This window comes from Mixophyes fleayi, chromosome 5, assembly GCF_038048845.1.
Source record: "Mixophyes fleayi isolate aMixFle1 chromosome 5, aMixFle1.hap1, whole genome shotgun sequence".
In the NCBI taxonomy this organism is placed as follows: Eukaryota; Metazoa; Chordata; class Amphibia; order Anura; family Limnodynastidae; genus Mixophyes; species Mixophyes fleayi.
In genome coordinates this window covers 55,935,361-55,999,808 of record NC_134406.1, presented here as the reverse complement: position 1 = coordinate 55,999,808, position 64,448 = coordinate 55,935,361, and the positions used below count along the sequence as shown (strand labels likewise).

At 40.9% G+C, this 64,448-nt stretch overlaps 1 protein-coding gene and 1 long non-coding RNA gene across 4 annotated transcripts; one reads left to right on the top strand and one right to left on the bottom strand.

Annotated features, from left to right (window-relative positions):
• The first annotated feature begins 3,724 nt into the window (after positions 1 to 3,724).
• On the top strand, positions 3,725 to 33,178 carry LOC142159446 (ferroportin-like). Its single transcript, XM_075214349.1, has 8 exons — positions 3,725 to 3,770; positions 5,463 to 5,530; positions 6,890 to 7,049; positions 15,281 to 15,396; positions 17,391 to 17,517; positions 23,552 to 23,806; positions 27,067 to 27,780; positions 32,907 to 33,178. Exons 1-8 carry the CDS (start codon positions 3,725 to 3,727, stop codon positions 33,176 to 33,178), a joined length of 1,758 nt encoding a protein of 585 aa, XP_075070450.1.
• Positions 33,179 to 38,360: 5,182 nt separating this feature from the next.
• On the bottom strand, positions 38,361 to 41,625 carry LOC142157664 (uncharacterized). Of its 3 annotated transcripts, none has more exons than XR_012692556.1 (6): positions 41,534 to 41,625; positions 41,015 to 41,173; positions 39,891 to 39,929; positions 39,429 to 39,461; positions 39,064 to 39,144; positions 38,361 to 38,548 (listed from the first exon to the last, which is right to left on the bottom strand). It is a non-coding gene; the product is annotated as an uncharacterized LOC142157664 (long non-coding RNA). The 3 variants fall into 3 exon arrangements; XR_012692558.1 differs by having other exon boundaries at positions 41,539 to 41,623; XR_012692557.1 differs by lacking the exon at positions 39,429 to 39,461.
• Between the last annotated feature and the right edge of the window lie 22,823 nt (positions 41,626 to 64,448).

The following is a 64,448-nucleotide window of genomic DNA, read 5'->3' as shown; positions in this document are numbered from 1 at the left end:
AGATCTCCAGTGGATTCTGGTAAGACTGCTCCAGGAGAAAAGGGTACCTGGTGGTGGAATGAACTGAAATGTACAAAGACTGTAGGCTCGGAACCTAGAGATTGGCCAGTTATACCAAGGCTCCTGCCTAGTATGAACTGTGATAACTATGTGATCAGGTGTGTTAGATGTGAGGACTTAGGCCACATTGCTGCTAATTGTCCGCTTACCTTTGAACCTATGCAAATTTATTATGCTATGTAAATGGCAGAGTATCTTTATGTGCCCAGTTAGCCTGTACTGTAGACTGCCAGACTGAGCCAGACAAACAAATGTGTAACATTACTGTAGAAGGCAAACGAGTCCTGGCTCTGCTAGATTCTAGTAGTATGGTTTCTGTTGTTAAAACCGAGTTGGCGAACCCCATCAAACGTCAAGGGAAAACTGTTGGGATAACCTGTATACATGGAGATAATCGATATTATGTTACCGCTGAAGTGAACATAGAAACACAATATGGTCATGTGGTAGAATGAGGGATTGAGAAAATTCAACTGATGAAATTGGATGTGGCTAGTCAATGGGATAGGCTTGACTTAGAATTCAGGCTTCTGTGATGTAAGTCCAACCCTATTCCTAAGCAATCAACTTGTGTAGCACAGCAGAAATGACTGTCTCTGTATCTGTTGTAATAATTATATCTTTTAAAAAACACATTCGCCTCACACTTCTGCATGTCTTCATAGACGGTTTACAGTTACAACATTTCTCTTGGACAAGTTGATCTTTAGACAACAAGAAAAACTAGGTGGAGATGGATAAGCTAAATTTGACCACATTTCAATTTCTACACACTAATCCATTAATTTCAGCTGTGCCAGCACTGTCAAAATAAATCCAGTGGTTGTTAGTATAACTGGAATGTTATTGTGTAAATGTGCAAATGGTTCCGAAGTATTAACATGTGCCATTTTATTCTAATTTATACATGGAAAAGGGATTATCAAAATACTTTTAGAGATAACTTGGTATAATCCGTTTTCTAAGCAGTTTTCTGTTCGCAATATCACTCCTGCCAATTAAAAACAAGTCATAGTGAGAAGCACAATAAATGTTTGTTTAAATGAGCATGCTGTTACTGCAAAAATGATTTATGAAGTGTGGATACAGGTAATACTTAACTTGTACACTATGATCAAAAAAGAATATACATTTTCTGATTTTCTGCAAAACTGTAATAATGTGTGCAGTACAAAATGTAAGTGGCATTTACATCAGCGCCAACTGTCTATCATAAACCGCTTAATTTTCTATCCAAATAGTATAACCCTATTATGCTACTTTATCCATGTGCCTTCTATGCATACCATAATATATCCTCATGTATCCACATTTTCGACCACGTAGCCCCTGTCCAGGATATTCAGTGACCCCATGATCCACCAGTGGATGTACATAAATTATCACTGGATGAAGCACTGTGATTAGGATCACCAGGGTAATGGTTGTTACAGAACTTTGATTGGCCGGAGTTCAATAACATTGTTTAACTAATCCTATTACTAAAGTTATACCTCAGTGTGGTGTCTGTTATTTTATTTTTAATTTTTATCAGTGACTCAGGGATGTTGTTTGGTTCTTGGGTCAACTATCCAATCTAACAACCCATGACAGCCTTACTCAATGAAAGTATGTTTTCCACTTCCAACATTGATAGGGCTTTTATTTCAAAATATAATAAAGCATCTCTTACTATTAAGAGAATTATTTGTTCTAACTACTCCATAAAACTGCTAAAATCGCTATTACTGAAGAATCCAATAGTGGTATTTAAAAAAGCTAATAATTTCAAGAATATGTTGACCCCCAGTTTTCTGAAGCCTCAAAGCGAACTGGCAGTAAAAAAAAACCTGAAGGAAATATGATCAAGAAGAGAGGGCAACTACAAATAGGGCTGATTTAGAGGGTCTCCCATCCAACCCAGATGGTTCCTTTAGATGTGGGGGACAACACTGTATTACGTGCAAACATATGGAAAATAGGGTGTATTCTGTTGAGACTATGTCTGGTGATTAGGTATTTAACGTCAGAGGATTTATCAATTGTAATCTGGTGTTCGTAATCTATCTGCTAAGATGCAGTTGTAACCTATATTACGTCGGAAGAACAACTTAAAGTAAGATTTAGAAAGAGGTTAATTTCAGGAGGGACTGGGTGCTATCTAAGATCTGGAGGTGGGCCAGTCCTGTGGCTCCCCATGTGGAAGGCTGACTTATCTCCACTCCCACTCCAACCGCCTGGTCCAGCACCCACCAATGTTTAAGAAGCAGAGACCCAGGCATTTGCCCACTGGAGGAAAGAACACAGTGGGAATTTGACCATGAATAAAAGGAGTCACTCAGGGGGTGGTGGGAGGTATGTGGATTTTCCGAGGATTGGTTTCCTGGAAGGTGCAGGGTTGACTGATGTTGAGTTTCTGTGCTCTACCAGCAGACCCGGTGATCATCGCTGTCCTGTATCTTGGGAAGGAGGCTGTTGCTCCATCTAGGGACCTGTCATCACCTTACTCCAGATACTTGCCAGGTTCTGGGTTAATTGGTGCACCCAAGGGAGTGTGGTGATTTATACCTGGAGCCCTGACCATGCTGGTGGAGAGCAGCAAGATACCAGGGCTTCCTGAACCTCCTGTTGACAGAATCTTTTGTCTGTGGAACTGTTGCATGCCTAATGTGGTTGGGGACACTAGCGATCCACAGACGTATTATCTAAAGTGTGCAGGCTTATGCTCTGATGTGTTACTGTAATAAAAGTAAAGATTGTGTTATATCTTTTGATCTACTCCTTGCCTGTGTGATTCCTGAACCTAAGAGGGCAGTGTAACCTAGTGAACTTCGGTTCTAAAACCCAAGCATACTCTTATTTTGGTGGCAGCAGTTGGATCACTGAGTCACTACATTGGGTAGAGGACAGCGGCACATATTCTGATACGGTCATTGCTCGCAAAAATGAGAGGCAACAGAGAGTTAGCACCAGTATTGATAAGGGAACTAGTAGAGTATCCTACAGAGATCCTACAGAGATGGCCACGGAGGCAGACATAAACAGGCTCGCTGAGAGGTAGAAAACTTATCATAGGGCGAAAAAAAACAACACCTGCAGGGATATTGCAAGAGGTATGGGATCACCTTTAAAGATTCCAAGAGGTGCTGGTGGCCCGATTAATGAGTGGGAGAGAGCCCACCTGGAGGAGATGGAAGAGCCAGGGGAGGAAGAGGAATCATTAACACCCCCACAGGGACAAACTCAAGTCACTAGACCCGGAATGCCCAACACCACCCCAGCAGTGCTACATGACTGGCTGGGAGCATTGGGGGGAAGGAATCCACAGGTGAGGAACCATGAGAAGACACGGAGATGGCTCCAACTGGGATATTGTGGGGTCCCAACTTTTCGTGAAAGTGAGACGGATATTGACACCCATCTGCAGGTTTTTGAGATTCTGATGAATGTTCATGTGGTCGAGAAGGAGGAATGGTCTAGATACTTGGGACAGAGTCTGACAGGAAAAGCGCTGGTTTCCTACCAGGCATTAACATCCCAGGATTGTGGGGACTATAAGTCAGTGAAGAAAGCACTGTTGGCCAAATTCAAGGTGACTGGCGGAGACTTACAGATACAAATTTTGTATCCTGAACAAAAGTGAGTCACAATCGCATGTAGAGTTTGCAAACCAGCTGAGGAGGGCATGCAGCAAGTGGATGAAGGGCAAGAGGGCAATTTCGGTGAAGAAGGTATAGAACTTAATCCTGCTGAAGCAGCTGACTTTAAAAATTGCTCCAGAGATCCGGGAATGGCTGGTTGACCGAAAACCAGAGACCCCCGAAGGGGCAGCCAAGCTGGCTGATGATTACAGCCGACCCAGATGGAGAGCCACTAGTGTACCCAGCTATGCGCTTGCTGGGGGAGGGTCCTGACTGAGTCCAACAGATTGCGTGTGGGAGGGTCCCCCCTTTAACTGAGGGAATTCTGGGAGAACAGGACCCCTGATATCACTGCAACCAAGTAGGTCACCTGAAGAGGGAGTGTCCCTGGTCTAGAGGGCAATTTCCTGGTGTCCAACCAGCACCAGTGTTGGTAGTCCAGTAGGTTTAGGAGGACTACCAAGTGGATGTGGACTCTGCACCACCCCATACTGAAGTGGCTGAGAATGGGGGGATCTCTTTGGTAAACATGGTTTTGGGGAGGGAAAAGTACAGCTCAGCACCATGCAGGGTCACCTCCAAGATGTTTGGATGGGGGGCAGCAAGGTGCAAGAGTTAAAAGATTTGGGAGCCTCCCTTACATGGTGGAACCAGATGTGATCCTCAGGTCCCAGCTTATTGACAGAGAGCATGTCAGGAATACCAATGTGGAGCTCAAGCCAATCAGTATCCCGGTGTACATCTGGGGGTAAATGTATCAATGACCGGATTCTTCAACTCCGGCGAGATCGGCGTCTTCAGCGCTTAAATTTAAAGCGGCGCTGCCTTGTAAAGGGAAACAGATCTCGCCGGAGTTGAACAATCCGGTCATTGATACATTTACCCCCTGGACAGCTCAGCCAGCCACTGTATATACCCACAAAAGTTCAGATTTAGGCAGGCCTGTCCTGATTTCCATGGTAGAAAAGGGCTGATTTAAAGCCTAATTGAAATATACGAATAAGAACACATACCCTTCTTGAATAAATAAATCAGACTGCGGTGCAAATGCTTTCTTTGCATGCAGCGAAATACTGACTGCTTTTGCATTAAGCACAAAAAATACTGGACAGCTTGATTTTGTCGTTGAAAGTTAGAATTGAGCTAGGACGTGTCTTCTCTCAAATCTACATATCTCTGCACAATATGGTTTAGCCCCCTCCCTCCACCCATAGTTTAAAATGATTTTGCTAATGTTCAAAATTACACCTTGTAGTTGTAAAATGAGATGCATAGTTCACACTGATATGGCAGAATGAAGTTTGCAGGGAAGATGTGCTATGGAATAATCTACTGAAGATTCAATTATGTTTTTGGAACCCTGGAGAGATTTTCAGCATTGATTATAACATAACATAAATTAAATTCTTTGGGCCTGAGTCATTAAGGAGAGCAAAGCATAAAAAATGAGTAACATTTGCACCTGGGCAAAACCATGTTGCATTGGAGGGGGAGGTAAATTTAAAATGTGGGAACAGATTTATAGTTGTGGCACTTTAAATTTCATTGTAATAATAAAGCTATTAAGTATTTGTGAGCTAGATGAAAATACAGCCAGTATTTAACTTATGTGCAAAATAATAAACTAATTTGCACCCCTTGCATTGTAACATGGTTTGTCCCAGAGAACATTTACTCCTTTTTTGCTTTAATGACTCAGGCCCTTTGTCTCTTTACAAGCTTTGCTTTAATGAGTTACTAACGCACTCCACGTTTAACTGATATGTATTTTTGTATTATCAGGCCCAGCTGTGAACTACCTCATGGGACCAAGATTTCTTGTCTATGTAAGCTGTGCACTTTCAATATGGGTAAGGTCATTTGCTATTTTGAGTTAACAAGCTAACACCGTTATAGTAGATACTATGGTACAGAGATGGTCAATGTTATGCACAGTCGGCTATCCAAGCTAGTAAAAGATTGCCTGTCACTGATCTACATACACAGCAGTTTAGTTCATTGTGAAACTGGATTGGCTAAAAAGAACCTGTCACCGTGAAATATGTTAGGTTTCAACAATACACCAAAAATACCATTGTCTTATAGCCATATGTTCAACAGAAATACTAGCGTCTTAAAAAAAAAAATACAAAGCTGGTACCTCCTGCTGTAATAATGATATTAATTGTAATAATGATATTAATTATAACTTTTATATTTGTTCTAGCACTTTCAATTTATTTATGACACCCGGTGAATTTGACAAATCTCACAGGGTAGCATATATTCTGTACTGATAGTGGCTACGGCGAATCATTTTTATTTTGTACCGCATTTTAGTAGTATTTTGTGTGTTTTTGTACTTTTTATATATTTGTATGTTGCTTACCTCGTAGATGTTTTAGCTAAAGACTAGGGGGTAAATGTCTGAAGCATCGGTTTCTGCAAGTCGACAGAAATCCTCGACTTTACAGGGGAAATTTAAAGCAGCGATAGCTTTTAAAGGCCAACTTGCCTTTAAAAGCCAATGCTGCTTTAAAATTCCCCTGCAAAAACCTAGACCTCTTCATGCAACTGGAGCACCCAGAGGTTTGTCAACACATTAAAGAGGATTGTCTGTTTAGTTCATAACTGATTAATACACCATTGCTTCTTTAGGAGATCTGGAAAACATGCACAGACATTTGTGAGAACTATGTTGTTTTATGTAAAGTATATAAAGCCATTTCAGGACGCACAATTTATGAGCTATTATACGGAAAAATTTAAGTATATAATAATTTCAGTTTTATTTATGTCAGGGACCGTGTAGGTCAGTGATGGGCAACAGGATACTACACTTTGGGGCCCTCTAACTTTCAAAAGGGCCACACATTACCCTTAATCTCAGTAATAAGCTAAAACAGTACCAGTAATCAAAGAAAGAGACACCTCTCTGTAATAACATATCAGCAGCATTTTAAACAAGTGTTACAACTATAACAAACACATATGCCAATAAAGCAGGAAGGAGCTGGGGGCCACAGGCATGTACAGGTGCAGGTGCTTATTGTTCATTCCAAATTTTAAAAAAACAAGATAGTCTTGTTTTAAAGTAACTCATGGTTATTTTAAATGAACATTTTCCAATGCAAAATAAACTCTTTAACCAAATTCAGCCATCTGTATATATTAGTTGTTTATTGGTGTTAGTACTAAAGCTGTTCCCTGGGCTTTGTTTCCTTTATCAGGGGGATCGCATGTGGCATTTTGCCATCTCTGTATTCCTCATTGAACTCTATGGACATAATCTGCTGCTAACAGCTGTTTTTGGCTTAGTGGTGGCCGGGTCTGTGCTGGTATTTGGGGCGTTAATTGGTGACTGGATTGACAGGAAGCCCAGAAATAAAGGTATGTAGTGTATTAATGATTCCATACAAGCTTCCATAGATGTTACAGCTAAATATTGGTGGATTAATGCATCTCTTACTATATATTATAATAATAATTGAAGTCACTGAGGTATAGTGAGACTATATCAAATCATATGACTGCAGGCTCAATGACTTTATACAGGTCATGGAGATCTGAGTTTTAATATACTGTAGGGGGTCCACTATACCATATTAGACATAGATTTTCTCAACGTTAACAGATATTATCTGCAGGAGTTTATACATATATTAACTTCACATGTATATTATATGCATATAAACCACCACCAGGATATGGTTTCCATGGATACCTTCTTGTTGTGCGAGCACCTCAGTATAAGGAATTGGAGGCAAGTATAAAATGTAAGGGGTGCTCAGGTGAATAACAGGGACATTCAATCAATAATATAAATAATAACCTTCTATGTGGTTGTACAATAATGTTCTGACCTAATATCTTGCAGAACAAGGTAAAGTTATATTACCATAAGCAAGTGGAGCAGTAGATGGTTTTGTATTGTAATAAACATAAATGTGTATGAGTAAATCATATGAAGCCCACCCCGGCCCCCTCCTCTACCTTTGCCAAAATGTAGCTTGTTACACTGATATCCCCACTTCCCAGGTTATCTCTCACAAGCATACCGTGCCTTCTACAGATCACACCAGGAAACGGCATTTCAAACTCTCATTTAAAACCATTCATTCACACTTGTGATAAATAGGTGTTTTATACAGGGTTGGACTGGCCCGCTGGGGAGCTGGGGTATCCCCTGGTAGGCCCAGACCCAGATCGCTTCCTTCTTTGTTGGTGGGGGGGAGCAGGTACTTTGAAAAAAATAATTAAAAAAATAAATACTTATGTGATCGCGCTGTTGCTCCTCCTCTCTGCTCCGATCGCACTGAATGTTGGGCGTGACGTCATCACACCCAACGTTCAGTGAGGAGCGGCGCAGAGAGGAGTCATCAAGAAGACAGAAGAAGAGAAAAAAAGAAAAGAAAGAAGCTGATATAAAAGGTAAGTGAAGGAACGGAAGCAAGGGGAAGCAAAGGAAGCATGGCACAGTAAAAAAGGGGCAAAGGCAGCATTGCACAGTGTGAAGGGACAAAGGCAGCATTGCACAGTGTGAAGGGGCAAAGGCAGCATTGCACAGTGTGAAGGGGGCAAAGGCAGCATTGCACAGTGTGAAGAGGGGCAAAGGCAGCATTGCACAGTGTGAAGAGGGGCAAAGGCAGCATTGCACAGTGTGAAGAGGGGCAAAGGCAGCATTGCACAGTGTAAAGAGGGGCCAAGGCAGCATTGTACAGTGTAAAGAGGGGCCAAGGCAGCATGGCCGAGTGTGAAGAGGGGCCAAGACAGCATGGCACAGGGTGAAGGGGGTGCCAAGACAGCATGGCACAGGGTGAAAGGGGGGCCAAAGCAGCATGGCACAGGGTGAAGAGAGGCAAAAGCAGCATGGCACAGGTTGATGAAGGAGGGAGAAAAAGAAACATTAGGGGCGCGGTGTGATCATAAGGGGGCACAGCATGGTGATAAAGGAGCACAGTTATGTGTGTGTGTGTGATGGCACAGCGGGCTTGTGGCAATGTAATGTGTGTGTGTGTGTGTGTGTGTGTGGTAGGTGGTGGCTAACTAATGGGTGCTATTTTGTTTGTGGGGTGATGGTGGGGCAATTTAATTTTATAGTGGGGACTAATAATTTAAGATGGGGTGGTTTGGGGGCTACTAATTGAATGTGGGGCTGACACTGGTTTTATATTTATAATATGTCAGTTCTACAATTCCAGTTTGCTGACTGGGATATTCTGTGATGCTCCTGAGAAGTTACTTTGTATACTACAATGTTAACAAAAACGATGCTCACAATCTGGTAATGAAAATCATTTTCTCTGAATATGAAGATGTCAAAAAGTGTGTTATCCAAACAGGTCAAGGGTGTAATTAAAAAACCTCTGCTGTAGTAGACAGATCTGCAAACAGGGGAGTTTATTTAATGATCACTTACAAGCCACTAAAGATTTCTGCTTAATAAATGACACTTAGGGCCTGATGAATGGTTGAGTGCTTGTGTAGCGTAATTGCATAAATTTGCAGAGTTGCACGTAACCGCACTTGTGCCTGAAAAGACATGATGTCAGAGGTGAAGGTGTATTTTAATGCAGGCTGAGTACAGTACGAGCGTGTTTGCAGAATTGTGAACAGATTCAGACCTGAACTCAGACGCTGATATACCTTTTACAGTCCAAGATCTGGTGCACATACACATTGATATGTCGGCCTGCAGCATGTGGGTGTAAATATGTCTGCTGTAAACCTGGTGCGTATGCTGCAGCTGCATTGTTGGGCACATCTTGTGACTAAGCATATGGGTTGAAATACACTATTTTTGGATTAATAGTTTTACCCAAGTTGCTTTCAACTCTGCATCAAATCCTTAGTGCCTTGAAAGGTGGGATGATCTTTCACAGAAATGTAACAACATTCAGTAAGCAACTTCTATATGGTTTCCTGAGTAACCATAAAATTAGGAATGGGAAGCAACAATTCAGTTTACTTTGTCCAAAAGCACAATAAATGTTTTAAGGGCTTTTCAGTAGAGATGTGCACTGACCTCCGTGTTTTGGTTTTGAATGTGGCTTTGGACAAAAATCCTGGAATGTTTTGGATCTGGTTTTAATAAAAAAAATTGAAAAATAGGTAAAATTATGTGATTGTGAGCTGATTTTGCTCCTAAATTACTATTTATAGCATTAACATTCATTTCCAGTCATTTTCAGACTATTTTCTAATGATCCCTTCAAAACTGTCCAAATTTTCACCAATTTTGGCCAAAGTCTGCAGTGAGCTGCCTAAATGAAGGATTTTGTAACTTTGTCATTGTTGCATTTGCTTTCTCCCATTTAATAAAAAAAATAATTAACCAGTCTCTATGGTTCTCTAACTCCATCACATAGCGTCAGACATCATACCTCCATCTCTACATGTATTCTTTGCCAGTGCCAAACTCTGAATTTCTCAGAATGTGAACTTTCAATTGCATGGTTTTGTCAAGACAGGTGTTTTTGGCAACTAAATCTGCATCAATATCAGTTATACATACTTACTTGTGTCTGAAATGTCTGTTTTACATATTTCTTACACTTCACTGATATAACACATATATATATTATTTATACACTTCATATTAATATACATTCCATATTTATACACAGGGGTCTTCTGGACCACCTCCGCCGTAAGTCTTGGGTAGTCCCCTATGCCCTGGGATTGTGCAAGGTGACAGTTTCAATCCCACCACCAGTGCATTTTCAGGTCACTTACAGGCCTTGTCCCCTGGAGACACAGGTACCTCTGGCTCCAAACACCACCGTCCTTCCGGCATCAGACCAAGGAGACCCGCACATTCCGGGTATCCCGAACCAACAGCTCTAAGTCAATTACTACTCTTTTTGCTTAGCCAAAATGATGAATCGAGATTTACATTTTAATCTCAACCTGGACATTAGTATGTAGATATACATGGTAACTGACAAATATATCAGAGTCCCCTTGTTTAATTCATAAGGGCAGCATTATGGCACAGATCTACCTTACTCGTAGCTTAAGCAAACACTTATAAGTAAATCAAAGTATTTGAAAGCTCCACTTATAGTCGATGTCAATCCACAACTCGCAAGATCCATAATTTTCCAGGAAATTCCATTTTGCCTCTGTTCTCAGATCCAATTTTGGCGCGAGGAACTGAGTCATGACTCTGTTTCACTCAGAGCTCAAAATCTCAGATCTGTCGGATTTCTCAGAATTCAAACCACTCCTCTCTACTATTCAGTACTGTTTTAGGGAGTCATTTACAAAGCGCAGCACAATTACATCAGTGCACAAATAACATTCATGATTACTTTTATAGATATATTTGCAACAAGCATTTATGCTATTCCCTGCTCAGCTGTCAGACTGTCTCTAGAAAACAAATGATGATAGTATGATCCTTTAATTCATGTGATTGCACTGCATGATTATAAAAGACCTAGGTGTATTATTTATATGATATAGGGTATATGTGTTATTGCAAACTGTAGCAGTTAGCACTGCTCATGGGGGTTGTTAAAATATTTTTCTATACTACATATGGCAGAAATTATAACATGAAAGGGAAAAAGAGAACAAGAGTTGAATATTGAAGCACTCTGGTCTCAAGGGGTTGCCCTAAATAATTACAATAAACCTTTATTAGATAATATTAAAATAACAAATGTCAACCAGACGAGAATAGTCGAATATATATAAAAATGAGAGTTTTAAAGTAAGTGTGGTGGGACTGATCATAAGTATTGTATGCTCCAAAATATTGGACCTCACATAGCTTAAACCAATTAGAAAGATTTCATTCTAAGGTTACTGCATGGTATTGTAACATCTTATAAGTGTGTTCTGAGGCTCTTATTTATATTAAAGGATAAGTAAAAGTTTTCCAAAATTAATGCAAACAGTAAATAGCACTACTCTTTATGTTATGTTATCTGTTTGCTTAATTTGTATTTATCTTTCTATAATCCTTTAATTATTATTAGCCATATGGGAATTCCCATATGGCTCATGTTATTTATTCAGTAATAAATAACATTAATAGTGAGGAAGCTGGTACGAAGCCTATATTTCCCTTTTCCCTCTTTTAACACAAAAAAATTATAAAATGTTTGTCCAAAAAAAACAGAGAGAATCTTCTGTGGAGAGTGATTTGATCCATTTTTGTTAACATATTTAAAAAAGATAATAACCCTTATTTTTCTTTGTCACTTGGGTTGTAATCTGTGCAACTTTGTTTATTACTAGCCCACGGCTCATGTATCTCCTACTCCAACAATTTATAAGGAATGTGGCAGTGGGACTTTCTAAGGAGAAAAGGGCAGAATAATGATGATACGTCCTTTGGTAGTGCATTTTAAATCTTCAGTACGCTTCATGTGTGGACAGCACAGTGGCCTAGTGGTTAGCACTTCTGCCTCACAGCACTGGGGTCATGAGTTTGATTCCCTACCATGGCCTTATCTGTGTGGAGTTTGTATGTTCACCCCGTGTTTGCGTGGGTTTCCTCCGGGTGCTCCGGTTTTCTCCCACACTCCAAAAACATACTGGTAGGTTAATTGGCTGCTATCAGAATTGACCCTAGTCTCTCCCTCTCTGTCTGTATGTGTCTGTGTGTGAGTGTGTCTATATTAGGGAATTTAGACTGTAAGCTCCAATGGGGCAGGGACTGATGTGAGTGAGTTCTCTGTACAGAGCTGCGAAATTAGTGGCGCTATATAAATAAATAAATGATGATGATTATGATGTGTAAAGTCCTTTACATAACTTAAAGGAGAACTGTAACCAAAGGTAATATTCTCCCAGTCACACCACCCTTATCCACAGTAGAACTGCAAAGTTACTGTGCCCGAATCATGGGGAACCCAACACAATTCAAGGGCCTCCAAAAGGGCCACATTTTACTCTTAATTTCAAATAATTCTGTCACCCCAAAATGCATTCACATGTCCACCTGTTCCAAAATTCCACAACATGCCCCTCAGATCTGCCACTTGCTCGAAAAGAGCCCCACATGACCCCAATTTATCAGATAATGCTTCTACATGTTCATATTTATTCTAAAACCCTCTCAGCCCTCCCCTCATGCCCTCTCAGCCCTCCCCTCATGCCCTCTCAGCCCTCCCCTCATGCCCTCTCAGACCTCCCCTCATGCCTCCTCATATTCCACTCACACCTCCCTACACTTACCCGCACTGCCAAAGCCCGCATAGGAAGGAGGGAGAGAATGTGGTCCAGAATGCACTAGAGTAACTCCTCCTCAGAATAGTTCTCCTGCCTGACCTCCCTGCAGTGACGAGGAGACCAGCTACTCGCATTCAGTTGCCATTTTCCTCTCACTCAGTTAAAAGTCCAGTGGAATCCCTTGTTTTCCTTTATTCAACAATGCCCACTGAAGAGAAGGAGAATCTTATATTTCTCTGAGCTCAGCCAGGGCTGGAATGGTGGAGACACCAGATAAAACTGCAGTTTAATTTGATTTGATCACTGTGGCATTTGTACGGTGAGAAGCTGCTGTTAATGCATCCTCGCCATTAACAAATGTTTGAGTCTTACCTGGCAGCTCAGACTTTCCAGGACTGGTTGGGATTAAAAGATGGAGGCTACTACTTCTATTCATCTGGTTATAAATTAAAGGAATGAGTCCTCAGACATAGAATTCTGCTGCATCTGTACCCTTTGTTGAGAGGGGAACCTGCTTAGGGACGAAGCTACATTTTGGCTGGAATTCATCTTTATACTCATCAGCATCTATGTAGCACCAAGCTGAAAATGTTTTGCAGAGCACAGCAACATTGCTGCAACAATGTAACTCCCCCCTCCCCCCAAGGCTGTAACCGCCAGCTATGCCCTGTGGAGTGAATATGGAATAGAAAGAGTATATGAGAGCTCAGGATACTGTAGTGTCATTTATCACTGAATTACAACAAGAAGAAGAACAATTTTATATTACAGCAGAAATGAAAATGATAGTAAGTTGCAGTATTATAATCAAGACAATTAAAATAAAAATGTGGGACTCTTTCCAATATATTGGTCATATGAAAGAACCCATTTTGCTGATAGCAGGTTGTCAAAAATATTTCTTCTCAATATGATGTTGAAATAACGGCATTGCAGAGAGAGAGAGAGAGACAGAGAAAACATCCTCTATGCTACACCAGTTTGCAGTTAGTTTAGGGCTGTATGTGACGATGGCCAACAATGCTACTCCAAGCTTTTTCAATATGCCCTGTGTTTCGTCACTTGTTTATTCTGTTTAATTAGAAACTAGCACTTTCCCCCCTGAAATTTCTACTTATTTCAGCAATTACTCTTCCCACTTTCCTAGTTCTTCAGCATTGCCCTGGAGAATATATATTATGTACCAAGGTTAATATTTACTGAGCATGAAATAAGTGCTTCTGTAGCCATCGCTGTCACTCAGACATCTATGTGGTTCTGTGAACCAGGTCCAGAGACTGCTCAGCTGCTCCTGCTTTTCAGTATACTTCCAAACCTCTTCCTTGGCATTTTCCTTTTATTCTACTATTCATTTTCATCATTACATCAGTCAGCTCTATGGGGTACATTTGGTTTCACTAGCATAATTTTTTTGACCTAGTATCACGTTCAGGATTAATTTAAGTAATAAATGAGCCTAAACCGAGAAGTATTATACAAGAATAGCAGAAACGTTTGACTTAATGAAAGAGATGATATATAAAGTGATAGAGTTTGATGTGGCGTTTACACTTTTGCGCAGTGCTTTGGCCTCCCCACAAACCTAGACACACTTGTCATATGTGGAGTCTTCTCCTGATAGCAGCGAGTAGGCATGTACCTGCTGGGCAGACCATCTAGCCCAGGGGTCAGGGAACTTTTTTACCTTTCACCCCCAAATATATTTAGATACGCGGACGTTACCCCCTTGATTTGAAAGAAGGAAATCATATATTATTAATTATTGGAATTCAAAATTTTATTGAATGTATTCAAAGATTTTTTGAAAGTTTCAACTTCAAAACTTCAGGTTTTGGAGAAATGACATTGCTTCATTTTTGATAGAAAAGCATCAATATTGGGGCATTTTGATGTCAGAGCAATTTGGATACAGTCTTCAGCGTCCATTCGATTTCTCTGCTTTGTTTTCATTTTCGTTAGAGTGGAAAATCCTTGTTCGCAAAGATAGGTTGTTGCAAAAGGCAGCAACTTTTTGACTGCCTCATGTGCAATTCTGAATGCCTTTGCCTTTGACATACAAAAATATGACAGATCTGCTTTGTTCTCAAATGCAAAACGTGCTTCATTATTGCATCAAAGCTCAAAAAGTGCCTCTGCCAACCCTTGAGGCTCTTCTGGTACAACAGCAATTTTACATTTAAAGGGGCCTACAATCCAACTGACAGCATGTGAATCGGCAGTTTTACCCCCAGGAATTTCATTTATACTCCATTTGGGGTAATTTACCCCTGTTCCCTGACTACTGATCTGGGCAGAACTGGTACAAAACCAATGCATTTTGCTGTGCGCTTTGTAAATAAAATCCAGTCTTTCCAATATAATAATGCTAATTACGGAAGATGTACCAATAAAAACACTCGCTGTATCTTTGATTTTAATGTGTATTTTTCTTTCTGCAGTTGCTCATGCATCTCTATTCATTCAAAATTCATCTGTCACTGCTTGCTGTATAGTCCTGATGCTGGTATTCTCCTATAAAAATGAAATAGAACAGATATGGCATGGATGGCTCACAGTAAGTCTGTTGTGTGATTCTTCAGTTTTCATTTACAGCTTAAGTAAGAAGTGGCTCTCTAGCTGTTGTTGAACTACAAGTGCCAGCATGCCCTACTGGGACTTGCCCAACTGGATCATGGATTTCAAGATTCAGTGGGGCTACTCGTGCATTAAAATAACAATTATTAGTAAAAGTAATTGTAAGACATATTTTTGGGACAGAAGAGTTTAACATTTCTCTGAACCTTTAATCCAGAATTTATAACTTTCACATTCCAAACTCCAGAATGATTATTACATCAGCACCCTTTCTTTGCTATTATTATTGAGCATCAGCTTAAAAATGCTATAATATTAATATCATATATAGCACTATGGTTCATTAACTGTTTGATAGCAAGCAATAATCTGCCTCATATCTTGCTTATACAGATGGAGCACTGCTCAGATCCAGTGCTTGTCCTATTGGCATAGCTGCACTGGAGCGCACAGTATTAGCCCTGCTCACTCACATGTTCTTCTTTGTCAATGTAGTTTGCTTAGAGGGAGGTTGGTCAGTGAGCTCCGTAACAGGCGCTCAAGCACAAGGTGATTTTGCCACTTGATCTAACCATTGAGAAGATGAATCTCCTTTAGGCCATGTATGTGTATACAAATCTGACCAAATGTCAAACATCTGACTCAATTAGCGCATGACTGCATGCACAGACAGATGCAGTCATTATGCGACAACATTTAGCGTCAATCTTGACTGATGGGTAGCTGTTAGTAATGTTGATTAGAGGTGGTGTCTTTTTTCCTAATTGCCCATTAAATTCAAATAATGTATGGTCACCTTTAATTTCGCCACTTCTTCAAATGAACCCCACTCCATCAGGTTTACTAAAGGGAATACACTGAACATCATTTAACTTATTGCCTTTGAGTCTGGTCTGGGTTTATTTCCTAGCTGCCTTCAAGGTTAAAGTTAGTAATGAAAGGGGTTAAGTTAATTTATAGGTACGCAGTGTGCTACCCAGGACCTATTTCCCAGGTGCTCCATCCGGTGTCCTAATATAATAAGACAAAACATTGTTTGTTCTCTGAAAACCCACCTCTTCAGGCAAGCTTATGATATTCCTCAACCACCATCTTAATCTCCCTAGGTTACCTATTACCACCTCTACACAGCTAACACAAGACAACAACACTGACCAACATTGCTGTGTGACTGATCACACAGCTCACTCAATACTTTTACCTTTGCATTCTAGCTGGTCCAGTGTGTAATATGATGTAGCACGTGCCCTTGTGTTTCAAACTCCCATTGACCCATAGATTGTAAGCTTGCGAGCAGGGTTCTCTTACCTCTCTGTCTGTATGTATTACCCAGTATTGTTTTATCAATGTTTGTTCCCAATTGTAAAGCGCTACGGAATTTGCTGGCGCTATATAAATAAATGTTGATGATAATGATGATGATGATGATAATAGCCACTGTCTGAGCACTGAAGCCAGTAGAGTGTATTAGACCACTGACCACCAGTCTTACCAGTCCTGGCAGTCAGTCCATGTAAGCAGAGGCTCAGCAGCCAGACATAAAAAATGAATGAATTAATTGTTAAACATTATGTGTGTCCTGCAAGCAGGCAGATAAACAATGTAAGTGTGGACAATAACCATCAAAGTCTTTATAAATAATATAAGTGTGTCTAGTCCAGCCAACACATGGGCAATAACCTCCAGAGTCTTTATAAATTATATAAGTATTTGCAATAACCGCCAGAGTTCTTATAAATAATTTAAGCATGGGCAATATCCTCCAACATATTTCATTATTATTATTGCAAAGTATTATACTGCCCCATCCAGCTATTTCTTAATACTACCTGGCAAGTGGCAGTGTTGATATGGGCTGGGTTTGTATGATGTAATGCCCTTCTTGTGTTGTCACCTATAAGCATATGTCTACTATGTCTAATTAGTGTAATATTAAAATTACACACCGAGTATATTTGATCTTGTAATCCGCAGGTATTCTGTTACGGAGTGGTTATTCTTTTAGCTGACCTAGCAAACCTTGCAAGTACAGCATTGACCATAACTATTCAGAAAGACTGGATCGTAGTTATTACAGGAGATAACAGAAGTCAACTGGCCGGTAAGAGATACATAGATACATATAATTATGTTTTTTTTGTATTGTAGGAATTATATTGTGATTTGTAGCACATCTAATGTTATGTGGCCGACTCCCCCGGCCAACTACACTATTTATACTATCAGCTGGAGATACTGATGCAACAGCAATTCCAGGGTAAAATTGGACTTCATTTTATTGGATGTGAGGAGATCACATGATGCTCACATTAAATAGTGTGATTCTCTCTTTGGTCAGGACTGCCACTTCAGTCTCTGCTGGCCAATGGCTGTAAACAAAGTGATCAGCAGCCGGTAGCCATGGCCTGAAAAAATGGGCGCACAAAGACCCAAGTAGGTATCTGATGCAAGAAACAAAATAATATAATCCATCTAACAAACCACAAATAAAACCTGCATGTATATGCTTATTATAGCCCACTTGGATTACTGCAACATTTTACCGACCAGTATTCCATATAGTTGTCATTTTGCCCTGTTGAGGAAAATTATGATCATCTTCACTCACTCAGTTCCAAATTTCAAACAATACAATATTTAAATAAATTTTGCTTTTCAAGCAATGTTCTAAAAGGAGCAGAGGATACTAAAAATGGAGAAAACCTTTCTGTTTGCAGAGCAGAACATTAGTGTCACAAGCACTGGGATAGTCAATGGCGACTACCTACCAGCAGTTGGCGCTACAGAGTTCTGATGCTCAGAGTCTAACACGCCCCTGATTTTCACTGGGGACCCCGGCAAGGAGGCATGGACTTAGCCGCAAGGGACGTGTAGGTCGTGGCTCTCAGTGTCAGTTTCTGGTGAGGTAGGTGGCAAGAGAATTATCAGGCAAGCTGGTCGGGAACAGGAAGTCACGTAAGAGCCGAATCGAAATTCCTAGGGGTGGTCTGGGAAGCTGGGTCAGAACCGAGACAACAGAATCCAAAATGAATACCAAGTGGATGGTCAAGAATGCTGAGATCAAAAACCAAGAGAGAAGCAGGAGCCAAATCGGATATCAAGAGAGTGGTCAGGAACAAGCAGAAAATCAAACACCAGGAATCAAGCAGCGCAGGAACCAAAACGCTGGTGCTGGATAAGACCCAATACTGGGCTAGAGTCTGCGTTATAAAGGGAGTGATGTCACCAGGTGAGGGCTGGAAAAGTTCAGCCCGGCAGCAAGACTCAACTCAGCAGCCTATTTTAAAGGCCAAAAAGTGCTGGTGGCCCATTGACCCAGCCCAAGATAGCCCTCTATGGGACTGGCACGGGGGGCAGATGCCCCCCTGCCTCCCAGCCTGCCCCTAGATGTCACTGACCACCGACAATGCTGGGAAGAAGTACGTCCCATTGTTGCACAACAGGTGCTCGAGCGCAGTGAGGGCCACCGGCAGAGATCGGAGGAGACCGGGGCTCACGGGCAGCAGAAGGCGTCCGTCCCTGTGAAGGAGCAGGTAAGTGGGGATGGCGCCTGACATACAATTGTATGTAGCTGTTCATAAAAAATGTAATTAATAATGTTTATTAAAGAAAGTAATTCAATATCCAAATAGTATTTTCTTGATGTTCTTGCGTGTTACATATGCTTTAATGCATTCAATGTGTCCATCATTCTTTAGCGTATATGAATACAGATTATTTTGTCTTCTTTTAAGTATTGATAATTAACGTAATGCTGTTTCTTTTGGGCTTTGATGTGATAATTATGTTTTGTTATAATTAGTACCATTAGGAGATACCAAAACACAAATGTTATATGTATCATATATAAGTCTGATAGTGTTTTCTGCTGATCTAGGGCAGATCTGCGTTACTCCATTGTCTGTATACTTATAAGGCCAGAGCATTTTTGGGGGTGAGCTGTATTTTTAAATTGTACTAATCGCACACATGATTTTTAATGCACTTTGGGCTCATTTAGCATTCAAAGTAAATCCGGTTACAAGGTGCAAACTCACACCGGACAAACCAAGTTACAATGTAAGGGATGCAAATGCATTTGTTTCATGATACTACTTGCTTTTGTATGTAGCCACATATGCTGGCCAGCATTTTCTTTATATTGTAATTTAGAGGTGAGCTGGGATGTCCCCTCTCCACAAAACTCTAAATTTGCTGTTGAGCTTTGGGATCTAAGCATGTCATGCATGGTACTGTCTAGATGGACTTGGAACTCTACAAAACCCATCATTACTGAATTTGATTTTACAATACTAACAGCAGTTTGTATTAGAATAAAGTTTATCCATACCCAGGAAGACAATTAAACATTAAGCAAAGCCAATGGATTAAGATTTTGTTGGCAGACCAATCACTGTTCAGCTATGTATGTAAGAGGGAGATCAATAGGCATATCTGTGCATAAAATACATTGTGTATCTGCAGTTGCACTTTTGTTAATTACCTTTTCTGTCAACTGTCAACTGAATCATTGATGAGCAGATACACAGGCCTTACTATTAAATCGCAAACAAAATCTGTGATATTTCCCATAGATACTACTACCTTCAAACTCCCCACTTAAATTTACCTCAAGATTTAAAGCTTCACTTCCAGGTAGGGTGAAAAGTCACCCTTCTATCGATGCCATTCACTGGAGCCCTGGGGACTGCTCCATGCAGCCTTTTTCCCAGAGCTCTATTGTTTTCTCTCAGACAAAAACCAGAACATTGTGATACATAGGAGGGTGTGAGCAGGAGCACCAATTAGAAGGTGCAATCATGGAGATTGATGTTTCTGATTGGTCCTTCAACTCATCCACCTCCTACTCTGCAGCCATTGTAAAGTGGCAAACTTAAATACTGTGTCTTGTAGTGTCACAGCACCCCAATCCAAAGGCCCTTTAGTAAATATCATGCTTGCATCCTTATGGTTCATGATCCCAGAATCCTCTGCCCATGTTACATCCACAGAGAAAAAAATGAAAGAAAGCAAGTACCATAAAGTCAGCAGTGGGTCATTAGTCTGCGTGTACAGAGCTTTCACAGACAACATAGCCTTAACACCTATACAGAAGTCAGAAACATTATCAATACTTTATATTTTCTAGGTTTATCATGCTTAGGTATGGAGAAAAAGATTTAATAGAATAGAATGTGTAAGACACCTCCCTTTATTGGAATGGGGAGCCAGGATATCAGTCCTGGCAGATCGATGACTGAGTCTCCAGTCCATAAGGGTCCTAATTTGACCGGAAATTCTTTTCGCTGAAGAGTCCATTGGCATTACCATGACAACTACTTTTCTTATGTTGTATTTTGAAATTGTGCATCCACAGATAGAAGCTCCAGCCCAGCACTGTGGAGTTCTCCCCCACAACTCCTTTTAGTCTCATTAAGGGATTTGTGATTAGTTACTACTGAAAAGTCTCTTTAAATAGGGCTGCATTCTATTTTAGCAGGTTCTGGTTTCAGCCACCGCTTAACCACCTGAATGTCCTCCATCCCTACCTTACAGATATTAGTCTTCATGGTCAATCCAGTTTCCCTAAACCTCCCATATATGACTGAAGTGTTGGTAAGGTAGAACTAGCAAAGTTGTCTAATCTGTCTTGAAAAGTTGCAGGGGCATTGTCCATCCAAAATAGCATGGCAGTGAATTTGTTCAAGCTGAGATGGATGAGGAATGCACTATTTTCCTGTCATTCAGGCAAATCTTTCAATACCCCCTGCTTTGGTCCATAGTATTAAGATACCAGCTGTTTGGCAGAATGTATCATAGGATAATAAACTACCACTATGTGGTCATTGTCAGTGGAAGTCAACACATAACCTAGTTGAGCCATGTTTGTAACTAATACTACTAGGGAAGTTCATATTACTTTCGGAATCCATAATTACTTCAATTGTAAGCATCTCCACAAAATCTTCTACCATTGTCTTCTCCTCTTGAGGAGAATTCTGGTGGTTTCTGGGAAGGCTAGATGCCAGTGTCTGCTCTATGCTCGGAAAAATTAGTTAACCCGACTTATTCATAAAAATCTCCTCATAGGAGTGCAGTTTTGGCTGCAGATGACACTTTGAGTGGTTGTGAGGTGTTCCCCTACCACACTTTGGAGCTAGCCTCCTTGAGATGGTCGTACAGTGACTCACCCTCCCAATTCTGTGGCTGGGGGGGCAACTAGTCATCACAACTTCAGCATATTTATGTGAAATGCATTCTGCCTTTGGCAGTGACTGTCCTGGTAAGATACAGCTTAAGAAAATCCAATCTAATTCCAACTTGGTTCACGCAAAGAGAAAAATATACAGGATCGCATAGCATAGTGGGTTTAAAAAATTCTCAGTTTATTTTGTCATACATACACACATAAAAAATCCTATTCTTTACGAAAAACAGGTCACAAACTAAAGGATTGCAGTTGCTCTTTTTTCCCCATATCTGCTACTGAGGTATTATAAAGATCTATCACTCAATTGGATTGTGTTAAGTACCACCATTATAATGATATCTATATCCATCCCTTGAGAGATCAATGGCGCTGAATTGATTCTCATATATATATATATATATATATATATATATATATATATATATATATATATATATATATATATATATATATATATATATATATATATATATAATGTGTGTGTTATTTATTGTAATTTAGGAATTTTTCTAGCAGCAATTGATGGTGAGGCGCTACGTATAGGTTGATGTAGTTTTTGAATATTTAGATATAGCCTAAGTTTTTTCTGCTTGGCAAATTTAGAATATACATCAAATAGAGTTAACCCAGGCCGCTTACACAATAAATAACTCTTAACATGCTCTCCTTAGTACCATAGATGTCATCCACTTCATTACATTTTTTGGCATCTTTGGTGCATATACCCCTCAATTGCACAATTCTTGCAGGAAGTAGTGTCCTACATAACATCTATCTCCATAGTAGTTGACCTAAGGCTTTGCATATTTGTTTGTTTAATGAAGGGAACTGGCAACATCATTAGAAAATCTTTATTTAGAAAGTGTATTCTGTGCAATGAAGGCTTTATCAATATGATGAAATGCCCCTACCTTGCCTGCATTATCATTATGGATTAAAATGATCAATAATAAAATTAGAATATATCACATATAAACATTGTGGTTGTCCCAATACATTTGACAAAATCTACAAACAATGATGTGACTTTCAAAATACTGAACAATCAACAAATTTGTAAAAGGTTTATCACTGTGCTACATGTTTGGGTTATTTGAGGCAGTCATGTAGAACAATTTTCTATACTTCAAAATATTATTTACTTTTAATGTAACTTACCTGGTCTAATGAATTCACTATAATTTCAGGACATTTGTATATAAAATATACATGATTGTATGTATTATGGCATTTTTGCACTTATTTTGTATGTATATTAGCTAAATGTCAAATAAAATGAGTTACAAAATGTGGGTATATTTTAATCACTGAATGAACTACTGAATCTATCTCCACCCTCTCCTTTGCATAGAATGTCGCTGACTTAAGGGAGGGGCTGCCGGCAAAGGAGAGGCAGAAGAAAGATTCAAAATTAGTAAGTGAGGATTTATGTAATAAATTGCAATCATTACATTACCACTTCATGGTGTCAGGTCAAATCGTACTGTATGGTGTTACAGATATCTAATCTGCTGTTTGATAACCATACGTAGGTATGTTACAGGTGCCTAGAATCTCTTTGAGCAAATAAATATTGTCCAAAACATACTAAAAAATATTAAAGAAATGCAGTACCTTTATAACCAACATGTGACAAGAGCTATCCCATTCAAACCTTGTATATTTATTATACAATGTCATTGGATACTATACTAGGACAGGATTAATACATACTGTCAAATTATTATGTGTTTTTTGGAACTTAGTTACTTGCTTCTATTTAATGTTCGTGGTGAACTGAACTGTATTTGCAAATGTGATAGTTACTATGCACACTTGTCCTGAATTGCACAACTTTGATGTCAGTAACATTTTTTTCCTTTGGCCTTTTATAATAGAAAAAATATTCATATGTTTTCTGTTCTGTAACTCTTCATAATTTGTTTTCTGTATCTCTGAAACCTAGGGATGAATGCAACTGTGAGAAGGATGGATCAAGTAATTAATATCTTTGCCCCATTGTCGGTTGGTCAAGTCATGACTTGGGCTTCTAACGTGGTTGGCTGCGGTTTCATTCTTGGTTGGAACCTGGTTTCGCTGCTAGTGGAATTTATCTTCCTTTCCAGAGTTTATAAAATGGTACCTCAGCTGGCTGTAAAGCCACAGCAATCTATAGGAGAGCATTATATAGAACGACAACTGGAACTCCTAAATGTACAAGGTACATATGTGCATATAGATTGTTTGTGTATAGACACATTACATTGAGATATGGTGATGCAATAATTTGCATAGTAATTTGGAAAAACTGCTAAGGATTTTAAGAAGCCATCTGCTGCATTTTACGTAAAAGACGTAAAGTATATCTGAAAAAAAGGAAAAATTACGTGTGCAACCTGATGCAGATGTGTCTGCAGCAGTCATATATGTGCCAGGCTTATATTGAACGTCACTGCATCCACCTGTGCATATGTGACAATTTTCTTTTTTTTCCATTGAAAGAAGCTATCTCAGCGAAACACGCTTGCTGAGTTTACCTAATCCAAATCTGATCAGATAAATTTACTCCCACTTAGATGTTGAAATTGAAACCTGATACAGAAGTTCCGATTAGCCCCGAGACCTAGTGGATCAATTTAGGCAGATAGCAATTCAAAATTACTCATTAATGAATACATTGACAAACATGATACACAGGGTTAGTACCAATATATAAGTTCAATAATAGTAAAATTATTTATAGTTTTAAGACAATTAATTTCTGCTTTAAGTAATATATATCAACAATTGAAAATAAGAGCATCTATCCTGGATGATCTGCTTACACCCAAAGACAAAATCTATTGGATTGCTACAAATGTATCTATTTTTACAATTATTATGAAAATGAGAGACTAATATTAACTTAATGCTGCAAAAAAGTATAAACAGCACTAAAAGTAATTTAGACAGCAGTAAAATGCTGAAATAGGTTAAATCATAATTTATCCTTATTAGTTATAGTAGGAACCATACGACAGTTAATAAAGGGATTCAAGATACGCTCAGTAGTTTTAAAACATCACATCAATTCACTATTTCTTATTATTTCGCTGATTTTAAGATTAATACCTTAATTATAAGCAATAAAGTTTATCTTTTAAAATAAATGGGACGCACAATCCTTAAATGAACACTATTAGTCTGTTAGTCCACTACATTAAACAAATTCCGTTCTCTTAAATTTTATATTCAGTTAAATTTGGTAGTAACACTTCAAATAATCTGACAAATATTTATTGCATAAAAATAAGCTAGATATAACTTCTATTGATTATATTGAATAATTGATTACCGTATATTGATTCACAGTCTCTTAATAATAAATACTGGTTCAGCAATGCCTTGTACTCTACATATGTGGCTAGTGCAAGACACAGCTGAGTAAAGGCCATATATCTCAATGATGATAGCTGATAGAAGCCAGCTCACAGTTGATGCATTATTGTCCCTTATGTATTTAATGTTTCTGTAAAGGATGTTGCGTACAATATTTGCACTGTTAAGTCAGCAGTGTGTATGATTTGGGTACTTCTTACAGTACTGCTTTGCTGGGTCAGGGATTGTGTACTTTGTGGGGCGCCCTTACAATAATTCAATGACCTAACAACACCCTACATACAATTAATTCAATGACCTAACAACGCCCTACAATCAATTAATTCAATGACCTAACAACGCCCTACAATCAATTAATTCAATGACCTAACAACGCCCTACAATCAATTATACACCTCTTTCTCATGTCAAATTTTAGAACATTATATTTACATTGTTTCCTAATGTTATAAGCCTATAGCTCCGTGATGAGCAACAGGCGGTCGCCGAGGGCTGTTTGTGGCCCTCCGAGCCTTCACCTGTGGCCCCCTGAGCTTTCACTTGTGGCCCCCAGCTTCTTCCCAATTTGTCAGATTTGTATATATAGATTTTATAGCTCCTAACACATAAAGTGCCTGCTGATGTGTTATTACAAATAAGTTCCTCTTTCTTTCATTAAATGTATTGTTTTAACTTCTTACTGAGATGAAGGTTAATGTGCAGCCCATGTGGCCCCTGAAGTGTATCCAGTTACCGGTCACATCTAGCTAATGCTGCTGATCACAATCATTATCAGTGCACCAGGGGTAGAGCAGCGGCAAATGAGATACCTCCTGGCAAGCGTAGATGCGTCTGTGTCCAGGTCTGATTCAGTTTTATCTACATGTACACCCCTTACTGTACTCGACCTGCTCTTGTACGTCCTTTCCTCTCACCATGCTGCTTGTAATTACAATCGGAAGATCTGACAGAATCTGAATACAGACAGAAGGGTAAAAATGGGCACACACTACAGAAATTTCTCTGATGCGATATAGTTAACGATTTTACCAACGACTAAAAGAAAAAGTCCTGATCAGCATGCGGATGCATGTGTACACACTATACATGTTTTACACAACTTACCTTCAGATCTGTGCTCTTCATTTTTCATAACCATCGACTGATAAGATCGTGACTCTGCACACTACATAGAGATCTATGGACACTGCTGGTCCTGAGTACACACTGCAGAATTGGAATGACATTCTTCCATCGTTGAACAAGATTTTATGTTCAGTATTAAAATGAAATGAACCGAATTGTTGTGCTTTGAAGCAATAATCGCTCATCGTTGCAGTGTACACACTGATGCAATATTGGGCTGTACCCAGCCTAACGGGTATATTTACTAAACTGCGGGTTTAAAAAAGTGGAGATGTTGCCTATAGCAACCAATCAGATTCTAGCTGTCATTTTGTACAATGTACTAAATAAATGAGAAGTAGATTCTGATTGGATGCTATAGGCAACAACTCCACTTTTTCAAACCCGCAGTTTAGTAAATATACCCCTTAAGCTTCAAAACGCAGTAATTTTTCCTCAACTTTTGTACAATTGGTTTGAGAGTTTTATGTCAGTAATGTAGATTCAACTAGCCGCAAGGTTTCTTGGTAACCGTGCTGTTATGTTTCTGTGCGCATTAAAGACAATTGCAGTAATTCATATTTGTTCATTTTCGCTCGCACCCCTATGAGGTTCGAGCAAAAAGGAGCAAAGATCATTGACTAAAACATTACATGGTAAAATAGCCACAAGGTTACTACCGAACCTCGCAGCTAATTGAATCGTCCCATAAGAGGTAAGACTGTAAATGTGAATACGTTTAGTCTTGTCTCCCTCTATGGATATTTGAAATGGATGAAGATATGGAACTGTCGGTCAAATACTTTTGTAATTAAATTTTTAGTGGAACAATAATAAAAAAACAAACCTATAGCTATTAAAAATCAATGAGCAAAATTGGTAAGAATTTAAGGAGTCCAGACTATGGTGTTGCTGTTGCTGTTTAGTTCAGGCTTTATCTCTTGTACATCCTGCGTTGAAGCATTAGAGGTAAATGCAATAATTTGTCGCTTCTTCCAGGTGATCTGCCTATCTGCTCGGTCATAAGTGACTTCATTAGCACACCAGCCATACCCAGTGTATCAAGTGAAGAGACGCCCCGGACTACAGAATCTCCGGAGGAACTTTCTTCATCAGTACCTGTTTGCTTCCAAAAAGTACGCCGAATTTTGCGTACATGTTCAGATGGCTGGAAATCCTACTACAGACAATCTGTCTTTTTAGCAGGTTTGGGATTAGCCTTCTTGTACACCACAGTCCTGGGCTTTGACTGTATTACTACAGGTTACGCCTACACTCAGGGGATAAGTGGCTCTCTGCTTAGCATACTCATGGCTGTCTCAGCCATCTCAGGATTAATGGGCACATTTCTGTTTACCAAGTTACGGAGACATTACGGCTTAGTGGTCACAGGAATTATATCCAGCTGCCTCCATGTTAGTTGTTTAATGCTTTGCGTATTTTCAGTCTTTGCTCCAGGAAGCCCCTTTGATTTGGGCATTTTCTCTATCCTCATGGGTATGAATAATTCTTTAAACACTGAGAAGCTTCATCAGAACCAGCTTCATATTTATCCATCTCAAAGGAATATCAACCAGCCTATCCTCCCAGACCGCTCTTCAATCCACTGGACTAACAATACTGTGTTGTTTGAGAGTGTCCGCGCCAGTGATCACCCAGATTCCTACATCTCAATCATACTGCTGTTTTCAGGAGTAATATTAGCCAGAGTGGGTAGGTATTCATTTAATAGCAGTTACATTTATAGCTATTCTGCAATTCATTTCCTTCAAAGTGGCAGCATATTATGCAGTACTGTCTTCCTTCCTGTCCTACTCCTATCCTTACCTATCCATTCTGCACCCCAGCTATGTTTTGCACCACCTCTCTGGTCTCTCTGCCCCTGTACTCTATACCTCCCTTGTCTGTACACATCAAGTAGTGGTTCTGATCCTGTTAGTTACATTTCAACATGCGCTAAATATACCCCTTGCAGCTCAATGCCCAGTGCGGCCACAACGGATGATAATAATAATAAAAGTAATAATATTCTGCACTGGAAAGTCATACTCAAATTAGTTTAAATTTAAGAGGGTGGAAGGGGATACATGGAACTTGTAAGTAGAGACAAATGGGGGTACATGGAACTTGCAAGTAGAGACGAGTGAAGGTACATGGAACTTGTAAGTAGAGACAAATGGGGGTACATCATCATAATTTATTTATATAGCGCCAGCAAATTCCGTAGCGCTTTACAATTGGGAACAAACATTAATAAAACAATACTGGGTAATACATACAGAGAGAGAGGTAAGAGAACCCTGCTCGCAAGCGTACAATTAGTGGGACAATGGGAGTTTGAAACACAAGGACATGTGCTACATCATATTGCACACTGGACCACCTAGAACGCAAAGGTAAAAGTACTGAGTGGGCTGTTTGTGTACCAATGTTGGTCAGGGGGTTGTTGTCTTGTGTTAGCTGTGTAGAGGGTGGTAATAGGGGAGATTAAGATGGTGGTTGAGGAATATCATAAGCTTGTCTGAAGAGGTGGGTTTTCAGAGAACGCTTGGAGACTGGAGGAAAGTCTTACTGTGCGTGGGAGGGAATTCCACAAAGTGGGTGCAGCCCGAAAAACGTCCTGTAACCTAGCATGGGAGGATGTGATGAGAGTGGAAGAGAGACGCAGATCTTGTGCAGAGCGGAGGTGTCGAGTAGGGAGATAAGTGAGGAAATGTATGTCGATGCAATTTTGTTGACGGCGTTGTATGTTAGTAGAAGAATTTTATTTTGGATTCGTTGAAATACAGGCAACCAATGTAGAGACTGACAGAGTGGCTCAGCAGAGGAAGAACGGTTTGCAAGGAAAATCAATCTAGCCGCTGCATGCATAATAGATTGTAGGGGTTCAAGTCTGAATTTGGGAAGACCAGTAAGGAGGGAATTGCAATAGTTGATGCGGGAGATGATGAGTGCATGAATAAAGGTTTTTACTGAGTCTTGTGTGAGATATGTGCGTATTCTGGAAATATTCTTTAGATGTATGTAACATTATTTAGATATGGAGTTGATGTGGGGAATAAATGATAGTTGTGAGTCAAGGATAACACCTAGGCATAGAAATGTCAGGCAGGAAGCTTCTGTTTTTGGGTGGGAATATTATTAATTCAGTTTTTGAAAGTTTTAGTTGGCGAGAAGACATCCAGGATGAAATGGCAGAAAGACAGTCAGTAACGTGAGACAACACAGGTGGTGAAAGATCAGGAGAGGATAGATAGATTTGTGTATCATCCGCATAGAGATGATACTGAAATCCAAAGGAGCTTATTAGTTTTCCAGGATAGGACAGTGCCTTCAAGAACTTGTAAGTAGAGACAAATGGAGGTACATGGAACTTGTAAGTAGAGACTAATGGGGATACATGGAACTTGTAAGTAGAGACGAGTGGGGGTACATGGAACTTGTAAGTAGAGAGGAATGGGGGTACATGGAACTTGTAAGTAGAGAAAAATGGGGGTACATGGAACTTGTAAGTAGAAACGAGTGAAGGTACATGGAACTTGTAAGTAGAGAGGAATGGGGGTACATGGAACTTGTAAGTAGAGACGAGTGAAGGTACATGGAACTTGTAAGTAGAGAGGAATGGGGGTACATGGAACTTGTAAGTAGAGAGGAATGGGGGTACATGGAACTTGTAAGTAGAGAGGAATGGGGGTACATGGAACTTGTAAGTAGAGAGGAATGGGGGTATATGGAACTTGTAAGTAGAGACGAGTGGAGGTACATGGAACTTGTAAGTAGAGACAAATGGGGGTACATGGAACTTGTAAGTAGAGAGTAATGGGGGTACATGGAACTTGTAAGTAGAGACGGATGGAGGTACATGGAACTTGTAAGTAGAGACAAATGGGGGTACATATAGCCCAGGAATAGAATTGGAATGTCAATGGTCAATTCATTCTGCTCTGTGGTGGGTTTAGGGTAGGACTGGGAGCACGTAATGCTCATTTCCATTAGCGAAACATGTTCATGCCCAAATGCTGAATATTTTGCGGAACAGTTTTGAAAGTTTAGCTCATTTAAATTTGTAAGACATTAGAAATATCATATATATGTCAATATGGTATATGTATAGTATCTTACAATATAGTATTAGAAATCATAACTTATATTAATCTCACCAGTAAGTAGACTGTTTTCTAAGTGGGAACAGATTTAATGCTTCATTGAAGTTGAAATGACAAGCACAGTATCCAAGACAACTCTTATGATTGATTGGCTATAGATACAATGATCTGGAATTTTGGAACCATATGACACTGAATACTACTTTGGGACCTTGTTCTACCTTCTTCCACAAGGCAGGACCCAATGGCAGGGCAAGCCACAGTGAAAGGTTCTTTATGGAATAATCTCCACCTTGTTATGTGACCATTTCATTTCAACAATGTAATGAGAGTGAGAGTCTCATTGTGTTACGTATTATTATGTCGCCAAAATGAAGCAGTGACATTGCATCACTCTAGTGTACTCTGCTCTCTCCTGGATACTGTTTGCAAATACAACTTTGCAAATGTGTTCCTGACCCACCCTTCTATTTGCACCAGTGTGAGTGTTAATCTTGGCGGCTCCTTAAAATATCCATGTAGAAATAGATTGAATAAAAACTAGTGGCATAAAACAATTAAGTTTGCAGGTGTACATGGTGGTATGCCATACCCCCACTTCTCCTACTGCCTTCATTGTAAAGCTGTCAAATGCTATTCACTTACATTTTCAATATCACAACTTACAAATTTCGCGCGTGTGTGTGTGTGTGTGTGTGTCTGACCCCTGGAAGCAGGGGTGACTATGGGGCACAATTAGTATGACTTTCATATTGTTGAAATGTAATTTGGTAATTTCATAGTTTTTGATAAATAATTGAGTTTTGTTTTAAACTTAATGAAATATGCAAAGATTATTTTGTTACAGTGATTAAGGTAGGGGGCATGGACTAGATGGAAAGGCGACTTGACATGCAAAACATGAACTTCTTTTAGAGCTAAATTCTTATAATTTTGGGGGTTACCTCTCCCCTACTCCTCTGCAAGTGTCCCCGGAAGTGTGTAACTATTAGTGGCCCTTCCCTGTTATCCAGTTTCCTCTTATGAGACCAGGAGCTTCAGGGCTACCTCCCCACTCCACAGCCGCCATCCATGAGGTGCAGGGCCACTAGAAATAATGCTCTCCCAGACTAACACCACAGATTGGGAAATAAGAAGTGAACGCAAGGCAGGAGGACCAATAATAGACGTGAGCGAAGCTTACTACTGGTGTGGACTGCGTTTTTCTATTATACTTGTACAGTTACTTCACAGCAGAGTATTCACTAGCACTGCCCACCCCCCTGCTGCTTCTGTCTTTAGAGATCATATTTGGAAGCGGGCATAGAGCAGGTCACTAGAGTCAAGTAATTTGAGACTGATTCCCAAGTAAGTGCCTGTCTTCTGCAGCATACATAAGGTATCAGCTCCAGTACATATTGAATTGCATACATGAGAACAGATTAATGTTTTTTAAAGTATTTATTAACGGTCAAAAACAAGAGATGACAGAATATGAGTACGATGTTACATTAAAACAATATTTGCACATAAAAGAGCATTCACTGGGCGCAAAAGATAGTAATCAAAGAATTCGTAGACGTAAAAATAGAATGACCGCCAGGCTTTTTTTGTATTTTAAGTGGAGGGAAACGTTAAGAGATGGAGTGAAGGAAGAAAGTCAGGACCAGAAATAAAGAAAAGGAGAAAAAAAGAGAGTGAGGAGGAAGGAAGATGGGCAGAAAGGGAGAGAGAGGGTGGTGTGGCAGGATCTGCTATGGGAGAGGAGAGAGGGAAGGGGAGAGGTACTGCGTGCGCTAGGTGAAGAGTGATCCATATTGAAAATAGGAAATTCATGTGTCTCATACCATGTTGAAAGTTTTAGAGGAATTGTTAATAATGCTGGTCATGAATTCCAAGCATTGGACATGCCATATACTAGTAATAACAGAGGGGAGAGAGCAAGGGGCAATGTGCTTCCAATCGGGGGCAATGTGCTTCCAATCGGGGGCAATGTGCTTCCAATCGGAGGCAATTTTACAGGTGTCAGCTATGATAATGTGGCGAGCCAGTTTATCCTGATGTTTGGTGGCCAAGGGGACACTAGATCAGATTTAATAATTCAGCTATTAGAATCTAATCCTGGGTATTCAATAACCAACTACTGTTTAATATCCTTTGGTTTCCTCTGGAGCTACCCACCAGATTACAAATTCCATAGGGACATAATGTTATTCTAAGTGTATCCATATATTCTGCATTAGCTAAAGAGCTTTCTTGTCAACGCCCACTGTTGTGCATATAGTCTGCTGATGGCATAACGAAGCTATGACCTCCCCACTGTCCATGCAAATATATACATGAAACATTTGCATTTTTCAATCTATTCTGCTTTTACTATTTAACATGTGCAGGACACTGTATACTTGTTGGTGGTCCTCTTACCGCTGCAAGCCAGTATCATGGCGAAGCAGACTATCGCTCAACTGGTAGATTGCAGCAATAGGAAGTTTTGTATTGCTGATTTTTAATAAATAGACTCCAAAATTGCAAATTTAGTTACAAAGAAGTGGAGCTTCTAGTAAAGTAAGTAACCCTACTATGACTAAAGAGATTCTTACTATGTAACTGCCAATAGACACCTGCTCTGGTTGCCTTTTTATACAACAGTTAGTTGTTTACTAAAATTGGACTGTGTTGGCACAAAACTAAACTACTATAACAACAAATATCATGATGGTTATATTATTTATGGTGATCTTTTTTAACCTGTAGGTCTGTGGTCATTTGATCTGACAGTGACTCAGCTTCTCCAAGAGAATATCCCCGAATCTGAGCGTGGAGTTGTCAACGGAGTGCAAAGCTCAATGAATTACCTGATGGATCTAGTTCATTTTATCATGGTCATTCTAGCTCCTCAACCTCAACAGTTTGGACTCTTGGTTATCATCTCGATCCTGTTTGTGATAACTGGACACACAATGTATTTTTTTTATACTAGAAAATATAAAACAAAAGAGAGGGAATCACTAAATACTCCTGCCTGATAGTCTTGTGACTAACCATTTTTAAATAGCTAGCGCTCTTTGTAGTATAATCTTTGTAGTATGAGTTTTAGCATGAAGTGTTGCATAACTTTAGCAGACCTGTCCAACGTTCACCTAATCTGTTCCATTTCTTTTTTTATTATTTTTTTATACATGAACCACCATATTCCATATTCAGATTCTATTAACTTCACCGGAAATAAACAAGATTCATTATTTAAACTACTATAACTTATGTTTATGTCTATCATCATCATCACCATTTCTTTATATAGCGCCACTAATTCCGCAGCGCTGTACAGAGAACTCACTCATATCAGTCCCTGCCCCATTGGAGCTTACAGTCTAAATTCCCTAATACACACACACAGACAGACAGAGAGAGAGACTAGGGTCAATTTTTGAGAGCATTAATTAACCTACTAGTATGTTTTTGGCGTGTGGGAGGAAACCGGAGCACTCCCCGTGTTCTCTCACGCAAACACGGGGAGAACATACAAACTCCACACAGATAAGACCATAGTCGGGAATTGAACTCATAATGTAGGTAAACCTTACATGGTCACATGACAAGATCTAGCTTTGGATAAAGCTATTCACAGCTACTTGCAGAGCATTACTGGTTGGTTATACCCTAAATCCTCCAGCCTATTAGAGTTCAGTAGGAAGAACAACCAGCTGTGTCCAGTAAACAATGCTGTTCTGTAACACTGCTGCCTAGGATTGAGAGCTAAACCACAGAACGGGATACAAAGTGATTGGGGATGGGGCTTCTGTGGTGGCATTATGTGGTTGATTGGTTGTGCCAAGCCATGGAATTGTCAATGGTAAATGGAAATTACGAATAGAGTATAGCCAGAAAAATACATCCAGAACTCCATAGGCGCAGTCAGACTTCAGTATCTAGAATTGTGGGAATAACTGCTCTACAGCTGACATACTCTGCAAGAGGAACTGAATCCATAAAAAGAAATTCACATCTTAAAACTCCATGAAATTGTTAATTTGAAAATGATATGAATAATATTTATTGAGATATTTAATTATGTCAAGGAGTAAAATTCAGCTTTAGAATACATTGATGTTCACAGATTAATTTATCTTTAGTTACTTTTACTGTAGCAGTCATATAATGTTGCGAGTAACTTTTATTTATACATATTACCTCTTAATGACCAGGGTATTTTATACCTTAATGTCCACACTAAATTTCACACTTGAAGGACAATTTCTCTTTCAGACAAGTGGCTTCTATTAACTATATTATGCTGAAACGTACATACTTAACAATGCAACATGGAACCTTCAAACGTCATGTTGTTTTACCTTCTCTGCAGGTGTTGGCTTGTGCACCATTCAAGTATTATCTGATGCAAACGGCCACTATACAGGACAAAAGAAACTTTTGAACCCACACAGATTTCCGTCTGGGGCATAGGTTTCTGGAGCAAGAGGGCCTCTTTTGCCGAGAAGCAACAGCTTGCAGAGGCTGGGTGTTAGGCAGAGTAAGGCATTCTTATTGAAGTATGGACTAGGTGCCCAATGCTCCTCGTTTTGTACTGCACAGAACAGATGAAAATTTTAGAGTGAGATTATTGTAGCAAAGTTAGACAATGGAAAGGATTCATTGTTAGCATAAAGGACAATGGACTTGCACCAGTCCAAAGCTGGCATTTTTCAGGTCATATCCTATATTTTTAATAAGACACATCTTGTGCCTCCATGTTGCAGACAAGCACATTTCCAGGTATATTCTCAGCAATGTAATAAAAGAAACATGCCCAACACATGGGTGGTACTAAATATGGTAGAAGTTTGACCTTTGCGGTGTCTGTTACACCCACATAGGCTGTGAAGGTGTCTTCCAACCGCAGCGGGTATTCACTCATTATGCCCCCACTCGCCTATCCAATATCACATATGGTTATGTTATAGCAAGTGTGTGGTGGGTAGGCATGGTCGTCTTCACAGCTGCTGCTCAATATGGGAAGGAACTCTGTGCAGAGCACCAGTAACTCCACAACAACATACTTGGCACTCTACATTGGCCACCTCCATTATGGTGCATGAGCACCTCTGGTAGATGCACGGACACCCTCTTCAGGAACAGAACAGTATAAAACAGGCCATACCTCCCAAATGTCCTTGCAGTCAGTCTTAGTTATGTAGCACAGTGCTCTAAAATAAGGGCAGTTGGCAGTCAGCGCTGCTCTCTCCTACCTGATGCAGCTACTGGTGTCTTAAGCTCACTTGCGAGATCCTGGAATGTTGGAGCAATGTTTGGAAGACATATAGGAACTATTCACCTTCTGGAACTGAAAAGTGGATGTTCTACACACTGTTGAGTCAGTGGGTAGAGAGGCAACTTCCAATCTTGAGCATTTTATTGTCAGCAGTGCAGGTAAATCACACACAGGATGTAGACATCACAAGGACTTAACCCCTTCCTCACATGTGACAAACCTTGTCACAGACTCCCTCCTTCTGACATTAAGACAGTACCACCCATGTTTAATAAATAGCCACCTACCTTCCAAAATCAGCCCCCACAATAAATGAGTTGGATGGGTGGGGGCAGACATTTTTTAATTTTCCTTTTCTTAATCTGTTTAGAAAAGGGCAGTACTAGAACAACTTGTATCAGTATTAACAATTTCACAGCAGCACTGTAATATTTGTTTGTTTCCCTTGCATACTCTACCATAAACTCAAGTTACATAACTAATGTGTCCTTCACCTCTAGCAGCGCCCCTTCCCAATACCAGGTTGCCCCCATGACTTGTGTACAAATCTATCAGCAAAGAAACCTGAATCTCAGGTAAGAACTGTGACTGACAGACCAGTATACAAATCTCATGAGCAAAGTCTACAGTACTTGTGCGATTGGGTAAGTAATGCAATGGGTGAATTGAGGGCAGCACAGATTCATGCATAAAGCTAGGTACACACTACAGTTTTCATCCAATAATCGGCTAAATCAGCCAACATACGACCGCTCGTTCAAAAGTCGGGTCAGTGTGTGCAGTGACACGATGGTCGAAAGTCTGCCCAAATGGACGATTGTCGCCTCATTTGGTTGGTCGTACCGTTTAATATTTTCGTTCCAATCTGGTTTCCGCTGTGTAGTGTGTATAAACTTCTGACCGATCCACAAGTGAGTACAAAATAACAGTCATTGCTCACAACATGGCTGTAAAAAGTCGCTAAAGGGACGTCCGCTCTTCCCTTTATCGTCCTAAACAAGGCTAGTGTGTATGCAGTCCATGGACCGAGCGATCGGAACATCGATCGCATGTAAAATCGATCGGCATAAAAAGTTGGTGAAAAATTCTGTAGTGTGTACCCAGCTTTAGATGGTAGAAGGAGCAGGGATGGGCCCCAAACTGCAGAAAATGATTTGAGGCTCCTACTCAACAGGGGCAGGAAGACAGGAGTCAAACACAACAATGTATCACACACCCAAATTGATTCCATCAGTGGTGCAGGGTGACCTAGGTGTATGTTATCCGTGGTCAAGGACTGATGGGTCATTTATTTTTCCCTTTGCACTTTGAGTCTTTTAAATAAGAAACAGGAGCTGTTGGAATTGAAGCAATCTTGACAGTTACTGCATTACCTTAATTCTACTAGCAGACTCTACTAGGTCCATCATTGTGTAATTAAAACAAAAACAATTCCCCATAAACAAAGAGATTGTAAAGTAATTATGGCCTTTAGAACACATTCACCACCTTGACTTACAATGCTAGCGCCTTGATCAATATTCTAAAGTAGCAGATTTTTTTTTTCGAAATTCACTCCACAAATGGAATGTTCAGTCCAGAATGTACTGGTACAGAAATCTAGCACACAACAGTAATTTGCATGCAGCCATGGTATAGTCAACTTGAACACCACATACCTATCAAGTGGAGCAAGAGTCCCCAATGCTTGTGCAGAAGAAAACATTGAATTCAGTCAATGCTGAACAACCCATGAAGATTCAATATGACCGTTGTGCACATTTCTCCAGAGATAAATGATCCCAATGCAATCAGCTGAACTTACCATGACTGAATATAAAGCACAATTGGCAGACAAACAGAATTTTGACATGATAGCAAAGCCCTTTAGGAGTTTAAACACATGGTTTGTGTCTCAGTACAGGGTACAGCTTTTAACCATATCTTGAGCCCAGGGTCCTCCAAGGGCACAGAACCAAGTTCACATCAAAGTGGGAAGGTGTCATACTGATGTAAAGGACAAGAAAAAACATGGTGTGGCAAATGTAGCTGGACTTGCTTACCCTATAGAAGGGGAGGTTTAACCCTTTGGTGCTTGTTGCTATGGAGAGGTACAGGAAACTGATGTGTGGGTGTTTAAGAAGTTATATTGCAAATAATCAGTGCATGAATAATCGTTATTTCCACCTCATCATACAGTCTCTAGGGGATTGTAGCAATTAATTATGTAAAGGATCCCAGGAAGTGGTGCAGTACACTGAGAATTGGGACTTAGTCTAGCAGTCTCATTACCACCACATACATTGATACTTTTTAAATAAGGTTTGTACTGTGTCCAATTAAAGCTACATCTCTTCCCCAGGGGACTCAGATAGTCTGGGTTATACCATACTTCATGTAATTCAATAATTATAGGATATATCCTTTAGCCATGTAGCCCCCAATCCTGTCACAAGTGACCATTCTACATGGTTCCATCTGTCAAATGAAAGTGCCAAAAGGGAGACAAAAACCCACCAATGTACAAGATTCAGCAGGCAATAAAAATAAATTCACAATAAGTGACCACCTGCCCTATTGGGGATTTGCTCTGACACCAGCTGGAAATTGCTGATGCATGGTAAAAGCTTTCCAGCACCAGTCTTCCTTACACCCCCAACAGGTATAGAACTGCTAGTGTGTTGTCATTCTACCAGTGACAAACTGCAAGTTTCCAGGCTTCTTTTGGCAGCAACACTGCCCCTCAGTTGGTTTGCACACGTCAGGTCTTTGTTAGATTAGAGGTTGAAAAAAAAAAAAAAAAAAAAAAAAAAAAAAAAAATTGTATCTATGACCAAAAGGGCCCTTTTTTTTTTATTAAAAGCAGAAAACAGAGCCATAAACCCAGCAGAATACAGAAGCCCCCGACCCCCACCCCAAAGAAACATTATTTTCCTAGAGCAAAGAAACACCAATACAGATGGGCTAAAATAAATTTTATTAACATATCTGTTACATTAATGTAATCCTTTAAATCCAATAAATCACAGCAGTAAGCCAAACAGCCTTTTGTGGATGATTACATTAGTTCTCAGTCAGAGTGTACACAAATACACAGATCATAGAATGTTTCCATCTTCATCCAATGTCATAAGCTCATTCTATTGACCTGGCAAAAACAAAAATAAGCACAAGCATTTAGTTTACCAACATAATGATTTAGACTTTTAGAGAAAGTATATAAAATGCAGAAGAGTATTCCACACAATTCCTACCCCCATCATGCATATGTAACAGACACCCACACTTATTTTTCTTAAAGAAGTTTAGTTTCCTGACAACAAACAGGTAGAATTCAACCGAACTTTTAAGTTATACCACCATTAAGTTGGGAGGTGTTTTGCTTTTAACAGACACCATTTTAGCTACAACGAGCACAATTTGTCATGTCAGTGGTGTAATGTCTCCCTTAGTCTAGTGGAGCACTAAGGATGTGATCTGCATAAGTATTAGTCTATAAAGCACAGTAGTATGATAAACAAACATATCACTTGTGTAGCCTCAGCTAAATCCTTTAATGCATCAACTGGAGATTGCCTCCTGTCAGGTGTACAATAATCATCACCGGCTACTTATGCTATACTGTAGAGGACAAAGAACCCCAAAAGGTTCCACAAAGCTTACCGTTCTTTATCACCAGTGGGCAGCTTCATAGAGGTAGGTCCATATCCCCAAGACTCAACTAGCGACAGATCCGATGAAGAACTGAATAGAAAACAGCAAAATTATCAGATATCAAAGTGAACAAAATGAAGGTGGGGGCTGCTGGCACCAGGAAACATTAGTATCCAGCTTAGAGATACGTGGGTCCCCCAAGTTCTACAGCAAACAGCATTAGAGCACTTGGAAATCGTAGCCTCAGGTAAATCCTTTAAAAGCATCAGTTACAGACTATAGAGTCCCCAATCAGGCGTACAGTTTCATCACTGGCTACATGACTAAAAACCTTCATGACAACATTTATACTTGTAGTAAGTGAGGTGACTGACCTTTCCATGTGTGCAATGTCTCCCACAAGTTTTCTTGGCAAAGGAAAATAGACAAGTGTTTAGCAACATGTTGGCACAAAGTCAAATTCACTTTATGGTATTAAAAATGAGAAGTCACTGGTGGCTTTTCATCAACACGCTGCTTCTGAACTAGTCTTAACAGCGCTTGCAGAACCCTGTAGGAAATGCCTTGTCCATAAACAAAGGATTATTTCCAGACATACTGCAAAAAGAAAGTGCTAATGTGCAGTAAGCTTTTGTGGTTTTAGTGCAGCAAACAGATATTTGATTTATTTAATGGTTCTCTACTGGCCCTAAATTTGTACAAAGTTAAACAAGTATGTAGCCTCAGGTAAATCCTTAAATTCATCAACTGTTATATTCAGGAGTACTTTCATCATCATTGACTACACACAGCTGGTATATTTATCACATATATAAACAAATGACCACACTGCTTACCTTTTTCTTTAGCACAAACAGCAACCATGTCCTATAGACCTTGAATAAAAAACGACAGCTCATTAACTATAACTAGTAAGCAGCCTATTTTCCACACAGCAGAGAATTACGGTTTTTAATTGGACATTATAAATGTTGTCACCTTCATAAATTTAAGTTACAATATACAAGTAGTGGACATTGTCAAAGGATAGGTGGAGGATTACAAGGAGCAATTGGCATGCTCCAGAGCACAGGCTCGCTCCTAGCTTGGGTCTATAGACTTTATGGTAAGCCCAGTCTACACATATATAGCTCACTGGGTGCACAGAAGTAATCCTTCACAACATATTAAGAGAATTATTAAATTACACCCAAAGGCCAGGTCCCCATTTAAAAATGTACGTTCAAACACCAGTGAGACTGCACGTCTAATGCAAACATGTTAGACACAAGCTGCATTACTTGCAAACGTGAGCTTACTCCATTGGCCTTAAAGTTTTAACCTACATTAAAATGACTGAGTGGAGAAGGCATTCAGAAAACCACAATATTCCAGTTCACAACTAACATCACAGGTGGGTACCACACAAAACTAGTGTTCATTTGCCTGGAGCCAATTATCCTACTAGTGTGTTTTTAGACATCAATGGGGCCTAAAGGGGTTGGGAATCACAAAGCTTTGAGTACAGCACCCAAATCTGCTTTAAGAGCAATTCAAACCAAGGAATGCACCTGGTTGATTGCTTTGCCAGTAATTATATCCAGATATTTGAGCTTGAAATTAAAGGTGAACTCAACTTTCAAGGGTAAAGTTACAACAGTGTGTAGCACACAACGGTGTGTCCACAACCACCCATACATTTTATACAGTTTTGTGGTTTTAGGAAGGCCCTTACTAATTTTAGAGTAAGTTGTTTTTTGGGCAGGGAGGGAGATTACATGTACTATTATCTTTTTTTACCAGGTGTTAGTGCAATCTAGTAATGATATCTTTTCTGAACTATATTTTACATTCCTGTTCTAGATTGAAGTTTTTAATGTGAGCATGTACAGTGAAACATATATTACACATTCCTTCAGCTTATACATTCAAGCAGGACATTAAAGTTAGACAGACATGCAAACAAATATACTGCTGGTACCTCTTGTTACACTTTTTAGCACACTGAACAGTATTCTGAGCAGGCGTTGTACAAGGGAACTCATACATAGTTTATACATCAGTGCATCATGTGTTTTCAATAGCCAGCAGCTGTGCCTGTAGACATCGTATTGAACGAGGGAACACCATTATCGAAGACCTACGCGAAGAATAGAATAAATAAATATAAATATAAGGAGAGACACGATTTGATTACCACTCATTACAATTTTTAATGATTACACAGCTATTTCAGTACTTTATAAGCACATATTATGATCTTTAAGAGTAAACGTTGGCTACAGTGTTATAATGCGATTTATTAACAATCATTAAACGATAACAGGAGACGCGGCTAAAATGTGACCACCAACACGTGGCTGGCAAGTAATTGACTTGCAGTGCGCAAAGGATATAAGTCACCAACTCTAAAACTATACATTCTTACATCGCGCTCAAACATGAATTTATCATTTACTTATGATCGCGTTCCAGTATCTAACTACAGCGTAAAACCTACATTACCAAGCTCTTCTCTGCGACCACGCCGACTGGGACTGGGTGGTGTCTTTCTAGTCCCTTTAGCCTGCCTGCGTGACCTTTAAACCCACCCACCCCCAGCCCAGGCAAGTTTGGGGAGAAATAAAATATACTGTTCATCACCTATAAGTACATAGATATCATTTAATTATCCCTACTTTCCAAAACAACACGTAATGGAAATAAATTCATATAAGTTTAACTTTGGAACTTTGCGAAGTTTTCTGTCACGTGGTTGTCATTTGTTTTTTGTATTTTTTATGTCCAGCAGATGTCGCTATAACATCAACGAGGAACAGAAATATTATCTCTATGTTGTATGAGTGAGATAGTGGAAATCTCAAACAAATAAAGATCAGTTTATATTGATGATTTAGGTATTGAATACAAAATATTTTCTTTCAATGTATTTAACTTGTTCTCATACTTTGGTCTATCAAATAGATGCCCTGTATTTTAAGCCAGCTAGACGTCAATATCACTGATATTTGTATATAGTATAGCATATATTATTTCTATACAGTGTTGGACACAGAATTATTCCGGCAGCGTTTCACTAACCAATCAAGCATAGTTTTTGGCCTCTGAGACACCGGGTGGCATAGGCTAGTGTCACAAATGGCTAACGAGTATAGCATTTTTCTAGGAAGAAAAAAATATTGTATTCAGATGATTTTTAGTAGTGTAGGCCAGTGAATGGTAAACATGGGTTCCCGGAAACACAGGAAGCCCTTCAGATATCAGAGCATTGCATGCATCATGCCCTTGTGACAGCATCTAAAAGAGGATATTTATGAAAAAGAGCAGTTTTTGATTAGCACGGTTGGCTAAGTGGTTAGCACTTCTGCCTTACAGCACTGGGGTTATGAGTTCAGTTCCCGCCCATGGCCTTATCTTTGTGGATTTTGCGGGCTTTCTCCGGGTGCTCTGGTTTCCTCCCACACTCCAAAAACATACTGGTAGGTTAATTGGCTGCTATGAAATTGACCTTAGTCTCTCTGTCTGTCTGAGTGTGTATGTTAGGAAATTTAGACTGTAAGCTCCAATGGGGCAAATAAATGGTGATGACGCAAATTTTCCACCACCACAAATAATGAAATAGCCACATCAAACATAATAGAGTCATTGCAAAAAAAAAAACCAACCCAAAACGAGCAAAAAATAATGTGTCTTTTTTTTTACACCTTCATTTACATAGCTCAGGATTTAGATTATTTGGAACAAAAATCTTTAATATAAATCTTATACAGGGCAAAGAGGAAACTCTAGGCCATGTATGGCAGCAGTTTCTTGTCACCCCCAGGTTGCAAACAGCATTGGCAAAAGCCGTTGCTGCACGTGTAGACTAGGTGAGTGTGACCATCTAGTGCCCATGGATTAGGTGTGGCCAAAGTGGGGGCAGATGACTGCGCAAACCAATAGCCCCCAGTATAATATTCACAATTGTGGACTGATCCTTAAAAATTGATGCACACTGGAGTTATTCATACATGGGGCTCAGAATTAAGTGCAAATAATGCCCTTTCTATGCCAGTTTTTAAGTTCCTAACCCATGTAAATAGATTTGACTGAAAATATTTACTAACAGTTAGTATTTACTAAAGACTCAAACATTACAAAATTAAAATATGCAAAAATAAAAGTAGGATCATCCAAAGCACAAAAGAATCAGAGACTGGAAAAATGGAGTTCATAACCTTGCACTTTTCCCAATCCACAGGTGCAGTGCATGCTTTGATGCTGTGCATTGTACAGCTAACAGTTACTTCCTAGTCCTACAGAAGTACACATTTGTAACTAACTTTGTGATACAGGGGTGATTGTTCACATAGGCAATGTGATTGGCACCAACAATACTGTACTTGTGCTAGCAAGTAGGAGGGAGGAGAACAGTGCTCACAGTACATCAAGGGACCCACTGTGAACACCAGATAGCAGGTAAGTCAGTAAACTTTTTGATATGAGATGTTTCACATGCAGAATAACTTGTGATATTCCATCCAAATTTGAATATTAAGTTTTGTCTGGAATCACCCTTTAACTGTCCATCAAAATTTTACCACGTGTGGGCAATGGCGGAGGCATATTGAAGTTAGGGGGAGCAAATGGTAAAAAATATTTCGCAAGTTGTTTTGAATAGTGCAATATCGCTCTCCTCTCTTCTCACTGGTAATGCCTCTGCATAGCATCCTGTGAACCCACCCAACTGGCGCCCCATACCCATCCTCATTGATGTTCTCTACTGATTAGGCTCCTTTGCTATCTCCCAGGACAGATGGCCCTCAAGCCGCCAATCTTAACTACAATTGTGTCAGTGGGGGCATTCGCTCCCCCTTCTCACTTCCTGGCTACCCCACTGAGCGTGGAAAACTTTAGACAGCATATCAACTGAAATGACACCCATTAAATATGGATAAGTCATCAAAGTATCCAGTTTGATCAGAAAGAACAATAAATTCTGGTTCCAAAACTTTCCGATTGTGTGAGATAAGTGCCTGTTTCCTACATAAGACACCCACACTGTATATATAAACTATAACAGTATTTTAAATGTCCTTTTCTGTTGTAGCAGTATTGTTGGGAGGTAACTTAATTTTGCCTAGTTACCAACTGTACCTAAATGAGGACAGTATGCGTAGGGTCCTACACAAGCGCAGTTATGCCTCTTTAGTGCTCTGAGATATTAGTGGGTCCAAGCAATGACGTAACTGCCTGTACTACTAATGCCTGCACCCACTAGTAATGACAGTTACAGGGGTGCAGCAGCTATACCCCCCTCCCCTCCAGACCCCGTAGCCATTCCTCCCCCTCCAACAGCAGTAGTTCTGCCATTGGTTGGGAGTTATGCAGTATGGTGATAGTGATGCACAAAAGTCCACATAGAGCAGTGATAGGGAACCTGATATACAAGTCCCTCTAACTTTCCAAATGGCCACACATTACCCTTAATCTTAGTAATAACTTAAAACTAAACATTTAACAAAAGAAAAAGACAACTATTTGTGAATAACATATCACTGGGCGTCTAGACAAGTCTTACAAGCTATAACAGACAAATCTGACAATGGAGCTGGGGGCCGCAGGTGAAGCCTCACAGTTCTGTCTTGTTGCCTATTGTACAACTAGAGTACTGTGAATAAAGGGCTCATAGCTGCAGCTAGCACATGGGCACACCACGGACACTGCAGCCTAAGTAGACATTTTGGGGCTCTGCATTCTCAAAAAATGACATGGTGACTAAATAGAAGTGTAATAAATTGTACTAAATTTTGTTTGAAATAATATTTTCCAATAAGTGTTAAATTGATAAGCCTAAAGCATGGGAACTGCTGGTAAAAATGACATGTGTACATAAGTGTAAAAAATAGGGGCATTTACAGAGACGAAAAAGTCAAGGGACATATATCACACTGCTCCTGGAAACACGTGTCTACTATGTTAAGTACATGCTGACAAAGTTACATCAGCATAACTTCATCAAATATGGCTGCCGAGGCTTCGAGCATGATCGTTGCACCCGAAGCACTAGGTGGCGCTCTGAAACCTTACCATTCCAAACTGACGCTCTTCTCCCTGCCCGGTAGTGCCGGTGGTTCCGGTACTGGCAGAGTCTTTCCTCCATCTGCCTGTGCCCTCTGCAGCCATGCCTGAGCTCAGCAAGGAATCCAAGCATCGCTTACAAAAGGTGTTTAAATGCGGACAGTTCACAGTCCGCTGGGGATTCATCCCCCTCATCCTGTACTTAGGTTAGTAATGTCTTTGTATACACACCCACCTGCAGTACTGGTAATACAGACAGTGCATGCTGGGGTTTATGGTTCCACAAGAGCTGAAGAGCCTATCTGTGCCGGTGAGGACAGCTTGGTTTAGCATAGAAAAAGGCTGAACACGCAGGAGCCATATATTGATCAACAGTTATTGTAGCTATGAGTTTACTATTGCTATGGTCCATCCTCTGTTGCCCTCATGTCAGTGGAGAGAACATGTGTGAAGATAAGTTACCATTCATTAGTCAGGTCACAATTGAAACTAACCAACATAAATGATAGGGTTTTGTCATGTATGTGTGTTATGTATATGCCATCAAATTATACAGTGCAACAGCATACACTGTTTCAAGAAAGCAATACTAAGTGCTATATGCAATATAGATATAATATAGATAATTATTACAAGTACTTAGATATGTTTTTATGAGAAAACAAAATATATGAGAAATATAGAGCTCAGGGCATGAGTGTTTCCTTTGGGTGGACTATTATGTCAGGCAGGTTTGCATTTTGGTAACCCAAATGATTTTATTTTTGCGCTATTAAAATGTAAATTTGATATTTTCCATTGAGTGCAAGACAGTCTATCACTTGGTAGGCCCCCATTTAACTTTAGAAGGAAGTCCATCTGCATGGTGTAGAAATGCATTTTGCTGCCCTGCAGATGTGACAAAACTTTCACCCTCATTTAGAGTTACTTGTATTTTGCATTTGCTGCCAAATCTGCCCTATATAAGCACCTTGAGCTTATATAGGACAGATTTGGAGCACAGAGAAGCCGTGCACATGCAAGTTAAGCATGCCCCTTACAGATGTATCATATTTGGAGTTCCAAGTATCTTTAGGTTTGCCTTTTAGGTGTCAGTTTTTGTGTCCAATTTATAAAGACCTTTATAAAATCTGTGCAAGGGCACTATGACAAGGGGATCCCATGCTCATTGCCTCCCTGCCTTAGTTGGAACCAGCCCAAGCTGTCTAGCACTGGAGCTGGTTATGGATTTTAGGGAGAAAGATGGCGCTACTATCTCATGCAGGTGCACAGAAGAGCAGAGTGGGTGCTGCTGGAGATGGACTTATTGCAAAACGCCCCCAGTATTTTGCTATGTGACTCAGCGATGTAGTGTTCTGCCACTGCTTCTTATTGCCCTAATTTAGGTGGCACAGTTCCATAGATCGGGCATTTGTTCCCATTGCATGGACAATTGGAAGATGTTTCCCTTCATATTGACCTTATCTCCCAGCAAACCACATCAGCATCTTGATATAGTGTCATGCAGATAAGCAAAGTATGGCCTAGCGAGAAAGGGAAGAGCTGATCCAGAGAAATGTAGGACCCTAAAAATCCTTATGTCCAACAGCCAATCTAAGCCCTTTAAAGAGGAAACATTTGGCAATATCCCTTCCTGCTCCTACAATCTGCGTTGACAAGCGATTTTCACTGTGGATCAGCTCGCTGAGGAAGCACAGCATTGTAAACCCAAAGGGGATAAAAACGAGCAGAGAGGCAGTCAATTCAATCGCCTGCAATCAAGAGTGACAAAATGCTCCTCGGTTTTACAAATCCATAGGAAGAAAAAAAAAGTTTATCTTCATGAAAATTACAGCATAAGATTAATCATTATTAGCTTCTTCCCTGGGCCATTCAAATATCTTTGGACGTTTACGCCACAGTTGATGATGACTGGTGGGTCTTTGCTGCTCTGTGTAAAGTTGCACATATTAGCCTGATTGTGTCATTAACTGTAACATACTTATATGCGCTTTCCTTTTCCCTTTACCACCCTCCCCTATAATTAATTTCCTACTCATACCCCTCCTATGTAATTAATCTCTAATACAAAAGTTTCTTCCTCCACTGTTGTTTTTCAGCCACTTACCTCTGAATTTTAATTGTCCTCTCACCCCATAATTCATTCTAAGCCGCCTCCACCCTCACCTTGTGTGAGGACACCGGGGTTATTACCAAAGCTCTCTAGATACCCGGTCCTCTAGGTTCACAGGTCACACAGGTAAGGAGACAGGAAAGAAATAATAATCCCTTTTATTAAACAAAGTGCACACACTTAGTAAAATACAACAGTGCTCCCCAAGGAGAAACTTGTTCCCCCCGCCAAATATATCAAGTGTCAGAAAATCACCAGTGCAAGTAAAACTCCCCAACAAAATCCCCAGCAGGTTACCTCCAAGCACAGAGTCCTAGCAGGCCCAAACTCCTGGTAATAAAATCCACAGCTGACAATCCAAGTGGGCCAGGGTTTCTGATTCTTAAGGTGGGTCTGTGTATCTTGCTGATCCCAGCCGCTCGGCCAACTCTCCACCAGCTTGGTGGGACCCTGGGTATCAGTCTCCCTACGGATGTAGGCTCACCAATTCCCCAGAATCTGCGAGTGTCTCCCGATGGAGTGGTAACAGAATCAGTCCTAGAGGTACACTGTCCGATCTCTGTCAAGAAGCTCCTGCCTCAAGCATTCCTTTAAGGCCCTGCGAGAATACGGTTACTCTCTAACAGGTCCTTGCTGTCTCCAGATTCTCCAACAACACCCCCCATCCCCCAGACAGCTCCTTTTTGGTCCCTTCTCACCACCCCCCCCCACTCACTGTCCTCTTGTGATTGGTGGTGTGAAGAGTTTGGGTGGTAACCGGGGTGGAAATAGTGCATGACATCAGTGGTCACCCCTTGCTGTGATGGTGCCATTCAGACTGTGTTGCAGACTTGCTAGAACAATAGTTAGCAAACAGGGAGAGACCCCCTACTGATTTTAGATAAGGTCCTGACCCTCCTTTTTTTTAACCCGTTCCACTACTTTTTGATGTCACAGGGTCCACAGCTGATTCACACTTCCTGTGAGCTGCCTCTCCCCTCCCTCTCTGGACACCACAGTAATAACAGATCTGGCCACCGGGCGGCATTTAATAACAGAGTGGGCCATGGTTGTTCAATTGGCCCACTGAGGACAGACCGGGTTGGCACGATATTCTCAATATAAGGCCCGGGTCTGTCACATACCTCCCCCTTATTAAATCAAGGGGACAGTTGGAGTCTGGTGGTCGGGCTCCAGATGTTCTCCTTGGCACGGTGGGTTCCTTAATGAAGGGTTCTCCTCCTCTCTTCTGGAGAGTCCGTCCGCATTTGAGTGGTCTTTTCCCTTTTTGTGCGAGATAGTAAAGTTATAACCTTGTAATGCTAAACTCCACCGTAATAACCTCCCATTTTCCCCAGCAGATCTTTGTAACCAGTAAAGGGGGTTGTGGTCTGTAATTACTGTGAACTCTTGCCCATAAATGTAGGGTTGTAATTTCTTTAGGGCCCACACTATGGCCAGGCATTCTTTTTCAATGGTGGCATAGGCTACCTCTCTATCCACCAGCTTTCGGGATAAATAAACTACTGGGTGCTCATGCCCATCCTCCCCCACTTGGCTGAGCACAGCACCGAGTCCACACCCTGAAGCATCTGTCTGTACCAGAAATCGTTTCTTGAAGTCTGGGGCTGCTAACACTGGGGACTGGGTCAATGCTGCCTTCAGAGCGTCAAAGGCTCCCTCGCACTCTGGGGTCCATTCTATACGTCTAGAGTATTTTTTCTTTGTCAAGTCAGTCAGGGGCCTGGCAACAGTGCTATACTGCGGCACAAATTTTCTGTAGTACCCTGCGATCCCGAGGAACGCTCGTACTTGCTTTTGGTTGGTGGGTCGGGGCCACTGAACAATGGCTTCTACTTTTGCCAGTTCAGGTCGTATGATTCCCCCACCAACACGGTGCCCCAAGTATTGCACTTCTGCCATGCCCATGAAGCATTTGTCTGGGCGAATGGTCAACCCTGCCTGCCTGATTCTCCTCAGGACCTCTGACACCTGCACTAAGTGATCCTCCCACGTCTGGCTGAAGATGGCAATGTCATCTAAGTAAGCCTGGGCAAATTCCTGACACCCCCCCAACAGGTCATCAACCATCCGTTGGAATGTGGCTGGAGCATTTTTCATCCCAAACGGCATTGTCGTACATTCAAACAATCCCAGTGGGGTTATAAAGGCTGACCGCTCCTGAGCCTCGGGGGTGAGGGGAATTTGCCAATAGCCCTTACTCAGATCCAAAGTTGACACAAACTTGGCTGCCCCTAGCCTGTCTAGTAGCTCATCTATTCGGGCCATGGGATAAGCATCAGTGGTGGTGACCTCATTTAGTTTACGGTAGTCCACGCAGAAGCGGGTGGTCCCATCCTTCTTCGGGACCAATACCACCCCTGCAGCCCATGGACTATTTGACTTCTTAATTACTCCTAAGGCCAGCATTTCCTCTATCTCCTTCCGTACTTGGGCCAGTACAGCGGGGGTCATGCGGTATGCTACCTGCCTTATGGGCTTCTCCTCCCCCGTGTCTACATGGTGGGTGGCTAGGTGGGTACGACCGGGCTTACAGGTAAATTGGGCCTGCTCCTTCTCCAGTACCTCCCTCATTTCCTGCCTCTGTCCCTCTCCTAGCTGCGTCCCCACTGTCACTGTCTCCACCCCCTTTTCCTCTCTCACCTCCCCTATCATCTCCAGTAGGGGGTCTACCTCTGTGGGACCCATGGGGGGACAACACACCACCATTGCTGCCACTTGCCGTTCCACATAACCTTTTAGTCGATTGATGTGGAAGGTTTTCAGCCAGGTTTCCTCATCATCCAGCGCTACTACATAGTTAACCGGCCCTACCTGCCTCACCACTTTGTATGGGCCATCCCAGGTGGCTTGAAGTTTATTCCGTCTCATTGGGATTAGCACCATCACCTTCTGTCCTGCGTTCAGCTTCCTATCCTGAGCGTGGGCATCGTACCACTCTTTTTGTCTTGCCTGGGCTCCTTTTAAATGGCCTTGCGCCAGCTGCGCTACTCTCTTCATCCTCTCCCTCATCTTCTCTACATATTTAAGGATAGGCTGCTCATTGGCCTGGAATGTTCCTTCCCAGCTCTCTCTAACCAGGTCTAGGGGGCCTCGTACCCTCCGGCCATACAGAAGTTCGAAAGGAGAGTATCCGGTGGACTCCTGGGGTACTTCCCTGTATGCAAACAGGAGCTGCTGCAGGGCCCTGTCCCAGTCTCTCCCTTCAGACTGTACATATGCCTTCAGGAGGTGTTTCAGCGTTCCATTGAAACGCTCACATAACCCATTGGTCTGGGGATGGTACGGGGTGGTTCGTAGGGGCTTAATGCCCCACTTTTCCCATAGGGTCTGGACTAGGTCCCCTTGGAATTGGGTCCCCTGGTCAGTAACCACTTCCCTGGGATATCCTACCCGGCTGAAAATGTCCACCAGAGCCTGGGCCACATGCTCTGCGTCTATGGACGACAGGGCTACTGCCTCTGGGTATCTGGTGGCAAAGTCCACCAGGGTGAGGATGAATCTTTTTCCGGTGTAACTGGGGATGGCTAATGGACCTACGATATCTATAGCCACCCGGGCAAAGGGCTCCTCAATTATAGGCAGGGATTGTAGTGGAACTTTCTTAGGGGCTCTCCCTATTCTCTGACAGGTGTCACAGGAGGCTTTGTAACGTTTCACATCCTGGGTGACTTGAGGCCAGAAAAAAGTCCGCAACAACCGGGCCAACGTTTTTCTGGTCCCAAAGTGCCCCGCTGCTGGAATGTCATGGGCCAGCGCTAATAAATGGGTCCGGTAAGCCCATGGTACTACCAACTGCTTCACTTCTGTCCCTGGGTCTTGATCTAGGGTGGGGGTGACTACCCTATATAACAGTCCTTTGTCCCACACTACTTTACTGCCTGCCACTTCCCCTCCCCCAGCGTCTGCTGCACTCCTCAGTTTGGCTAGGGATGGGTCAGTCTGTTGGGCCTTCCTAAATTCCCTTCTGTCCTCCTCCCCCAAATCAATTTCTGGTACAACATCAGATATTTCTGGGTTACTCACCAACGGTGCTGCCTCTGGCTCCTTGGTTCTGGTTGCCGGGGTTAATCTTGGTGGTCTCCTTGGCGTTGCGGCTTCTTGTGCTGCTGTGGCTTGTGCTCGGCTCTGGCTGCGGGTCACAGCTTGCACAAAGTGAGTGACCAATCCCTGGCCCAAATCATTCCCCAAAATCACTTTTGCTGGTAGTCCATCCAGAATGCCCACCTCCACCATTCCAAATCCCGCCCCCCAATCCAAATGTACCCGGGCCACCTGAATATCTGCAAGATGGCCCCCCACCGTGGAAATCCGGACCTGCTGTCCCTCCATAACTTGGAATCTTTTAATTATATCAGGCTCCACCAGGGTCAGGGATGCTCCTGAGTCTCTCAACCCCTGGACCTTGCAGTCCCCCACCCACACGTCCTGTAGATGACCCTGCATATTCCTAGGGCTCTGCCTCCCCTTCCCCAAAATCAGGTTCACCACATACACCCCGTCCCTTGCCTCTGGCACATCAGGACAGGGTGGCTCGGCCTCAATGCCGATTTCAAAATCTCCTGGGGCATACTGTACAGCGGCCACTGGTGCAGCTCTGGCTCCTGGGATCGGACTTCTGGTACGGGGGCAATCTCTCTGGAAGTGCCCCACCTGGTTGCACCGAAAGCACCTCTTTGGATTCAGGTCCCAGGGTCTGGATCGGGCTGGTTCATCTCTTGGATTCCGGGCAGAGTTCTCTCTAATAAAGGGGGCTCCCGGTGTCACTAGACCTGCTGGAATTGTTCGGCTCCCCCTCCCTGCAGCTGCTTGACTAGGCATACTAGGGGCTCTCCATCTTGGTCGACTCACCACATACTCATCAGCTAGCCCTGCTGCCTCCTCCAGGGTCTCAGGTTTTCTGTCCGCCAGCCATTCCCGGATCTCTGGGGCCATTTTTAGAGTCAGCTGCTCCAGCATAATGAGCTCTTTAATTTGCTTAGCGGAGCGGGCCCCTTTCCCTTCCATCCATTTCTCGCAGGCCCTCTGTAGCTGGCTGGCAAATTCCTGGTGCGACTGTGACCCTCCTTTATTCAAAGTCCTGAACTTGTATCTGTAGGTCTCTGCATTTAACTGGAATTTTACCATCAGTGCCTTTTTCACTGTACCATAATCCCCACATTCGTGAGGGCTTAGAGCCTGGTAAGCTTCCAGCGCTCTCCCAGTCAGGCTGGGTCCCAGATATTTGGACCACTCTTCCTCCTCAATCCCATGGACTCCCATCAAGTTTTCAAAAACCTGGAGATGGGTATCAATGTCTGTGTCTGCCTCTTTAAAAATTGGGACTCCACTATATCCCAGCTGAGGTCTCAACCGGGCCTCTCCCCGACCTTCTACTCTCTGAATCTGGGGTACCTCATATGCTACCCCCAACATTGCTTGGAGTACGGCTGCCCTTTCATGCAGGGTTGCCCTTTCCCCCAGTGCTGTCAGCCAATCTTGCAGCACTGCTGGAGTGCCGGACGGTGGTCTGGGTTGTGTCCCACTAGGGGGTCTCTGTGGCTGGTCTTTGGCCTCCTCCTCTTCCACCTCTGACTCTTCCATCTCCTCAGGGTGGGCCTTTTCCCATTCCATTAGTTTGGCCACCAGAACTTCACGCACGTCTGTGTCATCAAAGTCCACCCCTTTGGTTCTGCAGAACCCCTGCAAGTGTTGTTTCCTTGCTTTCATATAGAATCTCTCTGTGGCTTTTAAGCTGATCTGCTCTGCTTCTGTGGCCATTCCTGCTGACTTCCTAGCTAGGGTTTTTTTTTTTTTTGTTTTTTTTTTTTTACTAACACTGGTGCTGACAGACTGTTGCCTTGTGTCCTTACAGAGCCTGACCGTATCTGGATACGAGTCCCTGCGCTCTACCCAAACGTTGGGACTGTGTGATCCCACTGCTGCCACCAAAATTGTGAGGACACCGGGGTTATTACCAAAGCTCTCTAGATACCCGGTCCTCTAGGTTCACAGGTCACACAGGTAAGGAGACAGGAAAGAAATAATAATCCCTTTTATTAAACAAAGTGCACACACTTAGTAAAATACAACAGTGCTCCCCAAGGAGAAACTTGTTCCCCCCGCCAAATATATCAAGTGTCAGAAAATCACCAGTGCAAGTAAAACTCCCCAACAAAATCCCCAGCAGGTTACCTCCAAGCACAGAGTCCTAGCAGGCCCAAACTCCTGGTAATAAAATCCACAGCTGACAATCCAAGTGGGCCAGGGTTTCTGATTCTTAAGGTGGGTCTGTGTATCTTGCTGATCCCAGCCGCTCGGCCAACTCTCCACCAGCTTGGTGGGACCCTGGGTATCAGTCTCCCTACGGATGTAGGCTCACCAATTCCCCAGAATCTGCGAGTGTCTCCCGATGGAGTGGTAACAGAATCAGTCCTAGAGGTACACTGTCCGATCTCTGTCAAGAAGCTCCTGCCTCAAGCATTCCTTTAAGGCCCTGCGAGAATACGGTTACTCTCTAACAGGTCCTTGCTGTCTCCAGATTCTCCAACAACACCCCCCATCCCCCAGACAGCTCCTTTTTGGTCCCTTCTCACCACCCCCCCCCACTCACTGTCCTCTTGTGATTGGTGGTGTGAAGAGTTTGGGTGGTAACCGGGGTGGAAATAGTGCATGACATCAGTGGTCACCCCTTGCTGTGATGGTGCCATTCAGACTGTGTTGCAGACTTGCTAGAACAATAGTTAGCAAACAGGGAGAGACCCCCTACTGATTTTAGATAAGGTCCTGACCCTCCTTTTTTTTAACCCGTTCCACTACTTTTTGATGTCACAGGGTCCACAGCTGATTCACACTTCCTGTGAGCTGCCTCTCCCCTCCCTCTCTGGACACCACAGTAATAACAGATCTGGCCACCGGGCGGCATTTAATAACAGAGTGGGCCATGGTTGTTCAATTGGCCCACTGAGGACAGACCGGGTTGGCACGATATTCTCAATATAAGGCCCGGGTCTGTCACACCTTGTCAATCAGTGACACAGAGTGGCTGCATGGTATGTGATACCTAGGAGAATCGCCTAATCAATCTGCTGCTTGCATATGACATAACAAGAGGAGGGAAGAGAATGAGTGAGAGGGACAGCAATGGTGGTATTTATTTATTTCATTGTGCAGATAATCCTGGGAGACACTGAAAGGGTTTCCCTGCAGAATAAAGTAACGGGCCTGCTATTAAGAGGTGACAGACTATTATAAAAGAACCAAAGAGACTGATGAGCATTGAAATTAGAGATGGTCACTGACCCCCGTGTTTTGGTTTTGGATCTGGATTACCATCGTGTTTTGGTTTTGGTTTAGCAAAACCGCCCTTGCGTGTTTTGGTTTTGGTTTTGTTTGGTTTTGGTTTGCAATTTGTTAAAAAAAATGACATTTATTGGTGCTAAAATTACATAATTTAGGTATTATTTTGTAGCTACATTATTATTAACCTCAGTAACACTAATTTCCAGTCATTTTTTATTCAATTTTGAACACCTCCTATGTCACAATATGATTTTCATACACTTGAAAAGAAAAATTGCTGCAGTTCTTGCCAGTGATAACAAAAAGGCCATTGTCATGCCTGGACATAAGACCAAAAATCCACCTCTTAAGTGTGGAATTATTTTTACACAAATCCTGGCAAGAGTTGTCTATCCATTTGTAGCGTTTTTAAAGCCACACTCAGTAGAGGTAGGGACCTTAACCATCTGGGATCCTCATCCATGTTTCGTCATTTTTCAGCGAGTTCTTGGAAAACTGTTGGGAAAATCAGAAACTTCGGTTAAAAAAATAACAACAAGCATTCCAGCATAATCTACCTCCCTTCTCTCATCTACATCCCAGCACCTGCAATCTTCCCCCCCCAAAACCTTCATAATCAATATCCCCTGAACCAACAATTGGCAGTTAAACAATCCTCTGCAATAGGAAGCAAGAATGAAACCTGTCACCCAGTCGCAAAGCGGATCACAGACGCCCTGGGTACTATGCTAGTGTTAGATCTACGTCCAATGTCCACTATTAATACAGTTGGTTTAAGACATTTAATTGAGGTGTTCTGTCCCTGTTAGCAAATGTCCTCACTATACCATTTTACTAGAAAAGCAAATTCTCTCCTGTACCGGAAAATTCCTAAAAATTTAATTATTGGGCAACAAAATGGCATTCTACATACTGTACACTTAACCACAGAAATGTGTACAAGCGGAACTGGGCAAACTAAAGATTATATGACTGTTAAAGCCCACTGGGTTGGTCAGTCGCCTTCCCCAGCATGGACAGCAGCAGCAGGTACCCAGGTAAGTCACATTTTTGAGAAGTAGGCTACTCTGTGTATCAGCGGCTTCAGTAAGAGGCATACAGCTGACAAACTGTTCCAAAAACTAAGGGATGTCATTGAAAGATGGCAAATCCTGCTTGGACTCTCCTGAGGTTATGTAATTTATGAGTACGACCCCAATATTGGTCAAGCATTACAGCGGGGTTGAATTCCATCACATTTCCTGTTTTGCACATACTATCAACTTGGTGTTACAGAACTTTTTAAAAATGACATGCAGGAGATGCTGTTTGTGTCCAGAAACATTTATGGTCAGTATCTGGTTTCTGCAACAGCATGTAGGAGAATGCAGCAGCTGCAAGAAGACTAGCATTTGAGGGGAATATACTTTAGTCCAGCGAAGTAGTTACCTGTGAAGAAAGTGCAGACACGGTTAGCTTGAGTCAAGTGATTGCCTTAATAATACATTTTGAAAAGGTGCTACAGAAAATTATAGTGTGCAATAAAACAAAGTAAATGTGCTAACTATATTTTAATTGTAGATTAAATACTTAATTTTCTTTGCAAGGATCCCAGACTTATCAACATCTTGTTGGGATGTCTTCTCCTTCAGTTTCTCTGGCAACTGCTTGTTGTAAAAGAAATTGCTTTCCCAAGACACCCAGTGGTGATGCAGATGAGTCTGCTCAACATTTTGATATTTGCTGTGCTGTAAAAGAATTGCCAAAAAAACGCCACAGCGCTGCCCTAAAATCAACTAGTCATTCCCTTTGGACAGCCATTATCGGCAATTACATCATACTACACAGACTTCTATGATGGTGGGATGAATTAGTATTGTTTGAGGAAGATTATCACTAAACCCTGCCACCTCTCCTGTTTCGGAGTGAGCTATGGTACAATAAAATGTAACTGCAGATTTAGACCAAGACTGTCAGCCCTATTATTTCTATTTCAGCAATTACAATTAGCAATGGAGCTCTTCTCTTTGGGTGTTACCTATATAACGCAGCACAATTTGCCTGCAAATTCTACAGACAAGCCTGCTTGTCTTCCTCTTCATCAATGACTCTTAGCAATTGAGCACTCGTCTTTGGGTGTATATTACACCCAAACATTATTAGTGAAAATTAGGAAAAATACAGTTTAATCCCTGATAGGCCCTTCACCATCTTTTGCATGTTAATAGTAGGATTGGTTGGAGTTATGGTCAAGGTCACACATTTTTTTGACAAATCCTTCAAACCAGCCCAGATGTCAAACTGTTGTGGTCTGCCCCCTGCGTCATCCCTGCTTGTGTTTGGAAAGTGCATATTGGTGCCAGAACTGCTCCCACTGGTGCCACACTGCTGTAGGACATAAGCAATCAACCGCATCCTCATCGTCTGATACCCAAATCTCCCCCACATCCTCTCCTAAAGACATAGGGCTAGATTTACTAAGCTGCTAGTTTTAAAAAGTGGGGATGTTGCCTATAGCAACCAATCAGATTTTAGCTTTCATTTTGTAGAAGGTACTAAATAAATAAAAGCTAGAATCTGATTGGTTGCTATAGGCAACATCCCCACTTTTTCAAACCCGCAGCTTAGTAAATCTAGCCCATAGTGTCATCCTCACTTGGTGTATCACCAGCTACACTCGGGCTGTTCAGGCACACATCAGCAGAACTGCTGAAAGGGCCCTTCTTTATGGGTACACTAACAGAATGCTCACGATTAGACATCCCACTGTTGGATGCACTCTCCACAGGGATTGGTGTCATTTCTGAGTCAGAGCAAACATTATCCTCTAATACCTTACTGTTATCTTGCAGCTCGGCTTTGTCGCGTAACAGTAGTTGTGCACCACTTGTAGGCTCTGTAACATTTTTGGATCTGCCACTAATAGCCAAAGATGAAGACCTCATTCTCTCTTTGCCTCTGCGTGTGTAGAATGGCATGTTGGCAATTTTTTTTTTTATCGGCACTTAAATTTTGCTCAGTAACACTTCTTTTTCGCTTCAACACAGTAAAAATTTTTGGGGTTTGGGTTTTTTGGACTGATTTCGAAACACTGTGTAGTTTGACATCACCTTGCCCAGATGACGTACTGGGAACACTAACATCCAGACTGGTGACAGAACCTGGTTGCTCATTCTGATCACATGTGGACTGCTTTGAATCCATTCTGAGCGCAAAGCACTTGTAGTGGTAAAAATTATTTGGTAAGATACTGCTGACAAATATGACTTTTGACAGCCAGAAATATTTATGCACAATTATGAGGGACACCCCAAAAGCACTGGGGAGTGTTAAAAATTAGTTGGTAGATAGTAATTTTGACAGCCAGAAATATTTATGCACAATTAGGGGGGACACCCCAAAAGCACTGGGGAGTGCCAAATATTGAAAATAAAAAAAACCTCTATCCTCTCTTCTCTAGCGATTTTTGTTACAACAATTGGAATAAGAATATTGGATTCTCTGTCCCTGCTCTAATCAGCCTGTGACTACACCCTGCTCTTTCCCTCTGTCAAATGGCGATGGATTGCTGTGGAGGCGGGTATTTATAATCTTGAAGTATCGCGAGAACCGAGATCCGACGACGTCACGATGACGTTTGGCCTCGATTCGGAGCGGGCGGGAGAGTACTGAGCTAGTCAGCTTGGTACTCGGATACCCAAGGTTCGAGTGGGTTCGGTTCTCGGGGAACCGGAACCGCCCATCTCTAATTGAAATAGTGTTTTGAATTGTATACAAAATTGCCTGAGAATTGAGAATTAAAGGGTGACCACTATAGAAAGAGGGAATTAATTTTAATTCTTTTGACTGCATTTAAAATAGACTGGAGAGTACAGAATTAAGTTCTGAGATGAAAAGAAGGATGTTACAATAATGCAAGGAAAGTACAAGAGCCTGAATAAGCACTTTGTGGGGCACAAAACAAGCGGAGATCAACTTGTCAAAATACTTCTTAAAGTATCTATATGGTAACGTAGTGACATTTTGCGATAGCCAAACAACAATGCTTAGAAGTGAAATAACATATTTCTTAGTGATCATTATTACTATCGTTTATAAAGTGCCAACATATAGCGTTGAATATTGAGGGGATCATGATACAAATAAATAACATATATGGACATGAAACAAAAGGTAAAGATGGCCCTTCCCAAATGAGCTTACGGTATAAGAGGTGTGGGGAACACATGATACATAAGGTAGTGGAATATCAATTTGTAGGCTGGTGGTGATGAAAATGTATATGGCTACTATAAGGCAGAAACGTTATTGGCCACTAATATTAAAGCTGCCATTAACGACTGGCATTTCTGTGCACCGATAGCTGGTGTGGTGGAAGGTGGAGACATGAATAATGAACCAGGCACTATAGAAATATCCAGACAACTGCTGGTAACCAGGACTGTACTTCACTATTTCTTTTCAACTGAACCTCCCTTCTCTTATGGTTCTGGTAAAGTCCTTCATACTTGTGGTCTTTGGGCACTCTTGGCTATCTGTCAGCTTGGAGTAGCTATGTGCCTTGTATATTTCTTTGGCATCTTGCTCACTGCTGGAGACAGGCAGGACACTTGTTCCCCATGTTCACAGAAGTTGTGGTAGTTGCTGCTGTCATGAAGGAGGTCACCACAGGAGAAACAGAGTTAGGAACAGCAATGATAGTTGTGGGCAGCACGGTGGCTAAGTGGTTAGCACTTCTGCATTACAGCACTGGGGTCATGAGTTCAATACCCGACCATGGCCTTATCTGTGTGGAGTTTGTATGTTCTTCCCGTGTTTGCGTGGGTTTCCTCCGGGTGCTCCGGTTTCCTCCCACACTCCAAAAACATACTGAGAGGTTAATTGGATGCTATCAAAATTGACCCTTATCTCTCTCTCTCTCTCTCTCTGTGTAGGGAATTTAGACTGTGAGCTCCAATGGGGCAGGGAATGATGTGAATGAGTTCTCTGTACAGCACTGCGGAATCAGTGACGCTATATAAATAAATGTTGATGATGATGATAGTATGTGTTACAAGTCAGATTATATTAGAACCACCTTGTACATGTTTCTATTATGTTTCAGTATATGGAACAAAAGATATGCATTAACTCTCAATGCTTAATACAGTAATTGAATAGTTCTAATCAACAGCTGTCTTAAGCATCAGTTGCTCTTTATCAAGCTCATTTAATATGATGTAACATTAACTTACTTTAATAAAGTATTCAATAAGCTCACTAGAGAAATATTGATATCGGTGCTAAGGATGTAGAGATGCTGCTCTGGCTGACTTTTTAGTCCTCTTCCTTCTTGGTTTGGGTCCAGATGTGGTGTTGTCATCCTGACATCATAATGGGTCTTTAAGTTTGGAGGGAAACTTCTGCTGCCCCCTCAGCACTATTGAATGGTTTGTCATTTGGATCTGCATCACCAGAATAACCAAGTTTAAAAAGAAAAAAAGAAAAACAAATACAATAAAAATGTAAAATACAAAGCAAGCAAAACTTAAGTCTGCACTACTACCTATGGAAAAGATTTTACTAATGTACCCTCCCCCCTAGCTTCATCATCAACATTTATTTATATAGCGCTAGCAGATTCCATAGCGCTTTACAATTGGGAACAAACAGTAATAAAACAACACTGGCTAATACATACATACGTAGAGGTAAGAAGGCCCTGCCCGCAAGCTTACAATCTGAGTCTGTAACATGCAGCCCACATCCCTGTCTCCAGATTTTTCTGTAGTGTAGGGCTGAGCTCTCTGAGATGTCACCAGGCCTATGACATTATTTGGCGACACTTCCTCTGCGCCCCCCAATAAGAAATACTAATGGAATTCGTCCTTGGCATTTTAGGGGTATTCATGGAGGACAAGTTCCACTCTTCCTTAGCATTGAAAGGGTTAAGAACAGCCCCTTATTAGAGGGACATGAGCTGCAACACTTGTCTTAAGTAACTACTTCCCCTTTTATTTATGTCTTCAGATATTTTTATTTATTTTTTTTGTTACACTTCTTCTATGGTTTTTATTTTCCTTCCTATGTCTGTACTACTGCTTTTTGTCATGATCACTACAGGCGCGTGGCGTTATTTCTGCTTACTCTGTTGTCACATAAATTTGAGAGGATTATCTACCCCCTCCTGATGCTGGGAGTCATTGTCCATTTCCTGTGCCCATATAGAAAGCAGGCATGTCCGATTGGTGTTTTGGGGGCTGCATGTGGCCCGTTTACTGTTACTGTGGCCCTCTGCCTCCTCTCTGACTTTGAGTTGCATGTGACATTTAACCTTAAATTCTTTCAGTCACATTTTGTATTTAGTAATTGTAATATCAGGTCAAATAATGTCTAGTTTATTTTATTTAATGCTTCAAAATGTCTTGAATCACTGTAAAATACATACATTAAAAGCCTAATTTTAGTCTAGAATAAAAATAAAAGAATGTTATTGTAGAAAGTTGCTGCTTGTTACTTGCAGCCTTTGTTAATTAGCGAAAAAATCTGAATGCGTTTGTCTAAAATTATATCAATTGACTTATTTGATCACCCATAGGATGTTCCATGTGGTTTCCTAGTGTTAAAGAGATAGGAAATGTTTCTTCCACGGAACAAAGGCAATCTCAAAACCATACTTTTACTTGCATTATTTGTGTGTAGTTCTGTTTCTGGATGTTAGAATTTATGTTTTATATGATGGTGTCACTTTCTTGAGTCATGTCATCATTTTTGTTGTAGGACATCAAGTGTATTTCTATATCCAGTGGATATTTTTGTACTACTCCCGTGACGCGTTCATTTTTTAAGGTGCACAGGGTTATAGGTTTTTGTATCTGAGTATTCACTATTGTTGCCTCTATGATCCTTATTTATTATGGGTTTGGGTTATACCATAGAATAAATTTCGCCAGATTTTCTAAGTGAGATATTATGCGGACAGAGTTATCAAAATTAATTAATGAATTAATCAGGTTTTTCATCTTATATAATACAAAATCAATTTATTTTTACTTTATATTTCTCATTATTGATATTATTATATTGTTTTGAAATATATAGTGCTATTGGATTGAGATTCATGATTGCGTGATTCGTTTTTAAGTTGTGTAAGGATATATGTTTTTAAGCCTTATTTATCTGTACAAACTTATTGAAGATTTATTATGATTCTGATTTACAAGTTTGTTAGATGTCAATTATTTATTGTGATTAATTAGTAAGCAATATTTAGCTGTGATTCTAACTAGTCCAGCTATGCTAGCAGATCAGACGCTTAGGGGAGAATTCAGTTAGCAGCAAAATGTCTCCGAAACGTCCACGAGACACTTTGCGGGGGAGATTTTGACAGAAATCTGCACTTGTTTTTGGGGGGCAAGGAAAAAAGAGCAGAACTTTCTACCCAATGTGACTGGCGCTATGTCCGTGCACCACATCACCAAATTGAATTGCCATAGCAACAGGTTTGATAAGCTTTATTCATAGAACCAGCTATTTGAACAGGAACATTGGAATCCAACTTGTGATTGGCCATCTGGGATCATTTGATCGCCGGCTTGTCCTATAACCAGTGCTCGGAGTTGAACGTAGCTTTATTGCCTCCGAAGAACAGTGATTCACCAGTGGGCAGAGAATGCGTTAGAATATGCTGACATTCTGCTAATAGAGATTTTGCCCATTCATCCTGGGTGTTTGACATCTGTCGATGGGACTGAAGTAGCCCTAAACATCTGAATCATTTTTGGGATCATTATTCTTAAAAGCACCCCTGAAATTGAAGCCAACATCTAGAAAAATAAGTACATTATCTGCTTTGAATTTCTGCAGTATTTTTTATTGCTTGTGCTGTGGTTTGTTCCCGCATGAAGGGTTCTCTTCACAGCTTATATTTCTTCCTTTATTGATAATGGAGAGTCTGAAAAACTATGTATCCATGTTTCAGCTGGTGGCATAAGCTTGATTCCCCATTTGAGAAGGTTGTGAACTAATTGTTTCATTTATGAGACGTGACTAAGTGATCGCTATTTACATGTGCAAAACTTGTGCTGATATTTGGCAGCTTATTTATGGTATATTATGGTTTCTATGAATTATGATCTATTAATTAATGAGGCTATTAATTAATGAGGCTATCAACTTAACAGATCTGTACACCGAATCTATTGGTTTTAATTATTTTAATAAATATATAAATTTTATCTGTATACAGCGCGTTTCAGTTCCCTGTTACTGAGAGCGCAGTTCAGATAAGCGCTGCTATTTGAGTGGTTTATAGTGCCTAATATCTGTTTGTTGTAGTTCTGGTTTAGTTTTCCTTTAAATGTGACTTTGAAAGATAAATGACGTAACAGCTCTTCCCTCTTGCGTTCTGGTCATTGTGTTATTTTTATTAAGATTGAAGATTTTCGATGTTTCCTTTTGATATGGCCGTAACACAGTTATCTTGTGTTGGTTTACTGTAACTTCAATGCGTGTTATTTGTGTACGTAAGCAGTAGATATGTCACATTTGAGTTTGACTTAAGCACAGCCTGGTATTTCAGTGGTATGGTGTGCGCTGACATCTATGTAAAAATTATTTTCCAGCTTATCAAAAATGCTTATATTTCCAGTATGTAGTGTCTTATATTCTTGTAAAGTCATAACATAAGCATAATGTTGTTATCTTTAAAGGGCATATCTACAGGTGCATGTTTATTATTTCACATGTCCATCCCCAAATACCATGTTTTGATAATAAACAAAATACATTTATACAATGTTTTGTGACCACATTTGTCTTGTTGTTCTATACTGTCCCACATTGCAAATGTTCTGAGTAGACTACAAATAATAGATCACTTACTGATACATAGGACATGGGATACATTTATCAAATCTTCTAAAAAGTGAGTTGTTGCCCATAGCAGCCAATCAGATTCTAGTTATCAATTTTCTAGAATGCACTAGATAAATGATACTCTCATTGGTTGCTATGGGCAACACCTCCACTTTTCCTTTTCAGAAGGTTTGATACATCTACTACATGATCCCCTTATGTTGGCTTTCACATACCATAGGTAGTCCAATAGGAACGGCTTCACAATACAATCATACATTGCTATGTAGGATAGTGCATAGGAATCCTTACTATACATATTGCATGAAGTGTTGCTTCTACATAATGGTAACAGTCTGAATATAAAAATAAAACAATAGTAGGTATATAATCTGATTGTGGATAGTCAAGTATGTCACATTGTTTCCCATGTTCAGTGCAACCTGTGATAAAAAGGCATTACATTGTACATTTGTTGCTATTACATACTGTTATTTCTGAGCCAGTATTGAACGTTTACATAATGGCAATAACTTTTATTTTTTTGTTTTTGTACCTAGACTTAAGTTGTCCATAGCCATTTAGAATGTGTTTATCGGATGTAAAATGCTTATGTATGGGTTTATATGTGTTTTGCGTTTTCTTTTAAACATGCTTCTGTGACAAAACAGGAAATTGGTGTAACCATGTCATGTAAATGTAAAACAATGCGCTGCTTTAGAGGGACATAAATGGAATAAGCCTGAAAAAGAAACGAATCGCAATGCAAGTTATACTCATAAGTCTGCACATGCTTGGGCCTTTACATTTGGTACAGTGATTTTTTATTTTCACATTCAAATGTACTTAACTTGCATTAAAAAAGCATCTTATATTCAGAATTTTAAGACCAGTGTGTACAGTTCAAAGAGAGATACTAGGGGCTAGATTTACTAAGCTGCGAGTTTGAAAAAGTGGGGATGTTGCCTATAGCAACCAATCAGATTCTAGCTGTCATTTTGTAGAAGGTACCAAATAAATGAAAGCTAGAATCTAATTGGTAGCTATAGGCAACATCCCCACTTTTTCAAACCCGCAGCTTAGTAAATCTAGCCCTTGGAGTTGAAAAAGTGTTTCTATTTTTATTTGAAATGTAGTTGTACCCAAC

Bases quoted from the DNA above. Each gene is read 5' to 3' on its own strand.
- LOC142159446 (XM_075214349.1), top strand. From the start codon at position 3,725: ATGCAGCAAGTGGATGAAGGGCAAGAGGGCAATTTCGGTGAAGAAG. The intron at 3,771-5,462 runs GTATAGAACTTA...TTGTATTATCAG, and splicing joins GGGCAATTTCGGTGAAGAAG to GCCCAGCTGTGAACTACCTC. The intron at 23,807-27,066 runs GTACATATGTGC...CGCTTCTTCCAG, and splicing joins GGAACTCCTAAATGTACAAG to GTGATCTGCCTATCTGCTCG.